The sequence below is a fragment of the Squalius cephalus genome, assembly GCF_949319135.1.
Source record: "Squalius cephalus genome assembly, chromosome: 4".
Taxonomy (NCBI): domain Eukaryota; kingdom Metazoa; phylum Chordata; class Actinopteri; order Cypriniformes; family Leuciscidae; genus Squalius; species Squalius cephalus.
The window spans coordinates 49,641,943-49,714,031 of NC_137125.1; the positions used below are offsets into that span (position 1 = coordinate 49,641,943).

The following is a 72,089-nucleotide window of genomic DNA, read 5'->3' on the forward strand; positions in this document are numbered from 1 at the left end:
TCCAAAGGCCTTAATAATAATAAAAAAAACAAATATATGACATCCAAAGTATGTAAGGTAGTACAACTTGATCTCGTTTACTGAATCCAAAAGGTTTTAATTATATTTTACTACATAGGTATTTTAAAGATTTTGAAGTGTCAAAAGGTCATTCGGTAAAACCGATATAGTAAATATTTAAATGGAATAATATTGTTTTTAATATCTAAAGGAACTACAATAATACAAATATAAAGCAGATAAGGCTCTTTATTTTACATTTCCCCTTTTCTCCTTTCCCTGTGCAATGTTTTACTTGAATATGTTGGAGTGTTTAGAGTAGTCCAATAAATGATTACATTTATGAGATCAGTGATAATTTGTTTTAATATTTCTTCTGTGGTACACACTATATACTATCTCAACATCAATGTCAAATCAGTTTTTAACTTTCAAATCAGTGGTTAAACCGAATGACTTTTTTGGTTAAATTTGTTCTATTGTAAAAAATGACACAAAACAGTCTTAATTGATTGTACAAACCACAAAATCTTAAACTAAAAAAACTAAGTAAACTAAAAAATGGTTTCAAATATAGTTATATCTCCATTCTATTTTTTTACACTTTTAAAAACCTTATTCGTCAATGACCCATACACTTCTGAGATAGCTCTCATTTTCATTCAAAACAACAAGAAATAGCTATAAGGACCTGCTGTTACATCTCTCTTCATCATTCTAAAATCAGTGCAGGAGAGGTAAACTGTCATCACTTCAGAGAAGAGCTGTCTAATTACCGCACTAATCCATTGTTCTTTTTCAATTTCATTTTTCATATCGACACAGCATGAAGCCGTTTTTCAATTACGACAGCCAAACCATATGTCACTAAAAAAACTTAGTCTCGATGTTTTCTTAACTCTGAAGGTAGCCTATAAAATGTTGTAATATATTTCTTATTTCTCATAACAATATAGGCCTATCACATCATGGAACAGCTAGTTGTCTTCTTGCACCCCCATGTAAATGCCATTTAAATGTAAAACATTTAAAGGGTCTCAAATGTGCTTTTGCATGTGCACAACCACATCTGCATGTCCCAGGGAAAATCGTTTGGGAAGGAGAACCTTAACATGAACTGCCTTAACCTTGCACATAAACACTCAACGTCGTCACAGTCAAACTTTCCTCAGGCAAAAAAGGGTCTTTTGGTTTTATTAAAGATAAAATTGTTTTTCTGTACGAATAGCTTTCTCTAAACCTATGATCCATAACGTCTAGCGTTTATGGCATGTTTGTAAAATCATTCCTCATTTGCTATGCCTTGTCTGAAAACCACAAATCCCCATATAGCCTAGAGTAGACTTTTACTGACCTCTAGGTTTCACCTAAGATATTACAGCTTAAACACAGTTCATGAAGTTCAGATAAAACTTGTTGGATAAAAAAGTAAAGATGAAGGACAGTAAAAGCTACCATATTAGCATTGTTCAAATTTTAAAATCAATACCCTACCTGTTGCTCATTCACAATAATTATTCGATTTAAACAATTATACTTACAATAAAAAGAATATTCATGTTATAATGCATCATAAATAGGCTATATTGTATTTAAACGTTTAAAATGTAATAATTTCTCCATGACTACGCTATAATCTTGGATAGATATGGAGAGATATGTTATGCTATCATAGAAGATTACATAGTAGAAGGTTCGTTTTATTAATTTATTTTACAGTGTACAATACTCATTCAAATAATAGTTTTCTCATGATATGCATCTGTCGTATTCATTTTTTTCTGTATTTTACTGTAATTTTACTGTCCCCGGGGCGCTTATTTTGTATTTGTAAAAAAAACGTGAGGAGCCTAAGAACCACAAACGGCTCTGATTGGTCGAGAATACGCCGCCTTTTGATCACGTGACCTACGTCAAGCCAATCACAGACCAGTTTTCACGCACGGGGAAATGCTACGAACTGTTTGCATGTAGTCAGTCTTTTACTGCAATGCAATTGTGCATGTGCAAAATTAAAATTACATGAAAAAAATACCGATAACCCATTATGATTAACAAGGGTCCTCTATGGAAAAGAGTGCGGTCTTACGCTGGACCGGTTCCGAGAGCGAGGCATGGGCACCGGGCCGTGGCCATACGAGAGCTGGTGGTTGTGTTTGGAGGTGGAAACGAGGGAATAGCGACCAATCTGCATGTTTATAACTCTGGTAGGGCACTAGATAAACACCAACTGCATTAATGCTACATAGTACAGTCAATGCACTGTTAAAAACAACGAAATACATGCATATTGCCATATTCATATTTAGACGTGACTTATAATTCCCAGCAATGAATGCACTGGATTACTGTAACACATTTTTGGTTAATATACATTAAAATAGTTAGAAATGCCTCTAAACTTTGATTATGTTTACATATTCAGTTTTAATGCTGATTGGTTTATGTACATTAAAATAGTTAAAAACTTTTTTACACATATTGAAACTTATTAATGCAAGTTATAAACCTTATATTTTAGTGACCAAGCAGTGGTTCCTACCAGCAGTGAGAGGTGATATCCCACCTGGCTGTGCCGCTCATGGCTTCGCTTGTGAAGGCACACGTATCCTGGTGTTTGGAGGAATGGTTGAATACGGCCAGTATACCAACAGTCTCTATGAACTGCAGGTGAGCACTTGTGCCATCATAATGTAGTCACACGTAAATGAAAGGTGCAGTAAGCGATTTCTGAGAAACGCTGTTGATATTTGAAATCCCCAAAACAAACACGCCCCTTCCCAAAAGGATCACACCCCTATCTTGATAGCCCCACCCACAAATTCACAAACACGCTATACAACACAGGCCCCTCCCCCCTCATGAGTAGACACTCCCCTTACTGCTGATTGGCTACAAGTGTGTTTCGATGCTCGGTCCTATCCACTTTCAACAGCGTTTATCAGAAATCACTTACTGCATCTTTAAAGCATTAATAGTTTATGATAGTAGGGCATGGTTTTAGGAGGGCCCTGATTTCAAATCTCTTCTCTCAGGCCAGTCGATGGCTGTGGAAGAAACTGAAGCCCCGCCCACCGAGGAACGCATCACCTCCATGCCCACGAATTGGCCACAGCTTCACTCTTCATGCTAATAAGTGCTACCTTTTGGGTGGAATGGCCAATGACAGCGAAGACCCAAATGGAAATATACCACGGTGTGCATATTTATATGTGAATATTCATGCCAAACTCAAAAACGCATACATACTTACAATGGATGTTGTATATTTGTGTCTCTATGCAGGTATTTAGATGACTTCTACGAGCTGGAGCTGCAGGCCCAATCCGGGGTTAAAGGCTGGAACATTCCTGAAACAAAAGGTGGAGGCCCGTCAGCGAGGGAATCCCATAGTTCTGTGATATACTGTGGCAAGGGTGGCAGTGCCCCAAAACTCTACATATTTGGGGGCATGTGTGGGCACAGACTGAATGACTTGTGGCAGTTAGACATTGGTAAGGCCTTATTCATATTCAAGAAATAATATGTCCTGTATCTCTTTATATAATAGTTCATTTGGTTCAAGCTAATGTCTTAATTATTTCAGAGACTATGACTTGGTCATTGCCTCCAACCAGAGGGGAACCACCACTACCCAGGAGTCTGCACACCTCCAATGTGATCGGAAACAAGTAATGTGACAGACGGTTTAGATTTGCTTTAAAGACCTAAAACCAGAAAGATAATTAGCATTTTCATGTCATGTCACAATGGTTTGAGATGTGACTCAGTGTAATTTATATTGTAAGGTAAGGCAAAATGCAAGGCTCTTCTACAAAACCGCTATGCTAAAAACCCATTAGCCTCCTGGGTTAGCCTAGATATTGGTGTCATGACTGAACAGCTCTATTGTCCCTTTCCTCTCTCAAATTCACTTTTCAACAAATTCAAGATGTTCAGAGATGATGATGTTCAGCCAGAACGGCTATGCCAAAGTCTAGTTTTGGCAACCATTATCTTACCTCCCACTGTCTTTATTTTTCCTCAAGTTCTGTATCTTCTTCATTGTAGGTTGTATGTGTTTGGAGGATGGGTTCCCGTCGGAGAGGCTGAAGAGACTCTCGCTGCTGATGGAGTCAAGTGGATCTGCACCAACTCCCTTTCCATACTAAACCTTGGTATGATCAAGAATATTACAACAATCCTGCACTTAGATAATCTCAGAAATTGCTTCAATAATAAGTACTTGTACTTGCTTGTACTGTAGACACACTGACATGGCATAACCTGACACTGGAAGAACACCAGCAGGGATTGGCTTCAGGCGTACAGTCGGTGGAACAGGAAGAGAGCAGTGCACACTGGCCCAAAGCACGAGCTGGGCACTGCGCAGTAACCGTCGGCACTCGTTTATATGTCTGGAGCGGGCGAGATGGATACAAAAAGTTCAATAACTACCAGGTCTGCTGCAAAGATCTGTGGTACCTAGAAACAGGTGAGCCATCATTGTCGTTACAAAGTACACTTTTGGACGTTTCAGTGAACATTTGTGTCGTTTGTGTGCGTAGAGAGGCCTTCCACTCCTGGTGCGGTGTTTCTTGTGAAGTCTACAATCAGTATTCTGCATGTCGCCTGGCGGCCCCTGCCTGCAGCCGAGTGTTACTTGCTTCAAGTGCAGCCGGTCACGTCTCCTCATTCTGCTTCAGTTGAACCACAGTCCACAACAACTCCTCCACCAGACCCAGGAGACAGAAAGGAGCCTATACAAAAAGGTAAAACAACATAAACACTCACAGGGTTCGTACAAGGTGCTTAAAGTGCTTGAAGTAAAAGACTTTTTGAAACTTTAAGTCTTGGAAAACCCTTAAAAAACAGACATATTTATGAAAAGGTACTTGAAAAGTGCTTGAATTACTGAAAGACAATAGGCTATATAACAAAATAGTGTTTAATTTTATTGATTAAAGAATCTTTTCACATTGATATAGAGCCATTTCACATGGCTATGAGCGTGATATTGCTCATATAAATATTCAAGTATATGACACAGCTTTTATTCTTCAGGTCAATCATATATTCATTGAAGAAAAAATCAGTTTGAATAAGGAACGCAATATATTTGTCATAGTATCCTTTTAATTGTTAAAGTTACCACAGCCATTGCATGTGCTGCACTTTTATTTCTACCATTTTGTTTTATTCAGGTTTTTTTATTTTTCTATTTAAAATTGTCAAAATTATTTTTTTTAAATTATGCTGCCAAATATATTTTTTTAAACTTATATTTTATATGTTATAATGATATATAAAATATAAATAAAAATTACACCCATTGCAATTAAGTAACTTTAACTAGTAATTAAAACTATTTTAAAATAAAATATCAAAAGAAGTATATCTGAACAATGCTATGGAGTTCTTCATATGCAACATCTTACTTAATGTGATGAAGAAGTACGTATATGTGTGTAAATATGTAATTTACCACGGCTGTAAGGTGCTGGAAAAGTGTCAAAATGCACCTTAAATGCTTGAGTTTGACTTTGGAAAAGGTGCAAGAACCCTGTGTATATTAAATATTTTTATTTATTTAAATTAATTTTCTTTTCTTTCATCTGTCTAGACTTCCAGCCAAGTGCAGCTGTCAAAGTTAAAGGAGAGAGAGAATCTTCATCACAGGTCAGATATCTGCATTTTAGTGGAATCTATATATATAATCTATATGTATATCTATATATAAATCTCAGAGGCCCCTTTCTCATTTCAGGAAAGCCTTTTGAGGCCAGAAGGAACGAGTGAGGATGGATCAGACATTCGACCAACAGGGGACAAAGGTAGAAAAGCGAAAACTGCTTCTGGTATAATATGCATGTTTCTTTCCCACTCTTGCATTTTTACTTTTGGCCTTTCTGTGGTTTAGTACATATAGTTAAATACATATACCTGATGATGAATATTTAATGTGCATAATCAAAGATCAAAAAGGTGTTTCCGTGACATTTCCCTCACTTACTGTTTATATTCTCATTCACAGAACGAGAAACCTCTTCAATACCATCCCAACAGGTAGAGTGTTACGTTGTGTCTCTGTATCTGTTTGAGCATGCGTATAAAGCTCCTAAAAACACACTCACACATTTCCCCTCTGTGCCCTGACAGTCTGAGATTACAAAGGAGTCTGAGTGGTTTGATGTGGGTGTGTTTAAAACACTGTATTGTGAGGTTACACACTACTTCCTGCCCTCTGAGAATGGTGACATGGCCTCAATCCTGTCTTCCCGAAACTCATCTGACAGTGAGGTTCGTCTGCAGTACACACACCTAAGTGTAACGGTTTCCAGTTTTGTGTCAGTGTGTTTTTTTACGTCACCGGTGTTTTCCGTCTGACAGTGGAAGTTGCCGGGTCCTCATAGTTTCGCGGGTCAGGAGAAGCAGGAACTGGCCTCAGGAGTCACATACAAGTTCAGGGTGGCCGGACTGAACAGCCGTGGCCTGGGCGACTTCAGTCCCGTCAGCGAGTTTAAAACCTGCCAGCCTGGATTTCCCGGGGCTCCGTCTGCTGTGAAAATCACCAAGGTACAATCATTCTTCTCAGTGATGACAAAAACATTTTGTGTTCAAAGTTGTTTAGATGCTATATCATCATTTCAGGACTCTGACTCTGTGCACATCACCTGGGAGCCTCCCACCTCTCTGTCCGGGAAGATATTGGAGTATTCAATGTACCTTGCTGTGAGGAAGAGTCGAGGGAACAGTGCGGAGCGACCCGGGGAGCTGGCCTTCATCCGAATCTACCGCGGTATCAAGACTTCCTGCACAGTCAGTGAAGCCCAGCTGAGCAACGCACACATCGACTGCTCGGCACGGCCTGCCGTCGTCTTCCGAATCGCTGCCAAGAACGAGCAGGGCTACGGTCCCGCCACTCAGATCCGCTGGCTGCAAGGTGTGCAAGAGCTTTGACTCATGAGTGCGTCCTCATCACATGACATGACTTGCATGATTTTCCCCCATGTTGAAGAATTTCCTATAGAATCACCAAATAGCATTTGGGTTTTAAATGTATAACCAATTCAGTTTCGTGGGGTTTTAAAGTGCCCCTATTATGCTGTTTTAAAAGTTCCTAGTTTTGTTTTGGAGGTCTTCTACAATAGGTTTACATGCATCCAAGGTAAAAAACAAACAAAAAAACAATTTTCTCATAGTATACACTGCACATCTCCTCATTTCTCAAATCGTCTGAAACCGATTTGTTCAAAGATTCAGTCTCTCTAAATCCCTCTTTTCCGTGAGCCTATTCTGCTCTGATTGGTTAGATGACCCAGTCTGTTGTGATTGGTCTATCACTTACATTTTGTGTCAGAAACAAAACGCCTATTACTATATCTGAATTTCAGCTCCGGAGCTTCCTAGGCAAACAGTAACAATGCCGTAGTTTTTTTCCGTATCAATTCCAGCTTGAGTTCTCATCCTGTGAAGTGGAATCGCAGCTTCTTCTCGACATGTCGACAACACAAACTTACAGCCAACTTACCTTTAATATGGCACTGTTGTCTCTTATGCTCGGCAAGGGTGCATTTATTTGATCAAAATACAGTACAAACAGTAATATTGTAAAATATTACAGTATAAAAATAACTTTTCTATTTTAATACACATTAAAAAGTAATTTATTCTTGTATTGGCAAAGCTGAATTTTCAGCATGTGTCACATGATCCTTCAGAAATCATTCTAATATGCAGTTAATGTTGAAAACTGTTGTGGTGATGCAATTTTTTTTAGGATTCTTTGATGAATAGGTTCGAAAGAACAGTATTTATTTGATATAGTAAACTTTTATAACATTATAAATGTCTTTACTGTAACATTTGATGGATTTAATGTGTCCTTGTCAAATGCAACATCCAGTCCAGTCCTAACAGCTGCTTGTGTCGTCCTGCAGACACGAGTAAACTGAAGTCCTCAGTGACGCAGGCAGACTCCAGCGCTCCAGCGGCAGAGCCTGACACCACCTGCAGATGAACTCTCACCCCTGCTGGATCGCACTGACAGCCAAAGCTCTAATACTTCAGGACTGCATTTTACTCTCTATCATTACACAAGGCCATTTTAATATAGCCCATTTAGTGACCGAAAGTGATCTCAGTCCACTGCTTTGATTGACTTTTAATATCATGGCATTGTTTACACTGTAAGAGTTTTAGTTAAATAATATCCATTATCAGTGTTAAATCGTGTACATTTTACTTTTAACACTTTTTATACTGAGTTCATAAATATAGTTTTATTAAACGGTTGTAGCCACTGGCAACACTTTTTTCTCTCTCTCTCTTGAAATACCTAATCTGCTTTTTGTGAGCAAGATTTGATCAACCCTTAGTGGAAAATGAGCTACATCCCCATATATTAAGATGCGTTTTGTACCTTCTTTAAAATAGGTCCGTATATTTTTAAGAACTGCGTAATTGCTAGCAGTTTGAACATGAACAGCTCCCCCAGAGCTTTGATTTCTTCCTTTTTTTATAAAAGCCATTCAATTCTTACTCTAAACAGAATTTTATTGAATAGCTGGAGAAAACATTTCCCCTTTCCTTTATCATTATACATAAAAACAGTGCAATTTAAAGGTACACAATGTAACTTCTAACCCTCTAGCAGTTAAAAAAAAAACTATGCATTTTGCGGAAGAACAATGTATTGGTTGTGCTTCGGCTCTGCATGACTGTGAATGTGGTTATCCTACTGTTCATAACCAGTTTGTTTATTTAACCAGAAATGACCCTCCACAATAGATAATGCTTAACAACTCTTTTTAGAAAGCTACATATGACAATTTATCTGTTCAACAAAATCACCTACTCACCCGAGTAATACAAACACCGTCTCCATGTCGCTTTTGCATTTCAAATCCCTCAGTTCTCGCCATACCCGAAATGCTCTTGTTTTATTATGAGCTCTGGCACATTCTGTTCGCCGTTTGTTTTAAACGGGTGATTCCCCGGTGGTTGGAGATTTAGCTGCTCCGTGTCAACCTTTCTCACTCGTTGTGACAACTAACCTATACTACTCACACATCATACAGGCATCAAAGTAGCCGGAGCAGCTTTTCTCCATTTACGCATCTGATGAGACACACGGGCGAGTGACGCAATTCCCAGCGAAAACCATCCAGACGGGTCTAAAATATAAACACTTATAATAGGCTTAACAGTGAATCAGGGTAAGAAAAAAACATGTTTTAAAAGAAGACTTGCGGATGCATTGACTTTGTCTAAACGTTGTTGATTTTGAACAAAAAAGTTATAGTGTACCTTTTATATAGAATAATTCAGGCAATGATCAAGTTTTGTTAACATCACGAAAACACAGTCAATCCTACATTTTGCCAAAAAAAAAAGTTTGGGTATATAAATATTCAGTGCATTAATGAATTATACATATTAATACGTCTACTTTATTTACCAAGTGCGATTAATATAATCAGTCTTCTGGGGGCTTTTTAATATCCCATTTATACAATTGCATATGCAGTTGAACATTGGAGATTATATCTGTATTAATGTTCCATTAGCATTTCACTAATCTAGAAAATGCCACAGACAGCGCTATTTCTTCATTTACAGACATGTACATATTCACTTCCTATTTGTGCATTCTCAGGAACACCTAGTGCCCTTTCTCGATGGCAAAATAAACATCTGAGAAAGTTTTTGACCATTTTTAAACACATTTTCCATTCATTTTGAACTGACTGTTTTCTGTTTGTTTTATATTTGTTCCACAACATGTCAGTCAAATATAGCTCATAGTTTTTGCCACATTCTCATAATAGTCTTTTTTGTATAGGCTAAAGTTTACTAAAAAGGGCATTGCAATAAAAATCATACATTCAAATGAATTTTGATCTTGACCAGTTTTTATTTTCTATAAATGTTTTTTTTTAAATATATAAAAAAAAATTAATTACTTTTTTTAAAGACATGCTGAACAACATTCAAACAAAGACAGATCACATTTTTATTCAAAGAATCAGCATAACAATGTTAATTAATGAGGTTATTTAAGATCAAATGACATCAAATTAGAATTCCCTTACTTGTGGGAATGCAAATGGACAATATGGCCTTGTCTTCCCACTGCCCCATCTCAAACTTTAAAACTTATTAAATACCAAATAGGAACCAAAAAAAAAAAAACCCTCACAATTTGGTGTGGCCTGTACCAAGCAGACCAATCAAAACACACTGGCCTAAATATAATACTGAATTAATTACAAGACATCATTTAAGATCAAATCAGCCTCCTGGCAACAGGCACTTTTGTTCCTGCTCTGGTAACCAGGCATCTCTTGGTCTTCCAGCACTGACCTGAAAACTTTGCAAGGCAAGAGATAAGTCTGTCTGGACACTGGACAGGCCACTAGATATAGTCGGCCTGTTCTTCAGTCATGAGAATTGTATTTGCTGAACGCCAGGGATCTAAAGGAGTAGAAAAAGAGAGACGGTTTAAATAATGAGCATAACTAAAACCTCCAGCCTGTCTACTCTTCAGCCATAAATCTGTGGGCTAATATGGGCTGGTTTACATACTAACCTGCTGGTATGAGGTGGTGTATACCATCACGTTCTGTTGCTGGCCATCTGCAGTGATCAGTCCTGCAGGCAACTGACCGGCTGCAAGTTAAAAGTTAAAATATTAATTCATCATGATTTTAAAACACCAATAGCTATAAATAAAGGGTATGGTATGTTTTGATGACATACAATTTTCTGAACAAGGCACTTGCTAAAGAGTTTGGATGTCTCGTATGTCAGCACTGAAGGGAAACACAGCTATATGCATAAAATAAGCTAAATGAAAAGGTTTGAACTTACTGAAGGTGTCATCTGTTAGTTCTTCACCAAGGCCTTCGCTGACTGTAACCGGAGTGATGCCTTTCTCACCCTTCATTGCCTTGGAAACATGAGCATGTTACTTCCAACCACAATTTGTGCTCTAAAAATGACATTTATGATGACACATGCAGGTATTACTCAAAGATATGTTCTCTACAATTCTTTATTGATACTTTGCACGTGACGTCACAAGTACTGGCTGGCTGGCAAGAACGTCGTTCTCCAGCAACGAAACCCAGTAAACTAATCAAGGGTCGCCAGTTTTACTATACAAAAGTTGGTGTTTTGAGGTGTAAACGACATGCCAGATAGTTGTTGTGCAATTGGATGCACTAACCGCAGATGAGATAAGCAACCTTCACAGTATACACACGTCTGTGCAAATTACCATCAAAGGTAATTTCAACATTTGTTTGAATACAATGGGTGTATGATAATGTAATTAATCGTGTCTTTAAGTTACTGTAGTTTTGTCAATCAACACCACCAGTATTCACCAGCTAGTTCGGCAAGTCAGCTGTTTGTGTTATGAGTCTAAGCTAGACTAACTGTACGTTCACACCGCCGCCGGCGAGAGCGGCAAAATTCATTGAAAATGAATGACTTCCGGGCACTTTGACGCTCTCGCCGGTGGCGGTGTGAACGCACAGTAACCATAGACAGTAGACAGTAACAGCTGTCGTCTTTTGCTAACAACAACAAAAGTGTGTGATAGGTTGTTTTGAGGTTTGCGATATCTATGATGTTCAATGAGAACCAGAGATGACCCAACAGTAGAGCTAGATTATTTACGGAGGAATTATTACTGCTCGATTATCTTAAAAAAAGTGTCTGCTTTACACAATTTAGCTACCTTTCCTAGTCCATAGTTATGCAGCTAGCTCGCTAACAGACTTGATAGCTACTAGAAAGTCCTGGAACTACAGGACTCAACGTTGAAAATACCCGTTTGTTGCCCGCCAGGTATCCGTGGTAGTCACGTGACTGCAAAGTATCAATATGGATGGACATTCATATTTTTAGGCCATGATCTAGTTAAACTGGTGTGTGCATATATATGCGAGTGAGTGAAGAATACCTCTCTGAACTTCTGCAGGTAGAGTTTAAGCGGCTCCACGTACATGTCAAAACCCAGAGTGGACATGGCAAACAGGATGTCCTCTCCATTAATGGTCTTGCGTTTCTCTTGATGGCATCTCTCGCTGGCCTCAGATGTGATGAAGCTGATGAACTCGCTTACACACTCCTGCACACACTCTTTTGCATCCTTGGCTATCTGAGATTAAAAAGAGTTGATAAAAGGCCTTTACTTGTATTTAAGTTTAGGACACTCAAAAAGACGTATATCTCTTGGATATACGCAACTCTCGTTTCATTCCGCCTTTTTTTCCATAGTCCTTTTTTTTTTTTTTCACGAGTTAAAACTCCCTGATATTTTATAGGTTTTCCAATAACATGAGAACAGTGTAAGATGCACAATACACAAAATACAGAATGAGCAACTACCTTTCCAGTCTGTGGGATGGCATTCTTCATGATACGGGCGACATTAGCGATGGGAAGGTAAATGTCTTGCTCTCGGAAGTTGTCTTTGCTTCCGTTGCCATCCTCATGGTCATTAAAACTTTCATCCCCATCATCTGCACACACACAATGTACAATAAACATGCTGATTCTTATCTCATAATAAATGTTTTCTTAATTACATTTAACACAGGTGAATGATTTCCATGTCCTCACCATCCTGGGTCTGTAAGACATATGTCCCTCCGGTCATATACTCTCCAGTTATTCCTAACTGAGTAGTATCTGTGGTACTGCTGTCTCCGTCCATCTGAAAAAACAAAGACGATAATGAGGGTTGTTAAAACATTTATTACAATTACAGCTTCATAATGGGCAAGAATACACTCATGGCCCGGGAAAAAAAAAACATCTAAATAACTCCCCAGAGTATGATGAAAAAATATTATTATTACAAAAAAATATAATAATGAATAGCACACATAGGGTTAAAGCATTATAGCATATTAAATATTTACAAATACATATAATAATAATATACATTTACGAAATATACTATTATAGAATAAATGTGTGCAACGTGGCTGTGGATATGTTATTAATATAATCAATAAATGGTCATATAATTATTTGTATGCATCTCTAGCAACCCTTTGTTTTGATAGTCAGCTAGCAGGTTAGCATCACACCAGCTCAAGCTAACTAATTACACGCATTTAACAGGAAGAAATAGCTAATTTGTGAACCATTTGGATACTTTAACCAGAAACTAACTGTCTTCTTTTATAAATAAACTTGCTGTTTATTAAATGTGGTTGAATGTGGCTTCGGGGCCTCGCGTGCATTTAGCCTCCATCTCTCCACTCAAATAATCCCTTACCCATCCTCAAACATTCATTCTTTCAACACTTCCTGCATTTAACTGCTCCTTCGGCCCGGTAAAACCTGTAAACGCCTGCCGGTAACATCCCTTTCTACCCGTTAAACGCGAGAATTATCGCTGAAGCGGATCATTTGACCAGAGCCACAAATACAAACCTGACTCGAGCTCGCGCTGCAACTTGATTGGACGGAAATGGGTCTGCGCGAGACAGTTTGTGCCCGCGCTTGTGCACGCGTGTATGTCGGTCACCAGGGGGCGCGCTGAGGAGATTGTGAATTAAAGCTACAGAATCCAGTGCATTTGGCTGCATTTAACTAAATGTAATCTTAAAAACGTTTTTTATTTTCTTTATTTGGTTTGATGATATGATAAGATTCATGCTCACTGTAGGCCTGTATACATGTGGATAATTATAATTTAATTTTATGTAGGTCTAAATAGGAGTAAATCATATTTGCAGGTCTCAGGTAAAGATGCTAGAGCTCAATTTGACAAAGACACCGAATGAGGTGAATTTCAAATTCAGTCTTATCTTATCAACTATGAAAACTTTCCTTTTTTCTGCATTTAATTGCTCCATTTCTTTTTACTTCTTTCTTCATGACTGAATTATGCACATATGATTTAAAAACCCCATGCACAGTGAAGTAAATAAAAAAGTAGACTAAATAAACGCTAATCGTTTTTGTGGCAAAATCCACAAATAACTGGCCACAAATAACAGGGGTTTCCATTCATTTTATGTAGTCATTTTTAGCTGTACAGTAAAAACTCCCCTCAGAGGACACCAACACATGACCTTGCAGTTAGTTCTGGCCTAATTCCCTCTTGGGAATGGACACCTCAGAAACTGCCATAATAAGCAGGTCCAGAATGCAAAATCACTCATGAATTTTAAACGTTTCTGCTTCACTCAGCACTGAATGCTGTGGACCTTGAATGCATAATGATATTAGAGACTGCTTATTAAGGGAGGAAATGTTGTGGCAGTTTATATCCATATAAATTAAGACTTAATTTTCAATTTGGGTTTTGCTACAAAATCTTCTGCACCCAACCAAGAAACTTAGGAAGATTATGTAGAACATCTATGCATGCAACAATGTCATTAATAAATAATTAACATTGCATTAGGATTTCAGTTCTTATCATTGATTAGTTTCCTCTCTAAGTCTCAAAAGTCATTTCTGTGATTGTGATTGTCTTTGTGTTGTGTCCACGCTTCAGCACAGGGGGGCATCGACTCAGCACTGTTTATAATCTAACTGTATAGCAGGTTAAAATTCAGTTAGCTGCGGGGTTTCTGTATCTGGGTTTCCATTTTATTTTATGCAGTGTGTTGATTTATGGCTTTTTGTCTGGTGATATGTATTGGGCTACTTGTTTCTTCTTCTTCTGGTCTTTCCAGCTTCTGCATTATTTATGCACATTTGGAAACATTTCCCACCAACCTGACCACAGTCTGAATGTAGATTGGGATTTTTTAGGCCAGTAGTTTCCTGCTCTGATGAACTTGCTCTTGTTTATTTTTAATTTCTTGTCATTTTATTACAATTTTATTTTATTTATGTAGGCTATATATGTAGTTATATCTAAAAAAAATAAAATGTATACATTTTAGTAGGGTATTACTAATAATAATAGCAATACAACATACAATTAATTAATAGTTAGTAATAATAATATTTATAAGAATAATTATTATTATAAAGCTACCATAACTTTCATCTAAAATGCCATGCAATGACTTTCATAAACAACAAAAACACATACAAATAAATAAATAAATGATTGCTTTGTTTGAATCAGATTTACAATAGAAATAATAAGTAGGCTATAGGTACTATGAGAAATTTGACACTTTTCCACTCATTCACTTATGCAATAAACACGCCATTCAGTGACAGACTTTAGTTTGAGATATAATGGTGTTTAGTACTGTACAAATGTCAAACCACTGAATACAAACCTTAAGTTTAATTGCAATTCTGCCTAAATTTATAAAGCAACATAATACACTTGTGACCTCTTTACTTAACTGCTGATGAATACAAACAAGTTTCAACTTTGAAAACTCATAAAAAGCGAGAGGAAATGTGTGAAAGGATTGGTTAAATGGAAACAAAGATGAAAGCGTGGGCGCGCTCATTCAGAGGGGGCGGGGCTTCTCCACTGTAGTCTAGTGTGCGGAGGAAGCTAGCGCACTTCAGGGAGATCACGGAGATCTTTGAGACACGGACGCAGGCAGCGAGAGCATCAGCATCAAACACAGACCCGCTTTACGGGGCTCGGCAGCCTCCCTCCCTCCGTCCCTCCGGCTCTCCGTGCCCAGCCATGAAACAGATGTTACTGGACCTCATGAGGATGAGTAGGATCTGCCGGATGGTGCTGGCCACTTGTTTAGGATCTTTTATTCTGGTCATCTTCTATTTCCAAAGTATGTTCCAACCAGGTAGGACTTCGTGATGGTTTCATTCTAAAGGTTTTAAGATGCTCCTTTTCCCCCTTTTGTAGCCCCCGACTTGGTGATTTAGTGTGGAAGAATGTCATTCATAATCAATGAGCTGTTTGAAAGAGCGCATCGATCATCAGCAGCGTGTAGCCTATACTGACTCACATCAAAGCTCCAGCTCTCTGTAGCCTATCAATAATGCCGTCCGCTTTTATGCATTTTAATCTTTTATTTATATGAAGCGCAATGGGTAGAGCCCGGGTCCGTTGTGGTTGTGTTGTGTGGAGGGATGGTCATTGTCTCCGGTGGCCGGTACAGTAGAGTCAGTGTACTGAATCAAAGAGCTGACACTGTACAAACATCCATACATCAATACTGGCGTGCAGCTGACATACATTCACCCCTCTGTTCCTGTTCAGAACTGTTGTTTATATGGCTGTGACTTGTGTGAAATTGAATAGAAAGTAGTGTCTATCTATCTATCTATCTATCTATCTATCTATCTATCTATCTATCTATCTATCTATCTATCTATCTATCTATCTATCTATCTATCTATCTATCTATCTATGTCTAAAAATGCTTGGTTGTTTCAACCCATGTTTGGGTCAAATATGGACAAACCCAATCAGGTTTAAAAATGTAATTTTTAAAAATTTTAACCAATGGTTTGTCCCTATTTGACCCAAACATGGGTTGAAACAACCCAGTATCTATCTATCTATCTATCTATCTGTATTTAGAAATGTAATTTTAAAATTTAAACCAACGGTTTGGTCTGGTTTGTCCATGTTTGACCGAAACATACATACATACACATCCATCCATCCATCCATCCATCCATCCATCCATCCATCTATCTATCTATCTATCTATCTATCTATCTATCTATCTATCTATCTATCTATCTATCTATCTATCTATCTATCTATCTGTCTAAATGTAATTTTAAAATTTAAACCAACGGTTTGGTTTGTCCATGTTTGACCGAAACATCCATCCATCCATCCATCCTTCCTTCCATCCATCCGTCCGTCCATCCACCATCCACATCTACTGAAACACATACACACATCTGGAAGTTCTATTGATAGATATTGGATGTATAATTGCATGTGTCTGCTATAGACTTTTCCATTGTCCTGCCCACCGGTTTGGTTCATCTTGTCCAAAGCATGTACCATGTCACCTGCTTTTTGGGGGAATTCCCATGCGCTGCGGATGGAAGATCCAGATAAGGACAATAGGACCTGTGTATGTAGTAGTGCAGTAGTCAGTAAGCGCTGTGGTCACCGGCACGGTGGAATGTCTCTGGAAACGGTGAGTCATCAGCGTCACCGGCATGTGAAGGTTCTCAGCAGTCCGCTGGAATGCCCATGTCATCTTCATCTTACACACACGGGATGCTGAAACGAGACGGAGGAACTGATGACTTCATGCACACTCATCCAGATGTTGTCTCCAGACCGGCACATGATGTTTCAGAGAAGATCAAAAGTGCACGACGTGACATGTAACACTCAGCCCCTTGTGTTTTAAAGCGTCACTGAGGTTTAACAGCATCCCATGGTCTGCTGGGATGTACAGGCATTTTTTCCATGGTGGTACAAGCAGCTGTCTCTAAAAGCATCTGTGCGTCCCACATGCTTATGAACAATGTCTAATACAACAGTCTCTCTTATGCTCCGCATTGGCTTGACAGGTGTTTCAGTTTTCTCTTCCGTGTGTGTGTGTCTATGGCCGCATGCCCTTGCTCTTTTGTCCTTTCCTCCCCCCGTGTGACCTGATTTTGCACTCTAGCCTACAAACACACCCCGAGAACACACTGGCACACACACAGATACACTCACATTAGAAAGAGCCTCAAGTGGACCTGAGCAGTTGAGTGACAGGGCTGACGTTATGCTCCAGTGTGTGTGATGAACAGAGAATGAGGACATCCATATGAAAAATGTGATCTTTTCAAAAGGAATATTCCAGGTTCAATACAAGTTAAGCTCAATCAACAGCATTTGCGGCGTAATGTTGATTTCCACAAAAATGAATCCCGCCTTTTCTTAAAAAACGCAAAACTAAATGGAAATAAAAACACTGCCCCCGAAACACCGTTGTCGTGAAAATAAACGTTTTAAAGTGCTTTCTTCAAATGAAGATGATAGATGATTTAAAATTTATTTTTGTGGTTGCCAACATCTGAACTTGGATTATGTCTTTAACATATTTCTGTGCTCAGATTTGTCAATATTCAAAAACAAAATCCAGATATTTGAATATTTCTTTCTCATCACATTCCTCCCTGTTAAAGTTGACTGTTAATGCTATCCACGTTCATTTGATAGCTCAATTGTCTCTATTTTTTATTTCTCCTGAGGAATTTTTGAAGAAACATCTGAGAAAAAGTTACAGAAATGAAGAATAACTGAGAACTCTTGATAAGAGCAACCTCTCGAGTGTGACAGCTTTCCTCTTGGCAGGACTGGAGAGATTGAAAAGAGAGGGAATTATAGGCGTGGAAAGGAACCGAAATGAGTTGTCTTAGAAGAAAAGAGATAAGGAATGTCTGCAGGGAGTTCAACATTCCTTAAGGGTTGGTTACTCAGGACTGAGACGAGGACTCAGACCAGCAGACCAAAGAATCCCGGCTCTTCCTGAGAGGTCAGATAAGGCCGTTTCTGTGTTTGTGTGACTGACTTTCCCTGACGTACAGCAGTCTTTCCTCTTCATCTTCCGAGTCTGTTGAGGAGGCCTGGCATTTGAGGTCTATGAATGATAAAGGTCACGTCAACATTGAAACAAATGACATATCAAATCTCAAATCACACTGAGTGTTTGCCGTTGCGTAAGCGTTTGCCTGCCAGTTCCAAGTCATTGTTGTTGTTGTTTTTTTCTGTGTCCATTTTTTTGGAGAGTGCATATGCAGGATATCCTGTTTGTGTGATCTTGGTGGGTCCGTTCGTTGTTTTCCAAGCCTTCAGCTTACACACACCCACATGCTTAAACTGGTCCCAGAGAGATTTGGACACTGGTACAGCTGCAGAATGAATATTTCAGAATACATTTTTATAATATTATATATGTATTATTATATGTATATGTAATATTATATAATATGTTATAATAATAATATATGTATTATATACTGGTACATATGTATATATATGTATCAAATTCTGTAATAATATAACTAATACATTAAATACAATTTATTTAATAATATTATAATAATTAAATAAACATTCATATTTTAAATTAAGAATATTTTATAATAAAATATTCTTTCTTTATTTAATATATTCTTATAATATATTCTATAATATTCTCATTTTATTTATTACATTAATATATTATATATTGTAATAATGTTCAATAAAATATTTTTTGTAATAATATAGCTGTAATAATAAATAAATTAAAATAATATTATTTTAAGAATAGGCTAATATAATAATTGTAATAATTAAATAATTCACATTAATTCAGAATAATTTTTTATAATATATTTTTCTGTAATAATTGTATTTAATTACAATAATAATAATAATATATATATATATATATATATATATATATATATATATATATATATATATATATATATATTATAAATTAATATATAATATTATTATAAATTAATTCAAATAATATTATTGGAGAGGCTTGTTATAGGACACTTTGTACACAGTTATAGGACACTTGTAGCCTACAGCTGGAGTATCAACATTCGGGAATCAGTGTTATTCAGATACAAACAAATTATCCAAATAAGCTTCAAGCTAAATTCTTTTGCCTTTGTAACGTAAATGTAGAAGTGAGATACGGTTTGATTAATGGGCCTGATTCTCTTCACATTCTCTTCACTGCACTTGTTATTATTGCGCTGAGCCTCGTGTTCGAGCCAGAGATTGTGTCATTGGAGCCCACCAGAGCAATTTGGTTGATATCCATCTGCTGAAACGGATTGAATTTGTGGCTCACACTTCCTGGATTCATGTTTTTGGGCGGCATGCGAACATCTGCTGCTATCAAACCTGGCCCACACATGCCCTGATAAGCGTGCATCTTTGGAGAATGTCAACTGTATAGGAATACCCTGCATATCTGAAAGGCTTCCTTCTTCTTTCATTTTTGTTGATGTCAAAAGCCACGCCTGCAGACAAGACCGCCTCCTGCTTTCTGCACATCTGTCCGCCTCTCTCTTGCCCTTTCCGTCTCTCCGATGGTTAATTGTTAAAGCCATATGTGTGAGATAAAAGGTGTGGTTTATGAGTCAGCCCATTAGGCTCATTAGGCTCAGCTTGCACCGTCTGCGGAGTGTTGTCGTGGGAGGAGCCGCGTCTTAATGATGGAAAACGGCATAAGTGTCTTTTACCAACTCTAACATCTGGATGCCAGGCACCCGCATCTGGAGGAAGCTGGAAGAATGAGCAGATCTCTGTGAATGGCTGATTATATCCTAAATCCCATAATAACTTTGCTTTTTTAGGAGCCGGTGCTTTAAATATTTTGGTAAAGTGAGTTTGTGTTGCGTGATTATGTGTTGCTCCTTTTTCGAATTTGATAATTACAGAGTTGTGGGGTCATGGTGTGTGCAGATCCCAGAAGAAGTGCTCCGAGGTTGCTCTTTTATAGCCGAGGAGAGATAAAGTTCTCGGAGACGCTATATATAAGTGACTTGGTCTTGATTATTTTCCTAAAAGTCCGTAGGAGAAATAAATAGACACACACAGACCAGACAATTGTTGACATACTGTAAAAGAACAGAGGTATAAAATGACTGCGTGTGCTGATATTTTTAACTGATGAAAAAAGTTTGGGATCTTTTGTTCAGCAGGACTTCTAGGAGAAAGAAATGAGATTTGTTTTTGTTCCAATGGGCATAATGAAAAGTGTGTATGTGTTTGTGTGTGTGAGTGTCTCATTAGGGCCTTTGTCAGCCTGCTAGCTATAGCAGCAGTCATTATGCACTATAGAGTGTCAGCGCGTGCTGAATTGAGTGTGTTGTTGGCGAGAGTAGGCTATTGATAAGCATTGATCTTGCCGTATGACTTGAGCTCTAGACTGTTAATGGGAGAAGAGGGTCCTAACCACATTTGGCTATTGTTTATGCCCGTTACCATGACGACGGGAAGATTTTTCATCTGTGACAGGAAACCAATGAAGGGTTAAGAATGTCGAAGAAACACACACACACACACACATGCAAAAGACACAATTAGCTGAACATACACACCATGATTGGAACGTCTCATTGATGCTCCACACATATCAAATATCACAGCAGCGATTTCTTACAAAACGCTTGGTTTGCTTTTGTGTTCTTTGGGTGAATCTCACAAAATTTGTGAAATACATGTCTGGGTCATATTTAATCATAACATAAAACATAAAATAAAAAAGGAAATTATATTTTGCCAAAAGGAAAATAGTTTTAGGATCATAATTCAATTTTTTTTTTTTTGTGCATTTTCTTGACAATGAATCACCATTCCCCACCAACTCTCATTATAATGCAACAAATCTCTTATTATTATTATTATTTTAATTTATGAATATAATTTATATTATTATATTATTATAATTTATTATAAATTATTGCAGATTATTATAAATAATCGAAATGGCAAAGTATATAATATAATTAGTGCTGTTAAATTAATCGTGATTAATCGCATCTAACATAAAAGTTTGTAAATACTTAACTGTATATGTATGTATGTATGTATGTATGTATGTATGTATGTATATATATATATATATATATATATATATATATATATATATATACACACACGCACATATATTTACAAACTTTTGTTAGATGTAATTAATCACGATTAATCGATTTGACAGCACTAATATAATATGATATAATATATTTATATTATATTTATATATATAGGCCTACAATATTACAGTTGAAATTTATATTAAAGTATTTATTGTACAAAATTTGATTTAATAATGGGGTGATGGGGGGGGGGGGGATTCTAAATAAGAAAATAATGTCACATTGCAAAATATAATTTCGTTTTTTATTCCTTTTAATTTTTGGTTCTGAAATACGACCTACACTTTTCTTTGTGAAATTCAGCGCTGCAGGTACAGTTTTTTTTTTACAATCAGACTAAGCAAGTCTGGGGATTTGTTCAGAATTAATTACGTTCTTTAAAAGAGCTAAAGTGAATTATGGTTTTTAATAAGGACACCGGTTTGACTGTGCATGCCTATTCTTTCAGGAGGGGTGTGTATTTATACAGACTTCTCCTGAATATTATGTAAAAATGGCCATTAATAGCCATATAAGAGTTATCTATCACTATCCGCTAGTTCTAAACAAGCATACTTGTCTTAAACACTCACATTTATATATGTGCAATTGTGCATAAGAGGTTGATTGGATCTAGCAATACTTGATAGCTCATTCTGTCCATTGATTAAAACATATTTATCAGTGCTGCAGGCCAAAGGAAAGAGAGAGGACCAAAGAGAACATTAGACAGAGACAAAGAAAAGAGCGAACTCGAGTGAGAAAATATGCGACGGCGGAGAAATACCACATTTCACGGGGTGTAAGCGATCACCATGGAAACAGCGGCATGTATGATGTGTGTTTTGGGGGGATGGGGTGTGAGAGTGTAAACAGGTGTTCACACGTGTGTGTGTGTGTGTGTGTGTGTGTTAGTGGTGTGGATGCTCTTTCCTTTGTATGTTTGTAAGCATGTGGACATGAAGGCTCACTCCCTTGAATAATAAGATGATGGGTGGATACAGTGAGAATCCATAGCTATTAATAAAAAGTTTATTTACCCAGTTTAATCCCTCTTCTGCACTGAAATAAAATGAAGCAGTGAGCAATTGCATGGTGCCTGAAAACACACATTACAGTTGATATGAGTGCAGAACGGATGTGAAAAAGAGAAAGCAAAACAGAAATCAAGAGAGCGTGTTGCGCATGAATAAACTGCACAGTGTTGGGATAGAATAATTAAAAACCCGGCTAACAAGATTAGGTTACTATTTAAGTAAATGTATATTTTCCCACCATTCTAAATTATTATTTTCAATTTTTTTGGCATTTGAAATGTGTCATTTCTGTACCACAAGTGTCACTAAAACAATATTGACTGTTTTCAAAAAGGTTTCCCCCGAACACTCCCCTCATCTGCCATTGGTTGGACAAACTGATAGTCCCACCCCCAAACTAACGACCCATTGATTGAGACATTTTAACATCCAAAAATATGTCTAATTTGAAAACATCACGTTAAACAGCAAAGTTCTTGGAGTAACAAGGATGCACCACCATTGCTTTTATACGCCAGTTCAAGTAACAAAGAAGTAATAATGAGTAAGTTTTAGATTTTAGACTGAATATTGGCAGTTACGTTGTCTTTTTTCGCTCCTCTTAACAAAAATATTTGAGAACACTGTAGAAGCATTTCATTCTGAATCCTGAATGAATCAGTGTTTTTGAACAAAACAGTTAAGTGAATGGTTCAATGACTCATTCATAAAGACTTCCCAACTATATACTAGGCGAAAAACAGTATGTGACTAAAGAAGCATGTCCGAATTTCACAGTACTCATAAAAGCAAAAAGTACCCGGATGACGTACTTCTTCCGGCGGAATTCTAAAGTGTGTATACGATGGACAGTGAAGTGGCGTAACTGACGCTGGTAGGTCACATGATATTGACATCATGGCGAATGTACTACGTTCAGATTAGATTCACACTCATGCTATACAGAACATACTTTTTTATTGGTCGTGAAGCCATTACTTATTAAAAATAAGTACCTACTCAAGAGAGTATGCCATTTTGTGATTCGTACGCAGCCAGTCACTTGTTTCGTTCCTGAATGAATCGTTTTTGAACAAATTGGTTGAGTGACTGATTCAATGACTCACTCATAAGTAACTTTCATTCCTGAATGAATCAGCGTGTTTGAACGAACCGAATTGACAGTAAGTATAACAGGGCTGCCAACTCTCACGCATTGATACATGCTCACGCCACACATCCATTTTCTCACGCACAGAAAACTTGCGGAGCAAAGAGGTACTTTTAATATTAAACTAATTCTCAGCTCTTAGATTCCGTCAATTTTATTACGAAATTCAGACAAAAATACGTTTGGCGCTTGTAAATGTGACGTGACAGATCGCTGAGCGCCTCAGTTCAAGTGCACGTGAACCGATCATCTGTTACTTTTTTATTTAAAGATGCAGTACAACTTACCGAAAGTATACATAATATCGACCAATTAGTGTTTTTCAACCCCGGAAAGAGGTCAATATAACAGCAGGAGAACAATTATGTCACATAACGTTACATTTACCTCAGGAAAGCCATTTAATGACCATAGCATGTTAACTGAATAGAAAAAATAGCTAGAGAGGAGATTTTGCTGAGCACTATATTACATATTTATTATATTTTTACTTATGTCATTAAATAATTGTTATTATAACAAAAACTACATTATATTTAATTTAATTTAATTTGTTATTTTTAACCTTTAATAATACCAGCAGATTGGGCCCTCTATGTTTACAGCATTAGGTGAGATTATTTTTTTAAATAAAATTTAAAATAAACATGTATCCAAATTAGTCAATATTGAATCAAAATCAGAATCAAATCACAAGAATGGAATTGAAATCTTGAAATTTTTGTCAAGCAATAATAAAAACTGTATCCTACCAGTCATTGTACAATGTAAACATTGTAACATGTTGTCACTAAACTTCATAAAATTCTATTTAGTTACCAAATGTTTTGACAATCACAATTACACTTATTGTGATGCAATATTTGTTTTGACATTCACCCCCCCACCCCCCCACCCCCCACCCCCGCCCAGGTACAATGATAACTAAAGTTTAAAGACCAAAACTATAACGCAAACAAAACAGAGGAACAATATTGTTGGAATCACTTTCAGAACAATTTTTTGCAGCTGATGATAAAAACATTGACAGCCAATCAGAATCGACCTGACTTTAAAGTGCTTGAGCATTTTAGAGAGGTAGACATAACTGCAGTGCATACTTATAATAAACAGAATGTGTGTGTTTGTGACACTGTTGAACGTCCTGGTATAATTTGCATCGAGTGTGACTCTTCTTGGTTTGACTAATGTCACCCCCACCCCCCCAGGCTATTTTAAGATCTCACTGTTGCATAGTCCTCTTCCAGTCTGTAATTTTGTGGTATGTGTATGTGTGTGTGTGTGTGTATTTCAGTTACTTTAAAACCATACCATTTTGCTTTGAGAAAAGGGAAGAGGAACTTTAGAAGTAACATGGATGCTATTTAGTGAACAGATCGTATTGCATGTGGAAGTGTGTGTGTGTGTGTGTGTGTGTGTGTGTGTGTGTGTGTGTGTGTGTGTGTTTGAGTGAATAGTGCTGTATAGCGTCTCACTCACAGCATAAGTGCAAAGCCTGGACAAAGTCTGATTATTAAGAAGTATCAATGCAGTTGCTGTTCACTTTTCTAAGTCACATTTTTAGTACATTTAAAAGTACGCCCTTGGTTGTGACATGAAGACATCCCATAAGTGTACTTCCTTTTCATGTTCCCATGGCAACAGTTCCAGCGGCCCTTAGTGGGCTTTTTGGTAAGATGTAGCGGGTGATTTACGGGCCTGGTTTTCTGAGCATGCTCCAAATAGTAACACAAGACAAAGAGCCAAAACAGTGCGAAACACTGCTCACTCAGACACCAGTTCACTGCTCCATACTCAATGCTCATTCACATACATAAAGCTTATTGTTCTCTGGTTTTGTCTCATAAAAGCAGCCATTGTTTAAAATCATCTAAAAGACACAGGTTTATTTCATGGAGTGTTAAATATGAGCACTATTCTGTTTTTGTGGATCCTTTATTTGTTGTCATCTGCTTTATAGGGCTTTCACAATTATGACTTTTCCGCTGAGGATGAATTCTACTGAGAATTAATACAAATTATTGTGATTAATCATTTATTGTCTTTTTGTTCATGCCATTTAAATGTATGATATGAAATGTATAAATTCTCATAATCAAACATTTGCAAACAAATATTGCACTGGGTAGCCTATTACATATTTTTTTTTTTTTAAATAAACTGAAATTAAAATATTAATAAGTATCACAATGATTCATGCCATTTACATCTATGATATGAAATGTATAAATTATCATAATCAAACATTTGCAAACAAATATTGCACTGGGTAGCCTATTACATTTTTTTTTTTTTTAAATAAACTGAAATTAAAATATTAATAAGTATCACAATGATTCATGCCATTTACATCTATGATATGAAATGTATAAATTATCATAATCAAACATTTGCAAACAAATATTACACTGGGTACAATTACATAATTTATTTATAAATATTCCAATATTTATACTTTCCATTCACTCTGTTGATTTTTGGAACCTAGCCAACCTAAATATGATAGTAAATTATTATTATTATTAATACAATTTCGAATATTATTTTTTAATTAATATTTTCTGTCATGATTTTAGTAAAAATAACTATTATTATGATTTTTATTATTATTATATTTGGAATATTATTGTTTAAATGATACTGTTATTTTTATTAATGCTGTTTTAAATTTGTGTTTGTGTTGTGAAATTATTTTCATTAATATTGTTTATTAATATTATAGTTAATAATAATAATGATGTTTAAATGATATTGTCATTTTATTAATATTAACAAACTTTTGTGACGTAGCATTTCATTAGTCTTACACAGTGCCTGTAACGGCCAAATATATTTGGGATGCTTGTGAAATAAAGTCAGCCTAGAGCATTTTGGGTTCACAATGCATTTTAAAAGGGAAAAGTGTAGATTTCAGGCGATACGTGTTTGGAATGTAAAGTGCAGAACAAATCGCAGTTATTTCAAAAGATCACATATAGCCATATATAATTGATAACACTGTAAAGAACAACAGCTGTAACATTTGTCAAGGTGAGCAGAGCACCAGAGGGAGAGGAGATTCAGACTGAAAAATGCTTGAACCGCACTTGTAATTTGGAGGTTGTCTGATTTAATGAAGCTAATTAAAGGTGTAAGTGGGTGATCTAATCAAAGCGCACTCTAAACAGAAGGACTGTGGATGTGAGAGGCCCATCAGTCTGACCCCCCCCGTGCTGAGCAGTAATGGTACGCTCCCGTGTAATGGACTCGACTGCACGGTCTCTGGGGTGGGTTCGGTTGGTGAGCACATTATTTGGGTTGCTCTATCATTTCCTCTTTTCCTCATGCCAATCTCAGTCTAAAACATTCATGAGGTTCCTCGGGTCAAATCGGTACCAGTCTCGTGCAGTTAGACCGTGACTAATAGCATAAGGCCGCCCACTTAGACAGGAAGACAACATCAGACACACATGAAAAGCTTGCAGCCAACTACAGTCTGCTGTTTTTAGGTGCCGTTTAGGGGCGGCTTTACAGCAAAACGAGTTGTCTGCATAAAAATGTGTGATAAAAGAATAAAAAAGATTGCAATACATGCTTGCGAGGATTGTAAACGTGTGCATGCTGTAGCCTCTCATTACAGTGTGGTGAAGAAGACTGTGTATTATGGCCATACATTGAGTCATGTTTTGACACTGCAGAAGGAAGAGAGCTGGTTTTAAACAGCTCAGAGGTGATGATTGAAGTCACGCTGTGGCTGAAGTTTTGTAGTGTCATTTGTCTTCTGAGCAGACGGCTGTTTGCTTCTCCATATCTAACCATACATTAGACCTCCACTGGTTCCTGCTGATTATAGATCTTCTGCTGCTCTGAATGGAGCAGTCTCAGTTAACAGGGGGTTTAGCTTCAGATTTGGACACTGCGGGTTTGAATTTAATCAGTTTCTATTTGTTGTTTTTCTGTCCTGCAGCCTCTGTTTGCTTATCTTCTATTCTCCTTCTTCTCCTCCTCCTTCTTCTTTAAGGGTGTGTCATGCAGAATTAGAGGTTTGTGGTGGAAGCGTGTTTGAGAGAGGAGAAACTCTGACCTAGCAGCTATAAATAGAGCCTGGCTTGCTTCACAAAGAGAGTTAGAATATATACTACACTATACAGTAAGTGTTCCTGTCTGAATTCAGTTTTTAATTATCTTTTGGACATGCTAATCACTTACAATGATCCAGCTCTGTCAAACGATGAATAGGAATGATGCTGTAAAAATGAAAAATGTACAGTTACCTTAATGTCAGCATGATTTTGCTTCCATAATGCAACATATTTTTGAGTGAAACAAGAAAAAATGTAGGATGGGACTTGATTTTATCCATCAGGAAGTGACTGGATAATGAAAAATGGCCATTACAAGCTATTTGGCAAATGGTTAATCTAATTGCCAACAGAATCAACTGTAAGTGACATCAACGTTAAAAGAGAGTTGTTTCAGAGGATTATTATATTTGATTATTTTATGTAATTATAGAATTGTATTATTATTTAATTAAATAAAATTATTTTATTAAATTTTTTTTTAGTTTAAAGAGCTATATCTACTTGACCTGACCCTTACATTTTTCAGGTGTTAGGTTGTTTCAGTCATATTAAACATAATTTTTGACTTGAACAAAATAAGTTAATTTAGATGTTACCACGTATGAAAATCAGCAGCCATCTATCCACACTGAAATTCAATCCATCATGTGGGGAAGGAGACAAAATGTAGATCTCTTTAATGACAGAACATCCTTAAATGAAGACTAAATGCTTTTTAATGCCTATGCCTATGGGACCATGCTCTTCTAACACACCACAACATTATACAGCTCAGTTAGATGCTTTTATTTTAATTGCTGAGTCTAGTTTTGAGAGATGTATTTACATTTTGAAGCTATTTTCTGAACATCCATTTAAAGTGATTTATTCCATTTCTGCCTCATTTTTAATCTGTAAAAGCCACTGAGGTGGGCGGTATACATGTTAGGCAAGCAAATTTGGTGAGAGATGGATATGTTTGGAGAGAGGCATATTGATTAAAGGGTCACATTCATGCACTCCACTCTCTAAAACTTATGGTGCGTAAACACTTCAGAGAGTTTATCAGATACCTCATTTTTGCTTCAAAGAGCTTAAGCATCCATCATTTTATTTCCCAGAGTCCCTGGTATAAACAAACGTCTGCCATCTGCCAGGTTTGCAGCTTGATGTCACCCGGAGTGTTGTCAGATGTGGTTAGTTGTTGTGTTTCCCAACAAAATTGTCCACAATGACCTGAAATCAAAAGTAGTTACAGAGAGGAGAAGTTACATCAGAATAAGAAAGAGAGAATGCAATACCAAAGTTCATGTCTCAAGTCTCAAAAATGACTTTTTTTTCCCCCCGAAACCACATGACTTTGTTTTTCTGTGGAAAACTGAGCAAACTAAGCTAACGAATCAGAATTTTTGGATGAAACAGTGAAGTGAATGATTCAGTAATCGAATATTAAATGTGCTGCGTCTCCAAGCAATGTTTCTGAATGTTTCAGAGTTTTGGAATGAAACGGTTAAGTGATTGATTCAATATTTGGATATTAGATTTGCCACATTTCCAAGCAAAAGTTGGTAGTATGGTAGTTGGTTTCTGAATGAATCTACATTTTTGAAGGAATCTGTTAAAGGGATACTTCACCTCTGGAAAGATGAATGTGTATTTAAAATAGGTCATTTATGTAGAAGAAATGTGAAATTATTTTTGAATTTGGAGCTTTCTAGACTGAGAAAAGCCAGAAAATTTATTTTTGGCTCATGTGGATGAAAGACAACAACTCCCAGAATGCACTTGCTTCGCTGCCCTAGGAGGCCACTCCCAAGCCACGCCTACCGGTAAGAGAGCGCAGTTGAAAACAACAAGGCTAGGCTACTAGTGAGACTCCGTGACGAGTTTGCCCAGGATTTCGAGATCGCCCAAAATGTCCGGGATTCGGCTTTTGCGTTCTACAGTCGCCATTCATCATGTTTACTGTGGAGAGCAGGACGAGGCTGAGCGGCGCGCGAGAACGGCGCGAGGCCGGTGGCGTGATTACTGAGACGCATGGTCTCGTATCTCTCACGGAGGAGCGGGAATTTTCTTAGCAATGTTAAAACGCACATCAACCGATCACTTGTTTAGCGTTCATGTAAACACTACATTCAGATTCACCAATCGGAATGAATTCAGTTAGATTGAAACAAAAGGTGTGCATGTAAACAATGAATGGCGACCGCAGAAAGCAAAAGCCGAATCCCGTACATTTTGGACGATCTCGACGGCCGGACATGTCCGGGAAAAAGAGGATGATAACCCCTATTACTCAGCAAGAGCCTGCTAGCTTAGCTTCCAAAGAAAGATGGCTGACACTATTTGTACATTCTGTGAGTGAGATCCCACCCTCTATGGGCGGGTTGAACACATGCGGGACAGCCCCTCCTACTGGCTGTAGTCTTTAGCCTCTGGCCAAAAAAATCCTCCGATGACGCAAAATGACGATTTTTGCGTCATCGGAGGATTTTTTCCAGACAAAAAATACATAAATCTCTCATCTCAGGGGGATATGAGGGAGGAAAGCACGGTAATTCAAAAATACTACAGGTTTTCTACTAATACAAAGCTTAATGCTAAATCCTGAAGTATCCCTTTAAGCTAATGATTCAATGATTCACTCATAAAGACAGCCATGTGTTTCTTTTCTGAACGATTCAGTGTTTTTGAAGCAAATGATTCAGTGATTCACTTGTAGAGAGTCTACAATCATGCATTTTTTTAAGTCAATGAAAAACTTCTCCTCTGCCGTAGATTTCACATCTTGAGGCAGCATATTTACATGTGATTCTATTATCATATTTAGATGTGTGTTTGGGTGAACTACTGTATAACCTGCCCTAACTCTTCAAAGCTTTGTGTGAGAAGCGCAAGTCTTTGATCACTATGCAGAATGCAAGATAAAATGAAGCTTCTGAGCTCTTGCAGTTGAAATGACAACGTCTGTAGACAAGTGTCTGTTTCCTATTCCCCAAACTCCAGGATGTCTTTGTTCCTATGGGAATGCTTTGGCTGTAGTTGGGATGTGAACAATGACTACAGGCCGCATTTCAACTATCTTTTTTTTCTCTCTCTTCTCTTTAGCTGACACAAGCACTTCCTTCCGTCTTCGAGACTAGCTAATTACCCACATGGGCACACAGAGCGGTGCTTAGCGTTGGCCTGGAAACGCTCTTGACAACCCACCGATGATTTTAAGCTTTATTGCATCATCAATGATGTCAGAAAGTATAATCATTCTTAACCTCAGGATCTATACGAGACTCCCGTGGACATTATACAGCAAAGTCAAGAGGGAAAGATTTCAAATGTGGGAAGTCATATCGTATGTAGGTGAGAGGTTCGGCTGATTGGATCGATAATAATTGCATATGCAGAACACAAAAGGTCACCTATGTTGTCTTATTGTTATTTTATGAGGTCAGCGTGTGTTTGGAAACCTCTCGTCATTATCTGTGTGTGTGGTCTGTGACTGTGAGGGAATGCACTGTATTGTTTGACTGTCTCTTGTGTTTTGTTTTGATGGATGGAGTCTTTGAGTGGCAGATGGCTCTCCAGCCTGCAGACGTGTTATCACACACCAGGGGGTCCACACACACAAACACAACAACACAACTCAGTGCATTAGACCACCAACATGTCCACTTCTTTAACTGAGGGGAGGGTTTTCCCCGTTTCATTTACTATATATGGCGCTTTCCACAAGCAGGGTACAAAATAAAGCTTAAGAAGTCTTAAAAATGATTTTTTTTTTTTGGTCAAGTGTGTATTTTTTGTGGCACTGGCATCACCAATGACTGTTTACTTATTTTTTTATATAGGGAACAAATTACACACTACAGCTTTAACATTCAAAAAATGTTGTTTGTTCACCTCATAAATATTTTATGAGCTGTGTTAGTTTCTCTTTCAATGCTGTTGTACCTTTCAAAATGTACCTTTTTCTGTGGGATTTCATTATTTTCAAGAAATAAACCTAAATATAAACATGTAATAAATAAAAACATCAAAATGGGTCACAAATTTAGCCTATGCTAAACTCACTGGGGCTATGTAATTTAGGATAAAATAAAATATTAAAATGAAATGAAATAAAAATATTCAACAAATAAAATAAAATTATAAAATATCAATATTCAAATACATTTAATATTTATTTATATAATAGTTTTTTTGTGTAAAGTATTAAACATTTAAATGTATTTAAAAAAAAAACGAGAAGGTATTTACTAAGTGTATTTAATAATAGTTTATTTTGTATTTTGTATTTAAATTTACTATGCATTAAATTTGACACACACACACACACAAAAAAAAAAAAAAAAAATCTCATGCCATATTAAACATGCCATTTTAAAGGGATAGTTCACCCAAAAATTTAAATTCTCTCATTAATTACCCGACTTTCGTTCATCTTCGGAACACAAATGAAGATATGAAATAATAAAATCTGAGCCAGTTCTTCACTCTCCATTGACAGCTAAGCAACTACCACTTTGACACTTTAAAAAGAGATCATAAAACTAATCCATATGAATTAGAAGGTTTAGCCCAAGAGACACAAGACATGATCGCTTTATGATGAACAGATTGAATTTAGGCTTTTATTCAGATATAAACATCAGCGAACATAAACAGAAGCTCAACCGAACCTGCTTGACGTGCGAGAACAAACCTTATTGGTTCTTACAGAAGCTCAAACGTGCTGCGTAACACGAGAATGAAGTTTTAAAATCACTTAATGAACTGTTTGAAGTGTCAAAGTGATAGTTGCGCAGCTGTTTATGGAGGGAAATAAATCGCTCAGATTTTAGTGAAAATATCTTAATTTGCGTTTCGAAGGTGAACGAAACGACATGAGGGTGAGTAAATGATGACAGAAATGACATTTTTGGGTGAACTGTCCCTTTAATGACAGTGCATGTATAGTATAATAAGGAATCAGTGTGTTTGTGTTGCTGATTCAGCTTAAATGGTCAAGATCTGGATCTGGGCAGCCAAACTCAGTCATTAGCCATCAATTTGTCTGATTATGATCTGCTTCTTACTATCATTGCCATCTTGTTTGTCTGTGAGAGAGTATCTGATTGAGTATCAGAGTTTGCAGGTCACCTTTAAACCTGATAGCATCTTGACAGTGAGTTAGGGCTGGACTTAAGTCTGAATTACTGCATGTGTTTTTGAATAATCTTTGAATCTTTGTTTTGCGTAACGCTGTTGTTTTTGGCCTAGAGTTGCAGGACAGATGACACCTGCAATGCAGATCGAAACAGCAGAGGAAAATATTAGCAGCAAATATATGAATACGAAAGTGCTTTCGGTGACATCCGTATCCCGTTGTTTGTGAGTTTGAAGGACGTGAAGCCATTTTTCTCTGCCTGTCTTCAAGGTGACACGTTTGTCGGCTGGTTTCAGATGTAATGTGATCTGAGGGACAATATGGACGGATGGAGACGCAGAGGGAAGAACGAGACGAATGAATAATGACGGCCTGGGTCGGCCGAAGAGAAAGCGTGTGTACGTTCATTTTGCACAAGGACAGTAGTACAAAGATGAAGAGGGACAGAACAGGAAATAAAAGGATGCAGTTTCATCCCGATTGTCTCAAGGAAGAGTTTGGATAATGAATTCAGCTCTCTCTCTCTGTGTGTGTGTGTGTGTGTGTGTGTGTGTGTGTGTGTGTCCACATTCAGTATGCAATTAGAGTGCTGTGTCGGCATCACGACGCCAGGATGCTGACACACTCATAAAAAGCCCCACAAACAACTCAAATACACACACAGCAGAGGTCCGGTGAAGTATGATGTAGTTAGTAGTCATATTCACGACTCTGGGTCGGCTTTTGCCAAAATTGTGGGGAACAAATATCCCCTCAAGGACAGTAAAACTTGTAATCACCTACAATGGAAGACAAGCAAACAGTCCCCATGAGGAAAACGCCTAAATAAACAGACTAAATAATGCCTTAATGGAGGTTTTCTGTGAAGGTTAGGGGATAAAAACATCATTAGCTCAGTATAAAACCAATAGAAATCAATGGAAAGTCCCCACTATGACAGAAAATAACAAACATGGGCTATTAGACTCCAATCTCCCAGCTTTTTTGCTCTGATTCAACATTCTTGACCTACAATCCTGGTTCCAGACACAGAGATGACCACTTTTACAGCACTCACCCACACACCCCTCTGATGAAATATAGTAGGAGAACATGACAAACACATCTTAACTTGTCTGACTAAGTGTATAGCCAGACATATGGGTGAAGACACTCTTTATTTTGTGGTTTCTGACTTAATCAGTCATCTGAGGTGAAGGAAACACTTTGAATTTATATACAGACACCTTAAAGGGGTAGTTCACCCAAAATGAACATTCACCCTCATGTTTTTCCAGATCTGTATGACTTTCTTTCTTCCGTGGAACACAAAAGTGTCTTTTTTTTTTTTTTTTGTCCAATGAAAGTCAATTATTGTTTTGGACTTTCATCATATGTTTGAAAATATGTTCTTTTGTGTTTCGCAGAAGGAAAGACATACACATTTGGAACGACATTACGGTAAGTAAATGAGAATTTACATTTTTGGGTGAACTGTCCCTTTAAGAACAACTCTAACACAACACACACACTACATTTGTCTAGTAATTGTTAGCACTTTTCACATCTGTAAAAGTGGATTAGGCTGAACCTATCTGACAAAAGACCTTAATGCAACACACACGCACACACTCAAGCTCGTTCATTAAGTCATATGTGAATGGGAAAGATCATCCTGTGGTTGTCTGGGTGCAGTGAGTCAGAATATTTCATTTTGAGTTCCCACACACACTTCTGACTACTTCAGTAATGTGTTTTAAGTTGTTTGATCAGATTAAGAAAATATAAAATAGAACATTTCATTGCTTTCTGCAATGCTAATATATTCTTCATATTCTGCTGTCTTTTAAAGACTCTCATTGCCATCGTAGTAATTGTTATTGGAAAAATAACAAAATTATAATTAGAGAATGAAATGCTTGAGCGAAAGAGAAATGAGAAAATGGCAGCAAAGTTAATCAGAGAAAGTGGACAATCTGCCCAGATGTCCGTGTCTGGTGGAAAGCAAACACACACTTCCTCTCAGTCCATGTAAACACGCACACGCACACACACACACACACACACACACACACACACACACACACACACACACACACAGAGTGCTTATCAGTGCTTATGATTAATGAAGTCACCCAAATACATTGTAAATATTGAACTCTTAGTGGAAAGCTAATTCAAACCATAATGAGATTGAAGCCTTGTCTCTTTACACAAGGAAAAAATTATTAATAAACTGGACTTACAAAAAAGCAATGTACCATGAGGGTATCAGATGGTAAAAACATGTAAAAACTTTGATATATATATATATATATATATATATATATATATATATATATATATATATATATATATATATATATATATATAAGTATTTAGATGATACTCCAAGGTACTTTAAAGGAAATCATGAAAAAAAAAGCCATTTCCAATGGACATGTCCAAAAAACATGGCATTTCCATAGACCTAAAAAAAACTAAAAAACATGGCATTTCCATTGGACATGTCCAAAAAATGGCATTTCCATGGGATGAGTAAAAAAAGGCAGTGCCATGGGACATGTCTAAGAAAAACATGGTATTTCCATGGTAAATGCCCAAAAACAGCAACAACATGGCATTTCCATTGGACAAGTAAAAAAAGAAAAAAGCATTTTCCATTAGACATGTCCAAACTGTCCAAACATGGCATTTCCATGGGAAATGCCCCACCCACTAAAACATGCCATTTCCATTGGACAAGAAAAAAAAAACCAAAAAAAAAAAAAAAACCATGGCATTTCAATGGGACATGCCCTCCCAAAAAAAAACATGGCTTTACTCACCTACCACAATAATGCAATGTGTTATAATTTTCATGTGCTTTTATTAATTAATCAGCATATCCATGTTAATTAAATTTCACTTTCAATTGATTGAGAGACTTAGTATTTTCGTTTCCTTTTACTAATGGGAAATGGTTCAAAATGAAATCAAAATCTGGCTGTGTTTTTGTGTGTTGGCGGGGATCTGATGGCCTGCATTAGTCCAAATGGAGCCCTGTCATATTTATTGACTAAAAACATCTTTTTTATTACTGAATGTGATTTTATGAGTGAGTGCATTTTAGTTGTAGTCTGACTTATGGCTTTGTGTGCTCAGAGCGGTGATAAGGGAACTGATTTGTTTTAGAGTATGTTACGGGTAGATAGAAACAGATTAATCCTCCGGTATACCATAATCCTCGGCTGATGGATGGCTGCAGATATGCGACCATGTGATCATGGCTCGGAGGAAACCATCCTGCTGGGAATGAGCAGTGCAAGGTCATGTGTACAGCTGGGCTAGTTAATAATCAAAAGTTTTTATATGCAGCTATTTCTCCGTTTCAGGATCTATATATTAGTGCTGTTCATTGGCTGTAAACTGTGTTTAGGAGGCTAAAGCATTCCTGCTTTGCTCATTTAGTTTTCTGATTTCCCTTAGGACTAAACAAGATCTCTGTGCCTCAGGTTCTTTAGTTTCCCGGCTCTCCGGAATAAAACATTGCCATTAGATCCTCATCCATCAGCGGTGAGACATTTCATCAATGTACAGCCTCAGATCTTCACAGTTTAATATTCATAAAGCTGGCCACTACATGGTTTGTCTCAAACAATGGCTAACTGTATGATGAAGCGGGTGAGCTGAAGGTCACGCAGTGGAGCGGAGAGTGTGGGGGGGAGGGCAGGTGCTGTGCCACCGTTAGTGGTGTTGTCAGCATATGGCAAATTACAGCAGGTGTGTGACCAATGGACCACCAATTTAATAACAGCAAGATCCACATGGACGCAGGTGGGATAATTTTAGGGGATGTTCAGGCAGAGTGAACCTATATTCAACCCCAAACACACACACACTTTGTTTGCAGATCATTGTTTCTGGTTGTAATGAGTTAGCAGGCAAGATAAGGTCAGCATTTGAGGTCAGTAAGATTTTTTGTTTTTTTTTATAAATTAATACTTTAATTTTTCAGCAACGATGCATTAAATTGAACAGAGGTAACAGTGAAGATTTATAAAGTTACACATTTTTTTTTCAAATGTTTCAAATAATTGCTATTTTATTCATTAAACAATCCTGAAAAATTGTGTATCAGGGATTCCACAAAGCTATTAATCTGTTTTCAACATTGATAGTAGTAAGAAATGTTTCTTGAGCAGCAAATCAACATATTAGAATGATTTCTGAAGGATCATGTGACACTGAAGACTGGAGTAATGATGCTGAAAATTCAGCTTTGCATCACAGGAATAAATTACATTTTAAAGTAAATTGAAATAAAAAATTGTACTTTCCTTTGTTAAAGTGTTTGGCCTGTCCCTAAAACAACCCTTTTGACGTGAAAATTGAAAAAAAAAGTCTGTTTTTGGCTTCATAACCTGGCTCAGATGGAATCTGCACACTTTTTTTCAAGCTAAAAACAGAAAATCAGTTAAAATATTGAATAAACACAGACATAGAGCAGGATGTGAAGAACCTGAATGACGGGTCTTTGAATTCTGCGGGCTAGTATTCCATGTGGGTATATTTATAACTATAAATGCACGATTATAAAGAAGGATTAGTTCCTCAGATGAGTGAGTGATAAACTGGCGTGCATATTGCGAGGGATCTGAACATTTCTAAAAGACCTATTAAATCACATCTCTCGCTATCTCTCGTGCGCTAATGACGACCCCTCAGGTTGTCGACCCTGCTGGTCCAAACCGTCTGTTTCTAGTCCAATAGCTTCTCTATTCCTCATTAACACATCGTCCTCTGTCACTCTGCTTTTCCTTTCATCCTTTCATTCCCAGCGGTCTCGGTTTCATTCGGATCCCTTACCTCGAGCTGGACCGAACAGTCAGACATCAGACGCTCTGAGAACGCTGTGCACTTACAGCCATTAACACACTTTTAAACAAAGTTCTCTTTGTGCGAAAACACATTTAACTCTTAACATAACACAAATACATGTTACAAGATAACGTTACGTGAGTGCGAATAAACGAACGAATGCGGCACTGCTACAGCAGCGTGGCACAGAGACTGCTTTCATAGGGCACCATTTCAGCAGAGCTGGTCATTAGCTTTCATCTAGTGTTATTTCAGCAGTGCCGGTCACTCTCTGCGGACTCGCTGCTGAGAGACAAACTGTAGAAAACTATTACTGTCAGTTCCAACATGGCAGAGCGTCTACAGGCATCAGCATGCTTAAATTATTCATTGCAACACACACTCTAGAGAAGTGTGTTGGAATTGAATGTATTGTTTATATGGAGATTTGTTGGATGGGTTTGCATTATTAAAGACATGCCCTTTAACTGAGGGCATCCATTCAGACAAATGTGTGTGAGTGTGTGTATTCAAGTGGGCAGATGAACACTACACTATCGATTCAACAAAAACCTGCCCTGTCAGGATTGGTTTCTTTTGCTTCCAGGCTCGTCTAACAGTCCATCTCTCTCTTTCTTTGTTTTCTTTGCAGTTATGAGGCGAAACCCGTTCGCGACGGAGGGCTGCTGTCGGAAAGGCTCCAGAAACGCCCTACAGGAGCTGTACAACCCCACACAGGTATCAGTTTGTCATTATATATATGTAGAAATTACAGTGGAATGCGGTGACAGTGTTTAAATAAGGGTATGGTGACAATGAGTTCATTGTATCTCAAGTCCATCCAGTCAACCTGTAAATGAATTTTTGCAGGAATTGATTGGATCTTGGAATAACACGCACCAGTGAATGGTTCAAAATAATGTCAGGCTCACGTATTAGGGAGTAAATCAGGTCAGTTTTGATTTCACGGGTCTATAAGTTTTGGTCGTATCTGCATTGAGGTCAGCGGGAAAGAATAACCTCTGGACCGTCACTGGAATGCCTGAGCACGTTACTATGGAGACATTCACATTTCATTTCCAATGTAAAACAAGCACGTCTAGAGCTTAGCCGAGCAGATTGGCTCGACCACAAAGCGGACATTATGCGAGGATTGATTTCATCCGGTTTAATTTCACCCCTCTCCCCTGTCTTTGTTTCTCACGCTCACCTTCCTGCACGTTTTCAGCCACCTCCACCTTTTCATGATTGATCGTATACCCCATTTGTTCTTCGTCGCCCGACCGATCGTCCTGTTCCAGAAAGCAAGGAAAGAGAGTGTAGCTGTTATAGTTTGTTTTCATCTCATGTTCAAAAACTCTTTCACCTTGAGCAAACAGTCTCAGCGCTGTCAGAACGTTTTGCACGTAAAAGAAGCTGAGAACTCCAAATGTCACAGCACAAGTAGGTGGTCTAGTCTGGCACTACAAACACACATTTGTCTTTTTATCAACTTCAAATGCATTTATACTGAGCCAATGATATTTTCCATTCCTTAAAGGAATATTCAAAGTTCAGTACAAGTTAAGCTCAATAAACAACATTTGTGGCATAATGCTGATTACCACAAAAATACATTTCGACTTGTCTCTCCTTTGGGTTACAATGACACACTAACAATAGAGCGCATTAGAGCCCGTCCCCCTTTTCAGCGGCACTGGTTCCGAAATTATTATTTTTCATTCATTTTTCCCATAGGTATTTTAAAATAGTCTTTGTTAAAGAGTTATAAGCCATAAACCAAATCAACCAGCTACGAAGTGAATCAAAAAAGTATTTGAAAATCAGACAAAAAGACAAAGGTACAAGACTGTGTGCTTAACGGCTTTAGTGAGGGAAAGAACTACAATCCCATCAAGCATTGCAAACTACATAATCAAAACTACACTACTTATTTACAAATGTTGATTATATGTATAAAAACAAAATAAGTTTACTGCAAAATATGCATATATATCAAAATATGCATATATATCAATCATTTCATTTGAGAGCATAGGGAGATCGACTCAATTACATCATTCGCAGTGCTTAATGAGAGTGGGCGGGGCTTAAAAGCTATTTTGGAGCGTGTTTCTTTCTCGGCTCTGATTGGTGGAATTTTCTGTACAGCATCATGGGTAATGTAGTTTTTCACCATATAAATGAAATAATGCGGGCTGGCGTCTTCAGCAGAAGCAAATGCCATGCATGAACAACCTCGTAACTCACAGTATGTATGTCTTTAATGGTTTAAAAGTTATCCTTCAAAAGCAATTTCCTTATGGAGAAAATGAATGGAGTTTTTACCAGACTGCTGCACTCTACAGAAGAGAATTGGGCCAATTTGAAAATGTTAAAACTCAATAGTATAGACAATTTATGTTAACATGATTTAATTGTGAAAAATCACTTATTTACCTTTTATGTGTAAACTTATATTCCGTTTTACAACTTTGTTGCAAGACGACGGAATGCCATAAACCCCAAAACGACTGTAAAAATTATTTTACGGCTCAAATAATACACTTTTAACAGAATAATTAATCTAAGTGCTGCTTTTATAAAAATATAAGCTTCTTATATATGCCTTTAAGTCCTCCAAAAATTGGCCCCATTTCCTTCCAATGTAAATGCATCTCTTTGATTGAGCTTGTATTGAACCTGGAATATTCTGACATTAACAATATGCGTGTTAGCATGATTTTAGTGTGGGAAAAACACTTACTAAGCTTTTATATGTAAACATATCCAGATTTACAACTTTGTTGCCATGATGACAGAACACCATAAACCCCCAAAACAACAGTAAAAACGGAGATTTATGTAGGTTTACTGCTCAAATAATACACACGTTTTAACTGAAAAATGAATCTAAGTACTTTTTCTGCTTTTATGTAATCTAAAAATTGTCCCCATTCACTTCCATTAAAAGTGCTTCACTGCAACCTCGATTTTATATGCTACAAATGTTATTAACTATTAACCTGGATTTGTCACCATTTTGTTCAGTTTAGTTTTGGTTTCAGTTTGTTTTCATTTGTTCTGATTCACGTCACTCATCATCCTACCGTCATTATTAGTTCATCCGTGCCAGCTGTGTTAGTTAAAGCATCTTATTTGAGTTTGTGTGTAAATAGGTCACCTTATCCTGCACTCTTTGTCTGGTATCGTTAACACTGTGGTGTGTGTTTGTGTTCTCTGTATGGATCGCTACCTGTTGGATTATTATAAGTAAAGTTACCCGTTTGAATCTTCATCTTCTGTGTCTACGTCTTCCTATCTGCACGCACCCGTTACAGGAAAATTCTCATTAATAGATTATTTACTATGTTTATAGCCGTTTTCCTATTTGTGACCATTGGCTGCTCCTCTCATGTTGCTAATTTCAGGTTTTACAATACTTGTAGGAACATTTAGTCCCCACAACATAGACAAAAAAAAAAACCCACCCCCACCAACACACTGGTTTTGATGTAAATTCAAGCCTTTTAAAATGAACGAAATCCCTGGTGGATTCTGAATGCATGTACAGTATATTTTCCATATGCAGCAGCACGAATGTAAAGTTCCATTCATTTTTCCACAAATATGACTCTTTCTTTTTGACCACTCGCAAAGCATTTACCATACGATACGCATGAAGGCAACAGTGTTTCATTGAGTTTGGAGACACTTTTACAGGGTAATCTTGTGAATTTCAATACTCTCCTCACACACACACACACACACATACACACACACACACACACACACACTTAGGCCTACATGTAAGTTAGCTTTACTGTGAAAGCAGCCACATTCATTCAGACTATAGAAGCCAGGAGATTTATGTTACTGATAAAGATGTACACTTAATAGACAACAATGCTTTACATACATTACTTATACAGTATGTGCTGTTATGATGTTTTAATGTTCAACAAGCATGCATAGGCCTACACCATGCAGTAAAATGCAGCTTTTATTATTCCACCAGCTACTAAAATTATTACACAGACTATAATAGCAGATTATTCTCTCTCTCTCTGTCTCTCTGTCTCTCTCTCTTATTCTTTTAGAGGCTGTTCTCTCTGAGCAAAGCTCTTTAGTCAGGCTGTAATGTGCCACTGTTCGGCTTTTACTGGTTCTGCTGGGTAATGAGACTTTCGCTCATCCGCTGAACGCTTCCGCTCTCTTTCTGTGCGATTGAGCAGGACAGTCTGAGACTCGTGTGCTCTGTAAATGTTACCATCTCAGCCCTAATGAGGAGACCACAGGAGATGTGCAGCTTAGCTTTAAAGCTGCGTTCACACTACCAGCGACACAATACTTTCAATAGAGAGCTGGCTATTTCTGGGAACACGAGTGACTGTGACCGTTGGGGTCAGGATAGGATAGGATGTCCAGTGACGTGGCAAAGTTGAGATATGTTTATCTCTGTGCCAATGAAGAGCAATTTTCGGGATCGACAACCAATAGGAGTGAAGTCAGTGGAGCGCACGTAACCTGTCACTATCCTGTAGTGGAATGTCGAGACAAGATGGAGGAGAAGTTCATTTTAGTGGTCAGCAACTTTCCTATAATTTATGATATGTCTCTGTGTTGATAAAGTGGTGATACTCTTGCCGCTGACTCGGAGCCTGAATGGTTTCATAAAGCCAGATATACTGGCATTCATTTTTAATATTAAAGGGATAGTTCACCCAAAAAATGAAAATTCTGTCATTGATTACTCACAAATGAAGATCTGTGAGACCTGTGAGACACAAATGAAGATCTTTTTGATTAAATCTGAGCGATTTCTGTCCATCCATTGATAGCTACGCAACTACCACTTTGACGCTTTAAAAATTTCATAAAGAGATCGTAAAATGAATTAATTGAGTGATTTAGTCCAAATTTTCTGAAGAGACTCGATGTCTTTATATGATTAACAGATGAACAGAATTTAGACTTAATGACACAAGGGTAATTAACGACAATATATATATATAATATTTAAAATATTTAATTATATATAACTATTAGACAAAACATACTTAAATTAGCCTACTTAAAATAAAATAAATTAAAGCTAAATAGGAAAAAATAATGCAATTACAAAAAGCACGTAACGAAATTACTTAAACTAAAATTAAATGCATTGCAAGCTTATGTCCTACTTTTTTAATATCTAAAATGCTGTCTAGGAAGGCGGCTTAGCAGGTTTTGCAACGAAGCTGTAGTTTTGTTCATGTTAAATGTTGTCATGTTTCAAGATCATGTTACAGAAATGACTTATCCAGTTATCAAAGGCATCGCTGACGTATCAGTTTGAGAGAGATCGTGGGAATGAATCTTTGGAGGTTGGCTCACACTCTTCTGCCCTTCATCATGCTTGATTTCATCACGGTATGTGTGTGTGATCGTGATGGCTAGAGCACCTGAGGGGTTCACACACCCCGACCGTCACAAACGATTACACAAACACGAGAAGATGCGAGATCAGACAAGCACAGAGACGTACCAAATCAAAGAGCATCTGACTCACAAACCATCAAACTGACACATGTATTTCACACTCTCTCATCTCTCCTTTGCGACCCAGAATGCCCCGTCTGATCAGTTTCACCAGGCTTTAAAAATCCTCACTGCTTTCTTTTACTGTTAGAGTCATTTGCAGCGTTCCATATTCAGATGTTTACAGACATGTGGCTTTGCTCTGGGACGGGAATTCAGCGAGCGTGAGCACAGAGAGGACACTTATGGCTTTAGATTCAGGTTCAGGATCATCAATAAATTAACTCACTGTGCTATTTTTGTATGCTAAGATTTTAGTCATGTTTATCATTGAGATGCTATTGTAATTTTGGTTACACTTTACAGATAAGATTTCAACATTTACTAATACATTATCAAAATTAATTTGATAAAGTATTTAACATTAGTAATGCACTGTGAACTACTGTAAAATGAACAAACAATGAACATATGTCATTTTATTAAGTAACATTAACAAAGATTCAGTTTTAGATTTAGTTAAATAAGAACCCTGACTTTTTAAAGGGATAGTTCAAAAAAATATTATTAAATATTAAAATATGTTTTTGATGAAATCCGAGAGGTTTCTAAACCATCCATAGGCAGCAACGTCATTGCAACTTTCAAGGCCCAGAAAGGTAGTAAAGACGTTTTTTGATCCCCATGATGAAAACAGCTTTAGAAATCATAACAAGTTATGTTTTTTGAACATGTAACAATACAGAAAGTTTTCTGTGATGGGTAGGTTAAGGGGACAGAATATAAAGTTTGTACAGTATAAAAATCCTTTTGTCTATGGAAAAGCATAAAACATAGAAACCAAACGTGTGTGTGTGTGTTTAAGAGACTCTTTGATAATCTGGTGAAAGTTCAGTCAGCCTTTCATTATAGTTAAACTCTTGACAGGAGATGTATAATCAAAGCATCAGATGTCTGGTGTTTCCCTCAACAGGCAGCACAGCACACAGCGCTGACATTAGTTTGTGAACTCGCTGAACTGAACTCCTCCGTGCCACTTGTCTCTGTAGCTCAGTGTAAGATGCTATTCAGGTGTGAGTGGTGGAAAATCACTGGCTTGACATTGACTTCTCAGGATCTCTTACTCTCAAACGTTTTTTTTTTTTCTTCCCCTGCCTCTCCCACCCTCCCTCGCTTCTCCTCGTCCTCTCTTTGAGTCTCTTTCTTTCGCTGGTGTGGTGGGAAACGCGTGGTTTTATTTGTATATCTTAAGGCAGGTTTTTCAGGTGGGTCAGGATAAAAGAGGGTGTGTGTCTGTATACACACTTAGTTCTGGGGAATCACTAATGAAAAGTAGAAAAGCTGCTAACTGAAATACATTTTTCAAGTCTAGTTCATTTTAGCCAGTTTGTTCATATGGTTGATTCTAATGAACTGGCTCTGATACTCCCATATTTCTGTAGTGATATAAAATATTTAGTAAAATATAGTGTTTATGTTTATGTATTTTTTGATTCAGGTATATAATGTAATGCAATTCATTCATTATTTTCATTCATATACATAGAATAAATTCATAAATTACAAATTATAGCAGAATAGATGTAATATTATCAAATGTATATTATTAAACGCATAAATGTATAATAATTAAAAATGATATATATATAAATAATGTAAATATAGGATGTAAACCAGAATATATATAATATACGTAATATTCTGAAATGTACAGTATATTATCAAATATACATAAATGTACAATGTGTGTGTGTGTATGTCAGAATACACTTTTTTTAAACTTTACAAATGATGTCATAACCCTGGTGAGGTCACATAGTGATGTCATAGATTTCTAAGAACTAATCCTTTTAACTCATTAAAATAAGTTAAGTAATTGTAAGTAATTTTTTTTAAAAGTCAGTTTAATATAATGTAAGTTGAAATGACTTATACAGCCAAGTTGATTGTACTTCACAATTTAAGGCAGCAACTGAACGTTTATTTTTTTATTTTTTTTATTTTTACAGTTTACATTCACATCACTAGATGTATCCCACAATCCCCTATCACACACTGCCAAAGCACATGGTAGCATTTCCCTTGCCCTTTTACCCAACCTCTCAATGCTGGACCCTGTAAGGTCATGTGTGTGTGTGTGTATGTGTGTACCTGGGCAGTAGAAAGGGCACATTGGCAGCGTCGGGCAGAACCAGTGGAAACTTCCTGTTTTAGCGAGGAGGGCATTCGACACTGCACCCATTCACCCCCTCTCTCAACCTCTCCGGCTGCTCCATTCACCCTCCCTCACGTCGAAGCTCTAATAGATAGATGGTCAGAAGAGGTCAAAGGAAGTCATATTGTCATTTTTAAATAATCTATTCAGTATATCAAGAAAATGCTTGATCATTAATCTTTGGGCTTTCCCTTAATAAGTCTATAGGATTCTTTCACCTACTTTATTTGTTATGCACGCACTACATGAAAGGTAATATCCCAAAAAGCATAATAGTGCCCCTTTTATGCTTTTTGGCATATTACCTTTCATGTAGTATGTAATATGACTGTTTGTATATGTGATGCACATTTTTAAAGACTTATTGTCTCCTAAAAGAAAGAAGCGATTCTGAACTGCCTGAGACGAGTCGTCACTAATTCCTGTTTTACTTCCTGCTCGAACCTTCGTAGGTTTGTAACAAATTTGCATAAATCCAACCTATGGTCTTCATTGGCTGCCCGCAAACAACATCTGCCTTGACCCGCCTTCAGATCTCATCTACAATGTACGACAAACTTAATAAAAATGTACCACTTTGAAACATCATGCTCAATTCGTGCTTTTGACGATGGTTCAGGTTGATCAGATGCTTCTTCCAATGTTTCATAATTGGACTCGGACTCAAATTGATATAGTAAAACCAACGTCATCTTTACAGTGTGTCAAGTGCTGAGGAAGCTTCTGGAGCTGAAATTACGACATAATGATGGGCGTTTAGTTTCTGACATACACTGTAAGTGATAGACCAATCACAACTGACTGGGCCATCTGACCAATCAGAGCAGAGTAGACCAATCACAACATACTGGGCCATCTGACCAATCAGAGCAGAGTAGACCAATCACAACAGAATGAGCCATCTAACCAATTAAAGCAGAGTAGGCTCTCGGAAAGGAGGAGTTTAGAGACCGAATCCTTGATCGAACCATTTCAGACATTGTGAGAAAAAAGCGGATGCTGCAATGTGGAAAACTTAATTGTTTTTGGACTTTGGACGCATGTAAACCTATTGTAGGAGACCCTCTGAAACAAAATTAGGAACCTTTAAAACAGCATAATAGGGGCACTTTAAACCCCACCCAATAGGAATAGTCATGAATGCCTTCACGAATATGTAAATGATGTAAAATTTTACACAGTGAAAGGATTGATTGTATTGTGGAATTATGCAATAATGGAGTCATGCTATGATGCAATACTGGAGTGACATCGTCTTTCAGTGGCTTGACCTTTTTAATAGGTTGTTAAACTGAAGTGTCAAAGCGTATTTTTTTATGAGAAAGAACGCGATCATCCCTGCTGTGCGGGCTGTTAGCGAAATCATGGAAAAGTTGGTTCAGCTTTTACAGTTCGGAAAAGTTGATTAGGTCTCATAAAGTCTCTTGTGTACGAGGGTTTGCGGGCAGAAGAGCGTTCGCCTCGTTCTCCTCCTCCATTGACACGGGATCAATTTTCCTGCAGCAGCACTAAATCAAACCCTCCGCTTTAAGAGATAGACAAGAGATCCGTCAAGACGAGCAGCGCGTGAGTCAGGGAGCGCTGGGAGTGTGAGGGGGAGAGACTCACAAGGACACCTTTATCAGCACTGCGTGTGTGTGTGTGTATGCGATGTCTAAAAAGTGCACAGAGAGGTATTAACTGTCTCGCAGCGCAGGACTCTGAGAGCTGGCATGCAGTTTGGTGTTTACTGAGCAAATACAGACACGCACACACACTCAAACTAGCGCAGTGCTCAGCTGGACTCGCTGGCCGCTCACAGCCACAGCGCAGCAGGCATGAGTCATCATCATCGGCACAGCAACAGCGGCTGCGGGACTGTGCTGGAATGGCAGAATTCTGCTAGATATGATTAAGACGATCAGATTCTGTTAAAGGGATAGTTCACCAAAAAATGCAAATTAGTTCATGATTTACTCACCCTCAAGTCATCCTAGGTGTGACATTCTTCTTTCAGACGAATACAATCAGAGTTATATTAAAAAATGTCCTGGCTCTTCCAAGCTTTATAATGGCAGTGAATGGTTGTTTTGAAGTCCATAAAAGTGCATCTATCCATCATAAAAGTGCTCCATACGGCTCCGGCCCAGATATCACACGTACGTCTGCAAGATGTCTGTAAAAGATCACTTCATCTGGAAAGCATCTGATAGACATCTTTAAGATGTCAGTTTAACATACATTCTAAATCATTACATCTTAAAGACATTTCCTTAACGTCTTTTTGACATCTGACAGGAAACGTCCTATAGACGCATTGCAGATGAGCAAACACTCTAAAAAATACATCTTCTGGATGTAAACTCGCACATCAAATAGACGTCTCCGTGATGTACGTGTGCTATCTGGGGGGGGGGGGGAGTTAATAAAGGCCTTCTGAAGCGAAGCGATGCGTTTTTGTAAGAAAAATATTGATATTTGACGTTACAAAGTAAATTCTAGCTTCCAAACGAACATACTGTCATGTGGTTGAAGGAGAGAACCCAAACGCAGACGATATGCAGACACTCAAGGTTTATTACAACACTAAACAGAAAACAAAACCCACGAGGGGGCAAAACAGGACAGGAGGAGAGTTCACCTTGACTAAGACAAGATAATCTAAAGACAAGATTCTGACTCGACGATGACTTGACAGGAAACAAACAGCAACACTAACTCACAACTCTCATTAAACAGGATTCAGACGAAGTACTCACAGGACTGTCAGAGTTTTACACACAATGTTTGACAATGTACCGACGCAGGACAGAAAACATGAGGGGATTAAATAGGGAACAAACTAATCAGGAACACAGGTGTAAGCGATGATATAATAATTACAAGATGAGATAACAAGGGGGCGGGGTAAGGTGACAAGACAACGCAAGCACACAGCCCAAACAAATGGCCATGTGCTTACACATAAAACATGAGTCTGTCATGATCCTGCCTCAAGACAAGAGAAGAACTGGGACACAAAGGCAGAATCATGACATACACAGTCTACTTACGCCTAAAGCGCTACTTACGCAACTTGTGATGTCAGAAGTAGCGTAGTGCGTCATGGCGTAGCGTAAATATCAGCAGTATGTCGCATTACTTGCATACTTTGCGCTTTACACTTAAGTGGAATCCGTATGTTCGTTTGGCCGGAAGCTAGTTGTTTTACTTTATAAAGTTTTAAAAATGGATATTTTTCTTACACAAACGCATCGCTTCACTTCAGGAGGCCTTTATCAACCCCCCAGAGCAGTGTGGAACACTTTTATGATGGATAGATGCACTTTTATGATGGATAGATGCACTTTTATGATGCACTTTTATGATGGATAGATGCACTTTTATGATGGATAGATGCACTTTCATGATGGATAGATGCACTTTTATGATGATAGATGCACTTTTATGATGGATAGATGCACTATTATAATGGATAGATGCACTTTTGTGATGGATAGATGCACTTTTATGATGAATATATGCACTTTTGTGATGGATAGATGCACTTTTATGATGGATAGATGCACTTTTATGATGATAGATGCACTTTCATGATGGATAGATGCACTTTTATGATGATAGATGCACTTTTGTGATGGATAGATGCACTTTTGTGATGTATAGATGCACTTTTATGATGAATATATGCACTTTTGTGATGGATAGATGCACTTTTATGATGGATAGATGCACTTTATGATGGATAGATGCACTTTATGTTGGATAGATGCACTTTTATGATGAATAGATGCACTTTTATGTTGGATAGATGCACTTTTGTGATGGATAGATGCACTTTTATGGACTTCAAAACAGAAACAACCATTCACTGCCATTATAAAGCTTGGAAGAGCCAGGACATTTTTTAATATAACTCCGATTGTATTCGTCTGAAAGAAGAACGTCATATACACCTAGGATGGCTTAATAAAGTAAATCATGGGTAAATCATGGGCTAATTTTCATTTTTTGGGTGAACTATCCCTTTAAGGCTTGTAAAAACAAATGAATGTTCGTCTATGTTTGGAACAGCATACTTTTGGTAACACTTTATTTTTTTACAGTGTCCTTGTTACATAGTAACAGTAAAAGTATGCATAATTACATGCAACTAACCCCAAATCAAACCCTATTCCCAACCCACACCCCATAGTAAGTACATGTTGTTAATATTAATATTACTCAGTACTTAAATGTATAATCACACTATAACAAGGACATCTTAAAATAAAGCATAACAAATGTCTTTAAAATGTCATATAACATTTTGCAATAATATAATATAATATAACTGTTAATGTACACTCACCTAAAGGATTATTAGGAACACCATACTAATACTGTGTTTGACCCCCTTTCGCCTTCAGAACTGCCTTAATTCTACGTGGCATTGATTCAACAAGGTGCTGAAAGCATTCTTTAGAAATGTTGGCCCATATTGATAAGATAGCATCTTGCAGTTGATGGAGATTTGTGGGATGCACATCCAGGGTACGAAACTCCCGTTCCACCACATCCCAAAGATGCTCTATTGGGTTGAGATCTGGTGACTGTGGGGGCCATTTTAGTACAGTGAACTCATTGTCATGTTCAAGAAACCAATTTGAAATGATTCGAGCTTTGTGACAAGGTGCATTATCCTCCTGGATGTAGCCATCAGAGGATGGGTACATGGTGGTCATAAAGGGATGGACATGGTCAGAAACAATGCTCAGGTAGGCCGTGGCATTTAAACGATGCCCAATTGGCACTAAGGGGCCTAAAGTGTGCCAAGAAAACATCCCCCACACCATTACACCACCACCACCAGCCTGCACAGTGGTAACAAGGCATGATGGATCCATGTTCTCATTCTGTTTACACCAAATTCTGACTCTACCATCTGAATGTCTCAACAGAAATCGAGACTCATCAGACCAGGCAACATTTTTCCAGTCTTCAACTGTCCAATTTTGGTGAGCTTGTGCAAATTGTAGCCTCTTTTTCCTATTTGTAGTGGAGATGAGTGGTACCCGGTGGGGTCTTCTGCTGTTGTAGCCCATCCGCCTCAAGGTTGTGCGTGTTGTGGCTTCACAAATGCTTTGCTGCATACCTCGGTTGTAACGAGTGGTTATTTCAGTCAAAGTTGCTCTTCTATCAGCTTGAATCAGTCGGCCCATTCTCCTCTGACCTCTAGCATCAACAAGGCATTTTCGCCCACAGGACTGCCGCATACTGGATATTTTTCCCTTTTCACACCATTCTTTGTAAACCCTAGAAATGGTTGTGCGTGAAAATCCCAGTAACTGAGCAGATTGTGAAATACTCAGACCGGCCCGTCTGGCACCAACAACCATGCCACACTCAAAATTGCTTAAATCACCTTTCTTTCCCATTCTGACATTCAGTTTGGAGTTCAGGAGATTGTCTTGACCAGGACCACACCCCTAAATGCATTGAAGCAACTGCCATGTGATTGGTTGATTAGATAATTGCATTAATGAGAAATTGAACAGGTGTTCCTAATAATCCTTTAGGTGAGTGTATATCTTATGTGCACAGAAGTGCAGAATTTTACTCAGTCTGTCGTTTTATTGTGGACTTCTCCAGCAAGGAAATCAAATTTATTCTCTAGTTGAACTTGGGCCCTCTGAGTGTGCTAATCTCTCTCTCTGAGCTCATATAAATGGATGATAAACCTCAGTGCAGGGACAGATGGAGGGAAGGCTTTGACTTTCTTTAATAATTCATCTCACGCTTATAAGAGCTAGCCTCTATAAAAGCTTCTGAGGTCGCCGCAGTCACAGGGTCAAACCACAACCTGTTTATGACTGTGAGAGACTGAGAATGAATCTCCTGAAAAGCATAAGCTGCAAACTTTGAATGAGACATTAGTGAGTGTTTCTTCAACTACAGGCACAGCTTGATTTTTATGCAATCTAACAGATTTCAACTTTAAACAGGACTAAAAATAATCAAATAAGTAAATAAAATAAAATGTTGGTTTCTCAACTGATTTCTTAACTATATACAAATATATAAATAATAATATATCAAAAATTAATAAAAACTAAACAGACATTAGTACAAAAATAGTAGACAAAATAGTAATAAAATAAAAGCAAATTTCAAAAAGACTTTCGATGTTAAATTATGAAAATCCATCATATGTTTATCATCAACTATAATGATCTAAAAATAAAACATTCCGAACATTAAAACTGAATTCAACATTTATGATGTGAAAATTATTTGTATAATTTTTACACAAACTACCACTTAAAATATTATTATATTCTAAAAAATTAAATATACTAAAAATGTTTTTTATTTCAAGTTGTAATAGGCAAATTCATTTTAAAAGTAATATTTAATAATGCATACTTTTGTTTACATAACATGTTAACTACGAAATTGGCCTTAAAAATGTAATTTCCATTATTTGACATATCATAATGACTTTCATAACAAAAACGTCAGAATTCTCCTTTAAATCTATTTATTTCCAAGGCTGAACAGTATTTGTAGACAAATTAGGTAAATGAGAGTGTGAAAAGTATTTTGAAGAGAGTTTACTTTCTAAAAATCCACAGGGCCCATATATTGCCGCTCTCTCTCTGGTGGGCACACAGACGCTCTGAATATATGATTATTAATGCTTTGCTCCTGGTGCTGTTTATGTTTGCTTCTTACGGTGTTTCGCAGGCTCTCTATTTCAGGAAAGATAAATGAGAGCTCATCAGTGTATAGCGCACACGAACACAAACGTACCTCAAACACGCTCGCACACATCGGCTCTCAGCGCTCTGTTGTTGCGCATCGACTTGACAAAATGTTACAATTACCGCAGGCTACTGCCAGCTGTGTTTTACTGTGGGATTTGAATCTCATTAAAGGTGAGCGTGGTAATTTTTTCCTCATTAAAGTTTAACAAATAAATTAGGGGTAATTTTGGAAAAATATGTTTTTAAACCCATTATTCGACATATTCGCCAATTAAATAATTGAATTGATCTAATACTACTGAATGCAAACATGTTATTTCCCACAAACCTCTGCCAGAGTTTAGGCAGGTGTGTGTGTGTGTCATTCTGGGATTATTGTAATGTGAATGCATTCCAGCTATCTAATTGCAGAGGAGAGCAGCTATAGCTGTGTTGGTGTGCTGGGAATAAATGAGCTCAGGGCGTCTACAGGCTGACAGAAGCACCATGTGAATGTGTGTTTGTGTCTGAGAGAGAGAGATACTGAGATAGACAGAGAGAAACAAAGAGAGACAGGGCGAGAGAGAGCCCATACATCTTAGCATCCTTGTCTGCTCTGTGATAACGAGGTGAAAGTGTGTGTAAAAGATTGATGATGGATCTGTGTGAGCACAGGAGAAAGAAAGACAACGATAGATAACAAAACCTGTGAAAGGTAGCCTCAGTTAGGATACTGGGCTAAAACTGGTTCTGTTTACAAATGGTCAATCGATATGTTATTTTTGGTGACTGTCTATCTATTATAGCTCATCTATATCTATCTATCTATCTATATACATAAATATATATATACACTTTTAAAAATTATATTTATAAAAATATATTTTATATTTTAGTTCAAATGTATATATATGTATATATATATTTATTTTGCATAATACAAAAATAAAACAATATTTTAAATTAATTATAATAAAATTAATCAATATGAAACAAATAATGTGACCTTTATAACCTTGAATTTATATGCACAATTTTGCTGCTATAAAATTAAAATGTTACATAATAATTACCTATATACTTTAAAATAATTAATTAAAAAATGAGAAGTGTTTTATAATATAATTAAAGAATTTTTTTTAATATATATATAATTTTATTATGTAAGAAATGTTTTATATTTTCGCAAAACATTTTTTTTATACATAATTACAAAATTTATTTGAACATTGAACGGAATGAAAAAAAAGATTAAGAAAATTTAGATAGCAATTTCTTCTTCATTCTGTAATCCTATTTTAATTTAATTTTTTTATTATAATAAAAAAATATATTTTTATTTTAATAAAAAAGCCAATTGGACATAGCGCACAAGGGTTTGAAATCTAGGATTTGAAGTTGCTCTCCAGTGACAGCTCTGGTGATATATTGGTCGACCACTACTTTCTGGCATTACGAAAGTCATCATGTTTGATATTTACTCCCATCACTGTCACTATGATTACAGTCATTATTAACAGCTATCGTGACAATAGAAAAGGGGCTTGAGTTATTTATCCATACAGACAGTATTGGAGATGCTCCTGTTGGCTGTTGGTAAATGTAATTGTCAATCCCAAACACTGACTCAGTGAATGTAGCTTTGGTCAATGATATGTGTAGCTGTTGTTAGACCTCTCAACACACAGCTCACGATCACAAACAGTCTGTGCTTTGAACCGGCCCTGTGGACGTACGGATGTGTAGATGCCATGGTCGATTGTGTTCCGGAGCAGAGAAAGAGGAGAAGAAAGCAGAAAACAGGCTTGTAGAAAATGGACCGCAAAATAGCTGCAGAGGTTTTTCAGGGAACTAAACCAGGAGTCACCGAACCTTAATTTGCCTCACATTTACCGCTCTCCATTTCCTTTTTTTTCCACTTATGACCCCATTTCTCCTATCTATACCCCTGCATAATGGAGTTCAGGCCCGATGGCATCATGGCAGGAAAACCAGCTCAAGCTTTTATATCAAGGTTTTCTATTACCGAAGTCTTGACGTGTCTGCAGGAACTGGAGTGGACACTATATCATTAGCTATATATGTATGAAGAGACTAGGATTCCCAGAAAAGCTCTCAGCATTTCGAAATGGCTCTGCCACACACTCGCCTGATGCGGCTCTGTGTGGAGTTTTAGCAATTTAATTGAGCTACTGAGTGTGTAAAGAGAGAATTCATTTCATTATTCATTGTAATTAATTCTTTCATTAGACACAAGACATGCCTGGCGCCCATAAACTGGGAAACACACATTTCTAACACCCAAATAAAATGCATAACTTCTATAAAAATGTAATTAAATAGTTCATGCAAAAATCTAGGGCTGCCCCTGTCCAAAGATTGTCCTAGTCAACTGGTAGTCAATCACTGAAGCCATTAGTCGACTACTAGCACATTTATGATAATAATAGCTATTTTAAACGTCATGCAGTAAACACGGGACTAATTTAGCTTGGATATGCGCCTAATAATAGCACATATTTATCTAGGTTAATGTTAGAATGAGAGGTTAGAGATGTAAAGTGGCTAATAGGCTATAAATGTTAATGCATGTTTGAGGTCAATGAATGAATTGCCTGTAGAGTTTGCTTGTCACCTTTTTTTGGATTCGGTGAATTGTTCACGCTGCTCTTTTCCATACAATGAAAGTTGGCTGAGACGGGTGCTGTCAAGCTTCAAAAATGACAAAAAGCACCATGAAAGTACAAAAAAAAAAAATTGCGGAAGAAAGAAAGTCATACAGGTTTGGAATTACATGACAGAATCTTAATTTTTGAGGGAACTAAAAGAATTAGTTCCCTCATTTTTGAGGGAACTAATAAGTGTGCACAACCTGAACTCATGCAAAGACATGGTTTTGGTTTCCATTTGAATTGATATGCTGATAAGGCTATGCATGGTGCTTTATTCTAGGAATCTTTGAAACAGTCTTAAATACTGTACATAAAACTCTGGGGAAATTCCACTGAAACAGAGCGCTCAAACGAATGAGAGTGGGTGTGTATAAACGAGAGCGAAAAAGGCTGAGAGTGAGAGAGAGAGAGAGAGAGAGAGAGAGAGAGAGAGAGAGAGAGAGAGAGAGAGAGAGAGAGTGTGTGTATGTGGGTGGCTGTAGGTTTGAATAATGATTTTGGAGAAATGAACAGTGCTGTTCCCTTTTTAAATGTTAAATTGCATGCAGAAACTTGACGAAACCTAGTGAAACTAGAGCTAGAAGTATCTAATTTAACTACTAAAGAACATCTCAAACAGGAATAGTCCATTTACAATTAATTACTCACCCTCATCATTAGAAACATGCTTTTCTTAAAAGTAAGTTTAGCAGATGATGCTCCTTTCCATACAATGTTAGACAGACAGACAGACAGACAGACAGATAGATAGATAGATAGATAGATAGATAGATAGATAGATAGAGAGAGAGAGAGAGAGAGAGAGAGAGAGAGAGAGAGAGAGAGAGAGAGAGAGAGAGAGAGAGAGAGAGAGAGAGAGAGAGAAACTGAATTACTAGAAACCCTTCTAAATAGATGCTAAATACTGCATTGGTAGTCTTAAATTCACCACTGACCTGTAAGGCTGACCTTTAACTTTTGAACCCTATTGAGCAGATTGAGGGAAGGGTCAGCACAGCTCAGCAAGATTCCACTTTCACTGCCTCAGGCCTTCAGCAGAACCTTTCACACGTCTCGGGTTTGTTTGATGTGGTGAGATGGTGTTTGTTCACTGCTTTTGTTATAGGGTGGAAGAAGTTCAGGATTTTAGGAGCACTCTTAAATAGGATACACACCCCAAAATAGCACAGCTCGCGGGATGCAACTTACGTCAGACTGCAATAGAATATGAAGTTAGCAAGTTGCTAAGCATTAACACAAAGTATAAAAATACATATCATGCGCAAATATTAAAAAACAGTCTATCTTAATTTAAATAAACTCTTTTGGAAAGCATATTTAATACTTGTCTCACCTTTGTCCACCATCATGGATGCTTTTTTTCCCCAAACTGAGTTTCGCAATACATTGTTTTATCTGCATAAAATTCAGTGCTAGATGAGGTATCTGTAAGTTAATGTAAAACTATTTTAATGTAAAAGTATTTTTACTGTTTAGCATTTAGCGTTTTTATAAAGAGGTAAAAATTCACAAGATCAATTACAATTATTTTCTTTTATTGACAGCCATAGTTTTAAAAAGTAAGAAATCAAAATAACACAAAGTAAATAGTCTCAAGATAATATATTAATAATTTGCTTTAGCTTCAGGACAGTGACAATATAAAAGAAATTTAGAAAACGACGTGATGTTTTAATATTTTTCTCACACCTTCCTACAAAGTTACTCTAATTAAACATCTAATATTAGAAATGACAGGATGCTGTGTTAAAACTTTCACGGGTTAAAGCTAATCTGAGCAGGGTGGAAGATCTCCAGGAGCAGAATTAAGTGCCCCTGCTGTGGAGAATTTAAGCTAAGATTTTAATGATATTGTCTGGTGCCAAACTTTCCCTCTTAAGGCAGTCTGCTGATTTATGGTCTTCACAAGGCTTTAAATGGCAAGTCTTTACATTTATATTCCCATTTATGCAAACGCTTTATCCAAAGCATCTTATATGGCATTGAAGGTCTACATTTTATCAGTTCATGCCTTCCCTAGGAAATCGAACCAATGACCTTGGTGTTGCTAGTGCTATGCTCTACTGTTTGAGCCACTGTTTCACCCTGTTCTTCTTCTCTTTCTCAGGCTGAGTTCTCAGCGGCGGCGGTGTTGCATCAGGCCCGGCGGGATCAGGTGGCGGACACGTGTCGCGCCCACAGCGCGTCCAGCCGCAAGCGCCGCGTCCTGACCCCCAGCGACCTCAAGCACCTAGTGGTGGACGAGGAGCACGAGCTCATCTACTGCTACGTGCCGAAAGTGGCCTGCACCAACTGGAAGCGGGTCATGATGGTGCTGAGCAGTCGGGGCAAGTACAGCGACCCAATGGAGATTCCGTCCAACGAGGCCCACATCCCCTCCAACCTCAAGACCCTCAACCAGTATAGCATCCCCGATATCAACCACCGGCTCAAGAGCTACCTCAAGTTCCTCTTCGTGCGCGAGCCCTTCGAGCGGTTGGTGTCGGCCTACCGCAACAAGTTCACGCTCCGCTACAACACCTCGTTCCACAAACGCTACGGGACAAAGATCGTGCGCCGGTACCGCAAGAACGCCACGGCCGAGGCGCTGCAGAGCGGTGCCGACGTCAAGTTCCAGGAGTTCGCCGATTACCTGGTGGACCCGGGCACTCAGAGAGAGGCTCCGCTCAACGAACACTGGCAGACGGTCTACTCGCTCTGCCACCCCTGCCACATCCACTACGACCTGGTGGGCAAGTACGAGACTCTGGAGGAGGACGCCAACTACGTGCTCAAGCTGGCAGGGGTGGGCGACTCATTGCACTTCCCGTCGTACGCCAAATCCACCCGTACCACCGACCAAATGGCGGCCATGTTTTTCAACAACATCAGCTCCCAGCAGCAAAGCCAACTCTACCAACTCTACAAACTGGACTTTCTTATGTTCAACTACTCCATTCCCAGCTACCTAAAACTGCAGTAAACACAGATACACAGTTGCGCACACGTTCCGAGCTCGTTCAACGAGGTTGATCAATGGGAGAATGGCCATGGCTGAAAGACACAGGCGGGGGAATCAACCAAGCACCTAAATGTAAAATTGTATTTAAATCCGCTGGGATGGTTGCATTATTTCGAAACAACCAAGGAGCTGTCGGTCAACTGCAAATGCGTAAAGTGGACCACTCAAAAGTGGTCTTTTGAAACTGAAGTCCTGATGTATTCGCCTATTGAATTGTACATTATCAGTGTAAAGGCTCCTGTTCCCAATCATCAAAAGCAATATGACATATTCTGAGCTGTACCAGCTCAACTGGTTTATCTATTAATATACTCTGCCAGCCATCGCCATTATCGAAGCTTCACAGAAAGGAGCGGCTAGACTAATAATAAGACTTGAGATACAATCAGACTTCAGTTCCCCACTTCTTATTTCGTGTTCCCTTTGGAAGTTCCCTCTCTTTTTCTCCCATACTCAGACGGCCTTTGTGTGCGTGTATTTATACGGTGCATATTTGAAGATGCACGCTAAAATAAGAATGACAAAAAAAAGAGGCATTGAATGATGCCTTTTTGAAGGGGCGTGTACATTTGTGAGTGACCGCAGGGGCTCCGCCCACTGGGTCAGTCAGGGAGCATCTGTAGCAGTCGGGAGGTCAGAGGTCACTGCGAGTTGGCCTCAAGCACACTGTTCCCACAACCCCTCCTCCCTTGGTTGGTCTTCGGTAAATGTAAGGATTTTGGGTGTTTTGTTTTATTTTGTATTTGTTTATGATGGAAAAGGTTGCTGCGAGCAGCACGCTATAATATTATTTGAATTACTGTGTGAAATAGAGATGAGAAAGTATTTGTTTCCAGGAAAGGAAATCAGCTTAGCGCTAGAGGTTTAATTGTTATAATTTGTTCATATTTCTTCTTGCCTCATATGCAGAACAGTTGCTGGGATACCTCGCTGGTTGTTTTATGACGGGTGTACGGAAACGGGCAGGACTTTGTTTTCTGAGCTGTTCTCATGGGAAGTTTCACACAGTTGTGTGTGCGTTTGGGAGAGAGAGAGAGAGAGAGAGAGAATGCAGGCAAATCTGTTCCATCCATTAGATGATTTAAACGTCTTTCTCAATTTGAGAAGGTTAAAGGAACACCCTTTAATTTAGCAAGCTGTCTTGTATGACCATGATTTGCTTTGATGCTGCACAAAAATGATAAAAATTGCTTATTTATGTGCGCGATGGCCACAAGTGGGTGTGTCTCAGTGCTTTATCTCAATGTCTTTCTACCAAATCTTGACTCTGGCTGGCAAAGGTAACGGATAAAAGGCTTCTTTCAGCTTTCTCTCTCCCCACATCTCTCTACTTTTTAGGAAAAGTCCTGGGTTTATTTGGCCTGAATAAGTGAGCAGGATTTTTTTAAGTCCTGTAGAGCAGGGTCTTTAATGAAGACCACACACACACACACACTTGTGGCAGCCTCTTAGTGATGCAGTGTGTAAAACGTGGCAGAAAAAAAAAGCAAAGGAAAAGAAAAAAATCGAACAAACCCAAGCTACGTTATCAACTTCTCTTTTTCCCCTCTCAATTCACTATTTCTGCTGCTGTTCCTTTCTCACGCTAAATCTTATCCCTAAGCTTCCTCATCATTCAGAAAACAGTAGAACCATTCATGGATTTGTCAAAGTCATAATTACAAAACTCATTTCTTGTCATCTAGTAATTATGCTAACTGATTGGCTGGTTAGGACAAAAACTCAGATTGACATGCAAGAGATTCGAGTAGATAAATTTAGCGTATTATCCTTCACAAAAGACACAAAAACCCTTTGTGTAGTTCTAGTAGTTCTTAGAATGCCTGTTCAAATCTCATCTAACCTCTTCGCCAGAGCAGGAAATGAATCCTCAAGTCTGAACTTCTTTTTTGAATCATCAGCTCAGAAAACAAAGTGTGCCTGAATGGTTTCGCAGTTTTTCAAAACTGTTTATTTCATTTGTTCTGTAACAACAAACACGGTACAGCCTCATTAGCGCCCACACGACAGCCACGCTAATACATGCATTAGCGCCCACATTAGCAGGCACAGTGCCTTTCAAACTGTCACTCTATCACATGTAGTACAGCACACTCTCATTGCATGCAACTTGCATTTTTTAGAAATAAAAAAAACAAAAAACAAACATGATTTGCTTGATTTATGATTCATGCATCCAGCTGAGGACATTCCCAGACTGAGGTTTTATCATATTTAGCTAACTTAGCTAATTTTCCCACTTACAGAACAGCTAGGCTTACCATGCACACATGCTCACGTGGCTTACCTGTTTCTCTATGTGCCTGTTTAATAATCAATGTATACATTGGTTCAATGTTTCCGTATTTGTTTTCAGTGAGCATCACTTTCTTCTCAAACATTTTCTTAAATTCATCCACAGTCTAATTTATTTATTTATTCCTCCTCGGTATTCAGGATGGACTCTGGTGGGTCACGGGTCGGACCCTCGCACTGTAAATGGGAAAAATACAAACCAAGTGAACTGTCAGATCAATGCGCTCCCAGGAGAACGCGCTCACACTGTCTCTCTATCTCTTTTTCTCTCCTGTTTTCTCAATAAAGCTGAAACTGAACCCCTTAGTGGCCAATTTGTCACTGTCTCTGTCTCCACATAATCATTAAACTCAAGTGAAAATGTTGTCACTTGTTAAAGGGATCTTTTTAACACAGCTGTTCCTCCTCATTTGGCATGGTTTCCGGCGTTTTATGCTAAGACGATCTATTGGAAAACATCAAATCTTTCTTTGAACCCTGCACCACACGGCCCTTCTCACAGATTCTTATAGGGGATTTGTTTAATTACAAAGTTCCTTAAATCCCCAAAACTTAATGAGACTTATACAAAATAAGCAGAGGCTGAATGTAAACCCTCACCTTAGGATAAACAACTTTTAAGTTTGTCTGTGAGCTTATAGTGCAATTTAAAGCCATTTATGGCTCCTGTAGCTCAGCTGGTTGAATTTGTTGCCAGTAATGCCAAGGTTCAGCTTTGTGCCTGAAAAAGTAAACATGGGAACAAATAAGAATGCACCAATGTATCGGCCAATAAAAGCAATTATTTTCACTATCTAGCCGATTGTTTAAAAACAGCCGTTGATCAGGGCCGATGATATCCTATCAATCAAAAGGGGGCGGAAAAATGTGTTGGACTGCAACTCATTGTGTCCCAATTCAGATACTGCATCATTCAAAGGGCGATTGCGTCACCGCGGCGCGACGAAGGATGTCCTATTTCGAAGGCTCCTTCAAATGCGGCCAACAAATGCGTCCTTCTTTCTCCGCGCCATGAAAGATAAAAGGACACCAGCCTATTATTTTGGTATGAAAATTTCAGATAAACCCTTCGCTAAACGGCATTTATAAACAAACTGAGCTGTGGTTGGTTGCTGTTGTTGTTGATCAACAATAGGGTATTGAGTTCGATACTTTTAGGCACTGACCGAATTGCCTCGGTACCATCGAGTATCAAAAAATGTCTTGTCGTTCAGTACCAAATTAAAGGATAAATCCTCTGAAGCGGTCAAAGGCGATTCTAAACGAGTCAAAAAGTCGAGACAGGACCCATCGTCAAAATTTCTGTGTCCACCACTCTAGTTCATCCAAAACAAACCAGAAAAGTGCTAAATACCAGAATTATCCTTTAACATACCTAGAGGATAAATCTTGTCAACATCAGTGAGCCAATAAGCATGCAGCATGATTGGCTGTGGCGAGGCTTCAAGGAAAAACACTAGTTTACGCTGGTTACGCCCGGAGACGTGGCTCACACGTGAGGCTGTAGTGTAGTCCCAACCCCCATAGGTGGAAAAGATCAAAAGTGTGGCTACATTTTACCAGGCTCGATATCAACAGCGCGCGGTGCAATATTTGCGACATGATAATCACTGCCAAGGCCGGCAACACGACAAATCTGAAGCAGCACTTGAAAGTGCACTGAATAAACTTAAGAGCAGAAAGTTGCACCGTCTTTGACTGCAAGAAGAACTGGAGCACGTTACAAATGAACCGAAACTCAGTGTATAGGCTACTTGCCTCACAGACATGAGAAATAGGAATATCGCTTGAAATGTCTACTTAAAAACCAATTTGAATCGAAAACAAATACACTCTGATTATATAATCCAAATGAAAGTTGCATTTCTCTTAATAGGCGTGCAATGTCAGCTGTCAACACTGACTCTTATTAAAACGGATTTCATAATGGTATTGAAAAAAGTATCGTTCAGGAACCGGTATCGAAGTCTAGGTATCGGTTGAACATTTTTGAACGATACCCATCCCTAATCAACAATATGCTCCTTTATAAGTGGGGGGAATAAGTTTCAAACTCAACTTTACTAGACTTTAATTGTCAAATGTGTGGTTTTGCAAGACTAAATACTCCCCAACAATATCATCACTACTTTATCAAAGAACCCAGGTTTTTAGCCTCTTAGCAAGGCCATGTTTTTGAATCTTTAACAATATTGCTGACCTTGTGGTGCTGGCAGGGCCTCTCAGATCTCGTGGTGAGTCCAGATGGGTCTGGTTATATGAGCGCCCTGCTAAACCCCAGCGAGATTTAAAGTGGGACCTTTGAAGATTTGATGCAAGAGGAAACGCAAAAGCGTGCCAAGCTTTTGTGTCACATAGGTGCAACAGATCTGCATTTTATGCTGCCAGAGAAATGTGTGTCACTCCACTGTGAAGAAAGATTTATGCACGGTTTTGCGCTTCAGTAGCGGGTTGTCACTTTGGTGTCAAGAGCGAGATTGCAGCCAAAACCTAACTTCTCATCGAAAATCCTGAGCTTTGGGTTTTTTTTGTTGCTGAATCTGCAATTCTCATGAAAATTTGCCACCACACCTGCTATGGTCTCCTCTCAGAAGCCTCCGCTCCACCCTCCACCGTAACCTCTCGGTTATGCTCAGAATACACCATTCGTTTGCCATTGGGGGTGGAAGTTCATCCTTTGAATTAACCCGGGTCCTTCAGCCACATCAAACTTGGCACCGCGAACTGTTCTCAGCGAACACGTGCAAGGTCAAGTTGGCAGGAGTTCTCTGTCATTATCCAACATATGAAGGGCTGAAATGATGATGTTGCTTGGAAGTTAGATTTTGTTCCCTTAGGGACCGCTACACTGTTTACTGCTAATATGCAGGCGTAGCTGAAAACCACTATCATTTGGTATAATCTCTCAGCTCTAAAAGCCAACCAAAAGACTTGCAAGATATTTTCAATGAAGTGTCCCTTAATTCCCAAGGATGAAATTGGTTGTGGTTCAGTCACAGCTTAGAAGATTTTCCGTCCATCCATTTCCCTAAGAAGTGTTTCTCAGTGCTGTATACTTGATTAATCCATAGTAATCCATTTGCACAACAGTTGAACTCCTTCAACCCTTTGCCTTGACTTCAGTCGAGGAGGAATTTCACACCTGAATGTCAGAAACCGCTCTTCGTTGGCACCTAAGCATGACAGAGAATGACAACTTTCTCTCTCATGGCTGAATTTAGCAAGTACTGACAATTAAGATAAAGAGGGTGAAGTGAACAAAATCAAAACAAGTATTTTATGTTAAAGTCATGACAGTTTACCCGAAAAATTTAATTCTGTCATCATTTACTCACCCTCATTTCGATCCAAACTATCCAAACTCGAAATATCATCTTTTGCGTTCCACATATGAAAAAACTCATACAGGTTTGGAACGACATGAGGTTGAGAAAACGACTATCCATTCAAAATATTCCTGAACTGGAATACATTTCAAAAACTTTTCAGGTCAAAATGGTTCCGGATGGAGAAATAAAAGTAACCACAGCATGTTGTACAGTCCAACAGCCCTCAGAACTGATTGAAGTGGATTTGTTGGATGATGTCCTTCAGTCTAAACTATCATTTTGGCTTGTATTTAACTTTCATCTCTCATGCCTGTGCCAAGGGACGACTCCAAATCCAATCTTCAAATGCACTCGATGATTAGGATGGCAAAGGTTGTTGGAAGAGTGGGCGTTGTGTCGACTTAAAGGGTTAGTTCACCCAAAAATGAAAAATGAGAATTTTCATTTTTGGGTGAACTAACCCTTTAAGACTGACTTATTTTCCATTGTTCAGTGCTGATTATAGTGTCAGAAAAAGGCAAGGTTATGTTGTTATATAAAAGAGAAAAAGTCTTAGATCGTAAAAGCGATAGTCCTAAAGAGTTTTCCAATGTTTAACAATAAATTTAACATCACAACCCTACTGGAAAAAAATCTGGTCAGGTAATGCTTGAAGGGAAAATATCATCTCAGATCTAATGAAACTGAATGGGGATCTGGGCTGTCAAGGTTTGTTCCTCACACAAAGGTACAAAAGGGTAGCTGTTTTTTCCTAATCCAAGGTGGTCTACCAGAATTTACCAGCTTGACCAAGAAGGTCTACCAGACCAAAACCGGGTCACCCATTTGGTAGTCAAGCTAGATCAGACCAGCTTGGACTAACTAGAGACCATGTAAAACCAGCTACCACCTTTTTTTCCAACATGAAACAACATAAACCCACAAAATCAAAGCCAATTTTGAAAGTCATCGCTCTGATTAGCTCCACAAGAGCAGTAAATTGGCTTGATGACCTGTTTGTTGTTAGTGGTGAACATTAGGGCTTATAGTACAGAGGCTGTGGGCTGCACTGGAGGTTTGGGTCCGTTTTATATAGAGTGCTAATATGCAACAGCAGGGTCCCTGTGGCTCGCTTTGGGGGCCGTTTATGAGCAGGCTCCAATTTCAGGGCCCCCAATCCACAACCCCACTCATATAACCCCATTAAACCCTGAAGACAGGAGAGTTCAACAGCCATCATTAACATGGCCCGTCTAGACTCCCGAACACGCACACAGGGGTCTTTTGTTTTAGACTGTCGACAGTAATATGCAAAGACTTTGAGTGATAAGTGACGTCTGGAAAGAGTTCATACTCTTGTCGCATTTAATAGCCTATAGTGAGCTGTATAAAAGGTAATACAGTAAATATCTATCCGCAGAAGCCATGCTAATGCGTGAATGAAATTATGCACAGGCCACCAAATTGCATTTACTGTGAATATCACATTACAAAAAGCAATTTCTGAGCTTGGCTACTGCATTTAAAAAGCTCAGTGTGACAAAACTGCTGACATGTTGAGTAAAGCGCAAATTTTAGGGGCACTTTGATGTGTCTGATGTATTTTTTGGCAGAGATTTTTGTAATCAAATAAAAACCCTTTATGGTTTGTGCTTTATTGTTCTTAATCTCGCACAGCAAGCGAATACCTATTGTTTGAATGTACGTAAAGCTTTCTCATAAAAGCGCACAAGGTTTCTAAACCGATAAGGGGGGTTTCGTTGCATCCCTGCAGTTCGAAAGACATCAAATGCAGGTAATTACAGTCGACAGAATTAAATTAGGGCCCTCAGGGGACCTAAGGAGGACAAAAATAAACATCAGACTGACAGATATTGGACGTAAACTTTTATTAAACCTTTATTAAACATTTTGAGTATCAAAAAAGCATGGCAGAAAGATACACTAAGAATGCTCCATTGGTGCCGGTAGAAACTCTCTTTTTCCCCAATAGAAAAAAAAAACGATGTTCATGGCACCTTCGTAACAATGTACAAAAAAAACTTTACATAGACACACAGAAATATAGACTTGTATAAGAGTGTCTCTGTTGCACATTCACCCCATATTGTTTTCAGTTGCATACATGAGCTTTAAACAGATCAAAAAAGAAAGTCAATCTTTACTCAAGATTTTCTTGAATGAGCAGTTGAAAGGCTATTCCCTTTTCTCAAAGAATATATATATATATATATTAGTTCATTATTCTACGCTATTAAGCAATACTTTAACTTTCAAACTGCATTACAGAGGTTTATACGAATTGACCTGGCACTGGTTGAGTAAAACTGTGCGGCTATACTTGTAATAAGGTTCGATTTGATTGGACATACAGGAGGAAGTCGTGGCAACAAGGTCGTGTCTCAAAGTCACTCAAAAGAGACAACAAAAAACATGAGTAAAGTAGTAAATAAAGAAGGACAAAGACAAAAAGGGCAAATAAATAAAGTACAATCACCAGGACAATCTTATATATTTTGTTTTAGGGTTTGTATTTGGTCCTTCCACTGCTATAGTGCTGATAAGTAAAACTGACAGGGCAGGAGAGAGCATTTAAGATGCTTTTCGTACTGTCCCACTTCAGATGCACAAGAAATCACCGTTTTTGAGATGATGGAGGCATCACTGCATCTGCTGAATCTCTCAATGCATCTTATAAATCATCTGGCACTTTAAGAAAAGTAACAAAATTGTTTTAACCCGACAGAGAAATGCTAAGTTGCCACATGCCATTCGATCCGACAAGCAGCCATTCAAGGCAATAAGTGTGGACGGCAAGTCTGATATAGTTTATTCTGTGGATCAAAGGTCAAAGAATGCCCTTAGTCACCCACATCACTGTCTTGGTCTCCGATGATAAACAGGAAGTGGAAGCTGAGAGCCAGGAAGGCCGTTCCCAACAAGTCGCCCAGCGCCGTCAGGTACGGGATAGAGAAACTGTCCGGATCTTTCCCGCTCTTCCAAATGGAGTGCACCATCCAGTCCGCAATGCAAAGCAACAAGAACACCTGGGAGGGAAAGAGAACGCACACAAGGCTGTGTTGAATATCTGCGAGTACAAGTACAAAACCACAGTCCCTTCCACGGTACCTTTGGATGAACTTTCCCACACACGCACGCAACAGGAAGCGCTAAATCAGAAAGAGACGAAGGGAATGGTTCCAGAAGTAACGTAATGTTTTTGTGTTTATGGAGCTTCTTTTGAAAGTCTCGTCTCGGAAATGAAACAAGATCCCATTCTTTTGAAAAGCGGCGTTCACATTTAAGACAAACACCCGAAACGGCTTCAGATCACACATCATAGGGCTTTTCATCTAGCGCAGCTCATTAAACGCCAGCAAATGAGGCCTGTGTTTGCCTTTGCTGAGCATCGCAGACTATTAAAATGCTCTTCTGGATCAGTGCGGCCCTTTGAATGCCAGTTTGTTTGCTTAATGGAGAAGTAACATTTGAAATCTTCATCTTGCATTCAATTGGAAGCTAAAAGGATGGACCGCAGCAATTCCCAAAGGCTCTCCGTGTTCCTGTGCATGTGAGAGTGAAAGACTTTCATTTAAACAAAATAAAAATGAGGCCTGCCCATTAATCAGGCTGACGGGTCGGTGTGAAACTCTATTTGCAGGTCTGACGCTCTGGTTAACCGGCTGGGCGGCGTTCATTTATATCAGTTATATTAAGGTCAGCGCGAGACGGTTAAAAAACTATTCGCTCTCTGCCGCAGATTTTAAACTTCAGTTTAGGTAGCAGGAAATAAATGGCCATTTTAAAGGCTATTAATTGTGCCTGCCAGGCAAGATGAGTTTTATGACATTATTTCGATAATTAACCTTGTGTGTTTTCGTGTGTGAGAATATCAGAACAATGACCTTTTCACAGGAGATTTCGACTCGCGCTTTCTCTCCCTTTCGTCTCTCCTTATAAGGATTTTATCAATTAACGATTAAACTGTTAGGCAGGGGCCTTCCTAGAAGCTGAGGAAAGTGATGGTTTGCTAGTGTACACAAGCTGTTGAGACCCGACAAGATTAGCCGTGTAGTTCCACCCTGCGCAAACACACAGACACACTTTTCCATCACTCAAAAGGACAGAGAAAGCAGTCAGAGATGTTGCATGGCATTCACACATGTTCTCTCTCTCTTACACACACACACACACACTTTTACTTAGCTATCTAAATGAAAATGTTCCAAATAAAACAACAGAAGTACAGTATATAAAGCTAATTATAATGACTACGGACTAACCCAAACCCTAAACCCTACTTTAAGGACATGCCCAAAAGAAGGTTGTGTCAGATTTAGCTAACTCACAAACCCACTGAAAAGCAAAGGTTAGCACAGAATCCTTTTCTTAGCTTCACAGTGGAGAAAAGGTTAAAAGTAAATGTAGCATGAACCAATACTATTTTGTTAGCAATATAACACATTACAGCTGTTGCTTGTTTTGAAAGCATGTCATTTTGTCATTAAACGACCAGACAGTGTCAACAAGACAGACGCTTGAAAACAATAACTACAGTACCAAAAATATATTTTGTGTATCGTTTGATTGTTACTTTATTTTAATACTAGTTACCCTCTTAGTCATCAAATTCTCATTCCCCTTGTAATGATGATGAAGAAAAAAAGATTATTTACATGATATATATATGTAAATGTTGCAAATATATGTTTGTACTGTGGATTATTTTCTCATCTAAATTTTTTTTAGGTCTTTGTTGCTTCATTGTAAAAAAAAAAAAAACGTCCCTGGAGAGGCTGAACATCCAGTTTAGACCTTCTGCACAGCGTCACCAAAAATACTTACCAAGCTATGTACTACATTTAACCCTGGAATTTCTTCCTCTAAAGCAGACTGTTTTTCTGGAGCTCTATAGATGCCTTGTATTTGAAGACCCATGAAGGTCAGAGGTCAGGGGGCCACTCTCAGGGCACCTGACATATGTTCAACAAGGCAAGCTATAGGCTGAACCTTTGTTGAAGAGATTTTGTTCTGAGAAGCATCATGTGGCAATTTAAGAGTTTTACATAGGTTTTTTTTGCCCATTTTGGTATAAAAAAATAACAAAATAATTGATACGATGGTCTGTCTGAATACTCTATTCTGATTGGCTGGAAGGTGTGCAATAAAACCATTTAATGCACAGGTAATTCCAAGTCAGTTTGTTCACCGTTCTATATTAATGCACTGCTTTTATTGAAGCGCACACACACACATACACACACATACATCACTGTCACTCGCACACAGAGATCGGAGATCGACCTGCGCAAACACAGAAACATCCAGGAGCACAGAAACTTGTTGTCAACGTTGCCCCCACAACTTATATTAATAGATTAACTTTGCTGCTGAATCACTACATTCAATCACAGCAATGAGCTTGTAAAGTCACTGTTTTTGAGCTTCATTGCTAGTAGAGAGACGCTACACAGACACAGGCAATTCACACGTACATATCCATCTATCTCTCTCCCAACCCCTCCCCTCTCCCCTCTCCCTCTATCTCTCCTCTCTCTCGATAGGCTAATTCATTCAAATAAATGTTATAATTCAATCAAATAAATGTAACCATACCACACTACTTTATCTCTGTGTCTGATTTAAAGCGGACAGAATGCTAAATCTAATGAGTGGTAGCTCACGAAAATAACCGCCATTTGAACCCTTCCAGTCAAATTTAGCGCTGCAAACATCAATGACAGCTTCAGTTAGTCAACGCTGGCAAATGTCCATGGTATAAGCGGGATAATCCACACCTAGCTGTGCATCAAATGATTTGAAATACTTTGCCTCCACGTCGTGCATTACAATCGTTTGATGCACAGCTCGGCGTGGCTAATGTTTTATTTATATATTCAAATATAGAAATGAAGACGTGACAAGAAGGTTACTAGTATTAATAGTAGCAACAAAAACACCCAGCTAATAATAGTACAAATAAAATAACAGTATATATATTTGCAAATGTATTACTGTAGTTGATTTTCAAGCAGTGAAAATATATATACTGTGTGTGTGTGTGTGTGTGTGTATATACACTATAGTAATTAATAATTCAGTTATAGGACAATACATTTTAATACACACACATATATATATACATATATATATATATATGTGTGTGTGTGTGTTAAAATGTATTATCCTATAATTGAATTATTAATTACTATAGTTGACTAAGTTCTAAATTAACATTTTTGCAGTTAAATAAATAGTATAGTACTTAAAAAGAATATTTTCAAAGAAAAAGTAATAATTCAGTGATTAATGTACACAAACAATAGCCTGGCTAACGTCAGACCTCGTCTCATTGAGACGTGGTCTGGGAACCACGTTCATTTTCTCGTATTTGAGGCGTGGTTTACGAATGCCCAGAGCCGTTTATTGGGCGCTACGAATGTCTATCAAATGCGCCTGTACGTAGCTCATAGCCAATCGCTTCATTATACCAGATGACATACGTAGAGCGACAGAAATTCGACGAGGAAGAAGACTAAATAAACTTGCGTTCTAAACTACTTAGAACACTTTCTAAGGCTGCATCGAAAGGTAACTTCGCGTCTGCTGCCATGTTGGATCCATAGATATAAACAAACTGCTTCGGTGTGTCGCATAGACGTCGTCATCGTCTTGCTGCTCCCTCCCCGTTCTGTGATTGGTTCCCTTTTTGAAGGGAAAATCTGGTTCATGGTGTCCAGGCTGCCTAGCAGCGTGAATAAAATCGCACTGCGCGCAAGGCAGCATGGGGAAACCCAGGCTACACAAACAATTAAAAAGACACATAATGACTGAGCTGCACAATAATGCAATAAATGGACCCACTCATTTTTCTCTGTCTCTGAATGCCTGTCTCTCTCTTTCTCCACCCTCAAGGATTCTTCAAATAGGTCTGAAGTCAAGCAGTCCGGCTGCGGATCTCAAAGACGTGTGTGTTTAGGTTAGCAAGGGCGTTTCACGAACACTGTACACATACAGACAAACTTCCTAAAAATACCACACATTCCACCACTCGCAACATGCCTCTGCATGCCAGCCGCTGAATGCACTTACTGAGGTTCTCCGCGGGTAATCTATCTTAATTGCGATCTAAACAATTTATGAAAACACCCTTTTGGAATAAACAAACTCTCACAGATACATACAACACCCACATACACACACAAACAACACCTGCTCACGATCCCTTATGTCATCGGCGTTTCATTTTCAGGGGAAATGGGGCATCTAAAAGCTCAGGGGATTTTCTAAAAGGTTTGTAGGTTTATGATGGAGAAAAAACGCCATGTTGTTGCTACATGTGGGTGGCAAGCGGCACATTTATCGCGATTAAGCTGAAGATGAAATAGATTCCCCAGACTGGTATCGTAAAATTGGTGTCTGGTTTTATGATTACAGGCTGACATTTGTGTCTGCTACATGAAAGAGTGCTTACACCTGAACCTCAAATAGGTGTCAGATTTGATAAAAATATATAGTGATGACAGGTTATCTAAACAGCATATGAAGATGTCAGTGTCTTGACGTCTGGTTAGAAGGCCTCATTAGGATTGATATTTTTGTCATAGTGTGACAACAACATCACACTCACCTGGAGAAGAGCAGCAGCCAAATACACAACCATGAAGACGGGAGTCAGCGAGGTGTGACCTCTCTCCATCAGATCAATTGTGTACAGGAAGATCAAATGGCCAGGGACAACCAGTAACAGCAGTACCTGTGCTGACCTGTGATTGGCACCTGAAAAAGAGAGAGAGAGAGAGAGAGAGAGAGAGAAAAAAAAGTTTAATTATTGAAAGCAATACATAAAATCTAATAATGATGATACTGTGTGTGTGTGTGTGTGTGTGTGTGTGTGTGTGTATATATGTATATATGAAGAGTTCAGATGCAAAAGCCTCTAAGTGCCATCTGAAATTTTCTTCTAGAATGATCATTTTTATGAAGCTTGCATATACAAGTTCAGTAATTTCACTAAAATGCCAATGAAAATTAACTATTAACTGCCATTTAAGTGAAATTACCAAACTTAAATAAACAAGCATGATAAAAATGATCATTCTAGAAGAAAATTTCAGATGGCACTTAAAGGCTTTTGCATCTGAACTCTTCATATGGTAATACTTTACAATAAGGTTTCATTAGTTAACATTAATTAACTACTTTAGTTATCATGAACTAAGTATGTACAATACTTCTACAGCATTTACTAATCTTAGTTCATGTTTATTTCAACATTTACTAATACATTATTAAAATCAAAAGTTATGTTTCTTAACATTAGTTAATGCACTGTGATCAAACAATGAACGACTGTACTTTTATGAACTAACATTAAAAAAGATGAATAAATACTGTAACAAATGTATTGCTCATTGTTAGTTAATGCATTAACTAATGTTAATGAAACCTTATTATAAAGTGTTATGTCCACTTCATCCAGTACAAAGACTGCTTATCTGCTTAAAACACCACAGAATACAAACAACCCTCCACGTGCGATCAGTGCACGTGTGTAGGTGTTCGTATATTGGATTTATTCTATGTTTAGAAGTCTATATGCATACAGTAAACATCCCATTCACAAACACTACACTTCTCACACTCCATTAGCATCTCTCTGAACCCCCGCAGTATGGCGTCCCTGTGCGTTCAGAGTCCTTGAAG

General features: G+C 38.1%; 4 protein-coding genes across 7 annotated transcripts in view; 2 read left to right on the top strand and 2 right to left on the bottom strand.

Annotated features, from left to right (window-relative positions):
• Nucleotides 1-1,897: 1,897 nt before the first annotated feature.
• Nucleotides 1,898-8,498, top strand: hcfc2 (host cell factor C2). Its single transcript, XM_079868155.1, has 15 exons — nt 1,898-2,207; nt 2,522-2,670; nt 3,036-3,196; nt 3,286-3,494; nt 3,587-3,671; nt 4,051-4,157; nt 4,247-4,474; nt 4,548-4,751; nt 5,603-5,658; nt 5,747-5,813; nt 6,014-6,045; nt 6,139-6,279; nt 6,370-6,555; nt 6,631-6,922; nt 7,920-8,498. The coding sequence occupies exons 1-15, from the start codon at nt 2,048-2,050 to the stop codon at nt 7,997-7,999; spliced, it is 2,157 nt and encodes a 718-aa protein (XP_079724281.1). The 5' UTR covers nt 1,898-2,047; the 3' UTR covers nt 8,000-8,498.
• Nucleotides 8,499-9,879: 1,381 nt separating this feature from the next.
• On the bottom strand, nt 9,880-13,508 carry nfyba (nuclear transcription factor Y, beta a). 2 transcript variants are annotated; one of them, XM_079868158.1, is made up of 7 exons: nt 13,435-13,508; nt 12,613-12,706; nt 12,379-12,512; nt 11,951-12,148; nt 10,852-10,930; nt 10,571-10,650; nt 9,880-10,455 (listed from the first exon to the last, which is right to left on the bottom strand). In XM_079868158.1, exons 2-7 carry the CDS (start codon nt 12,704-12,706, stop codon nt 10,423-10,425), a joined length of 618 nt encoding a protein of 205 aa, XP_079724284.1. In that variant the 5' UTR covers nt 13,435-13,508; the 3' UTR covers nt 9,880-10,422. The 2 variants fall into 2 exon arrangements, with proteins under 2 accessions (XP_079724284.1, XP_079724285.1); XM_079868159.1 differs by having other exon boundaries at nt 13,277-13,447.
• Nucleotides 13,509-15,450: 1,942 nt separating this feature from the next.
• On the top strand, nt 15,451-58,093 carry chst11 (carbohydrate (chondroitin 4) sulfotransferase 11). 3 transcript variants are annotated; one of them, XM_079868494.1, is made up of 4 exons: nt 15,452-15,731; nt 34,278-34,311; nt 38,342-38,427; nt 56,887-58,093. In XM_079868494.1, the coding sequence occupies exons 3-4, from the start codon at nt 38,344-38,346 to the stop codon at nt 57,739-57,741; spliced, it is 939 nt and encodes a 312-aa protein (XP_079724620.1). In that variant the 5' UTR covers nt 15,452-15,731; nt 34,278-34,311; nt 38,342-38,343; the 3' UTR covers nt 57,742-58,093. The 3 variants fall into 3 exon arrangements, with proteins under 3 accessions (XP_079724618.1, XP_079724619.1, XP_079724620.1); XM_079868492.1 differs by lacking the exon at nt 34,278-34,311 and having other exon boundaries at nt 15,451-15,731; XM_079868493.1 differs by lacking the exon at nt 34,278-34,311 and having other exon boundaries at nt 15,451-15,716.
• Nucleotides 58,094-65,253: 7,160 nt separating this feature from the next.
• Nucleotides 65,254-72,089, bottom strand: part of slc41a2b (solute carrier family 41 member 2b) — a 21,465-nt gene continuing 14,629 nt past the window's right edge. Inside the window, exons 10-11 of the mRNA XM_079868156.1 lie at nt 71,014-71,162; nt 65,254-66,430 (exon numbers count right to left, since the gene is read on the bottom strand). Of these exons, the coding sequence (XP_079724282.1) occupies nt 66,245-66,430; nt 71,014-71,162 (335 nt within the window). The 3' untranslated portion in view covers nt 65,254-66,244. The remainder of the gene's footprint in view (nt 66,431-71,013; nt 71,163-72,089) is intronic.

What these genes read in the sequence shown, in the direction of transcription:
- hcfc2 (XM_079868155.1), top strand. Translation starts at nt 2,048, where the DNA reads ATGATTAACAAGGGTCCTCTATGGAAAAGAGTGCGGTCTTACGCTGGA. An exon ending in TCCAATGTGATCGGAAACAA is followed by an intron (nt 3,672 to 4,050) that starts GTAATGTGACAG and finishes TCTTCATTGTAG; the next exon opens with GTTGTATGTGTTTGGAGGAT. An exon ending in AGAGAGAATCTTCATCACAG is followed by an intron (nt 5,659 to 5,746) that starts GTCAGATATCTG and finishes TTCTCATTTCAG; the next exon opens with GAAAGCCTTTTGAGGCCAGA.
- chst11 (XM_079868492.1), top strand. Translation starts at nt 15,614, where the DNA reads ATGAAACAGATGTTACTGGACCTCATGAGGATGAGTAGGATCTGCCGG. An exon ending in CCAAAGTATGTTCCAACCAG is followed by an intron (nt 15,732 to 38,341) that starts GTAGGACTTCGT and finishes TTTTCTTTGCAG; the next exon opens with TTATGAGGCGAAACCCGTTC. An exon ending in AGCTGTACAACCCCACACAG is followed by an intron (nt 38,428 to 56,886) that starts GTATCAGTTTGT and finishes TCTCTTTCTCAG; the next exon opens with GCTGAGTTCTCAGCGGCGGC.
- nfyba (XM_079868158.1), bottom strand. Translation starts at nt 12,706, where the DNA reads ATGGACGGAGACAGCAGTACCACAGATACTACTCAGTTAGGAATAACT. An exon ending in ACCTGCAGAAGTTCAGAGAG is followed by an intron (nt 10,931 to 11,950) that starts GTATTCTTCACT and finishes CATGTTTCCAAG; the next exon opens with GCAATGAAGGGTGAGAAAGG. An exon ending in ACACCACCTCATACCAGCAG is followed by an intron (nt 10,456 to 10,570) that starts GTTAGTATGTAA and finishes CTACTCCTTTAG; the next exon opens with ATCCCTGGCGTTCAGCAAAT.